The sequence below is a fragment of the Ostrinia nubilalis genome, chromosome 8 (assembly GCF_963855985.1).
Source record: "Ostrinia nubilalis chromosome 8, ilOstNubi1.1, whole genome shotgun sequence".
NCBI lineage: Eukaryota > Metazoa > Arthropoda > Insecta > Lepidoptera > Crambidae > Ostrinia > Ostrinia nubilalis.
Window position 1 is genome coordinate 8,529,579 of NC_087095.1, and position 72,089 is coordinate 8,601,667.

The 72,089-nt window shown below is 35.5% G+C and overlaps 1 protein-coding gene across 1 annotated transcript; it reads left to right on the forward strand.

Moving 5' to 3' along the window:
• The first annotated feature begins 12,592 nt into the window (after window positions 1-12,592).
• On the forward strand, window positions 12,593-30,264 carry LOC135074173 (myrosinase 1-like). Its single transcript, XM_063968476.1, has 10 exons — window positions 12,593-12,680; window positions 16,942-17,075; window positions 19,299-19,467; window positions 20,211-20,481; window positions 24,589-24,724; window positions 25,038-25,135; window positions 25,552-25,677; window positions 26,096-26,266; window positions 27,920-28,170; window positions 29,789-30,264. Exons 1-10 carry the CDS (start codon window positions 12,628-12,630, stop codon window positions 29,946-29,948), a joined length of 1,569 nt encoding a protein of 522 aa, XP_063824546.1. The 5' UTR covers window positions 12,593-12,627; the 3' UTR covers window positions 29,949-30,264.
• Window positions 30,265-72,089: the final 41,825 nt, after the last annotated feature.

Consider the following 72,089-nt stretch of genomic DNA (forward strand, 5'->3'; position numbering starts at 1 on the left):
GCTAAATCTGATTGAACAATAATACATAGCTACAAAGAAACAAAAATTATTATTTCCGGGTGGCGACGATTGATCTACGGTGCTAGTGAGGTTCCTTGCGAGGTTCCTTGCGAGATCAGATTGAAGTTTACACTTAAGCTTTGTTAGCTTGACTTAACTATGTAGTAAGTAATTAGATATAATATATTTTTCTCCTCTTTTTATATCGCACATCAATAATTTTAGCATCTTACATACTACAGAAACATTGCTCTAAACAAAATAATAGTAACTTACTTTTCTACTCGTATCGTTACAGCAAACTTGAAATAAATAATGTTCTGAAAAAAAAATCAATATACGAGTACTTTACTATAAAGAGGAAAGATTTTTTTGTTTGTAAACTACTGGACCGATTGAAAATTTCTTTGACCATTAGAATCCTACATAATTTTTGATGAACATGAATGCGCCGGGTAGGCTAGTAAATTAAATTTGAATAATTCTGCTCTCTGTCGTCACTCTATAATATTGACCTAATTCTATTACAAAAGGGATTCGATATTCTCTTTTACAAAACAGGATGAAAGCCTTCGAAAGTATTTATAGATACACACGAGCACTATCGATACAGCACATCACTAACCGTAACCGATACGAATCTGCAACCGAACGCTTTTAGCACTCCATTTTCTACAATTCAGTATTCTCAGCCGGGGTAAGTGGGGACGAATTAGGCGAACGAGAAGAAACGCTTGGATTCGGATCTTTGTAGACACTACCACAATTAACTAATAAGGTTCAGAATTGCTTGAATAAAAAGGTAGGAAGTATAACTTAATAAATCCAAATTTTAATTTCCCCATAAAAACTTTCGTATTCCTTTTGATGTCATCTGAAAAGTTTCCAAAACTACTCCACTCGAGTCTGTTCCTGCACAAAATGAATCTTTAAAATTCCTGGCGGAATCAGAGTCATTAGCGACGTCTGAATTGATTCATCAGCTGCATTAAAACGGGGGATAAAATTCAATTTTCCTGAGAAGTTAACGCGCAGGGTATCCCATCTCCTAATAAAATTGAAAAGCTTACCAGCTCCAGCCTGTAACTTATAGCTGGATTACCATAACTTAACTTTGCAACCAGATGCAAATCTCTGCAAAATTTTCCCGGCCCATCTGCATGTCTGCTATCGGACTGGAGTGCAAAATTGGAATTTAAAATGTCCCTATTTCGAATCCGGCGAAAAATTCCCTCTTTTCATAATTTTCATCTCGCTTTATGCAACTGATACAACGGCAACCCCAATATTGTTGCTATCTCTAATTGAGTAAGTTATTTACAGTAGAATTAAATCGTAAGAATTTGCAGTTTTAAAAGTGGAAATTAAAATAAAAACGTGTAAATTGGATGTGGTATACCTAAAGGTTCTACGGCTGGATTCGACCAAACAAGAGTAAATATTAATATCTCAGAATAAATCGTCAGTTTTGACATATTTCCCATACTGAAACTGTCAATGTGCCAGTTATACCAGGAGTTATTATTGGAGTTTGGTCGAATCGCACCTAAATAGTACACGGCTTTCTTTCGGCTTTATTGAACACTGATTCCAAATATAGGTACAAAGCTTTCAGTAAGTTTAACAAAGCAAACATTCATGGTTATAATACACACTCTCTAATCTAAATGTTTGAATCCTACCCAATTCAGGGGCAAGCCACCGAAACTATCCGTAAATAGCCTTGGATGACTTCCAAAATCAACGGCATAGATGACAGAGTAACCACATAAGGCTTTTCTATTAAAAAGGGTTCAAGTCGAGCAGAAATATGGAAGAAATCTTTATAGAACTGACAGTTTTCTCAGGACGGAACGTAATGTTGTATTTGAAATCAACTTTTGACTATCGATACCATAATAAGTACAAAACGTCTTGTAGTAGTAGTAGAGTAACGCCCGTATTCACAAACATTACTATGAGGTCTGACAGTGCGCGTGGACGCACAGGGTGACACACGAACCAATCACAGAGCTCTACTGAACGCTGTGAACGTTCGATTTGCTGCTTCACTTAAGCAAGCGTCGTTTGTGAATACGGGCGTTAGCGTCTGACCTAGCTTATGAGGATTAGGACTAAGAACTCCCGAAAGTTAACAAACACATGGATATTGTAGGTTTTAAGCATAGCTGGGCACCGTTAATCAAATAGTTAACTTCGTTAATCGTTAAACCGTTAATAAAAAAATTAACTTCGTTAAACGTTAAAACGTTACATTACGCAAGATTTAAAGCAAGTTAACGTTAATCGTTAATCCGTTAACACATGATAATAAAACGAAAAAAATAATTGTATCTAAGCTTGTATCGTGCATGGAATTTATTCCTCTTTTATGTTTGCGCTACAAGCTTTCGAAATTATTTGAACTTTGCATATGGACAATTATTTTCTTCGTTTTAGTACAACTGCATTTCGGAATAAAAGCTTGTTTTTAATTATTATAATTTTATTTTACACTTTTTAGTAGTTAGTATTTCAATCTCAGAGCCTTGGTTACAATTAAGCACCAAAGACTCAGGGGCGTAGCTACCGCCGTATCAATTATACGGGGCCCCCGGCCTACGGGGGCCCCCAAGGTGCGTAAGCAAAAATTAATAAAAACTTCCCAAAGGACAATGACAAAAAATGTATGGAGTGTGTTCCAAATGTCCACCACTAACGAGACCTATGTAGTAAAATAGTCTACTAAATACTGATTCATTATAACCAAACCGCAATCAAAAATATCCTGTCAGTAGGTATAAAGTTATGACTGAATGAAAAGTGTTTTTTAGCTTTTCATCCGAAAAATGTTCTTGATATCATTCTATCAATTGCACATTTTGGACTAATCTACGCATGTTATGTCATTTCGCATGTGGCGCGAGGTTATAGATGAATTTTATTAAATATTATACTAGCTGTGCCTACGACTTTGTACGCGTGAAAATAGTTTGAATAATATTTCCCATTTTTACAACATTTGTCTTTACTGCTCCGCCTCTATTGGTTGTAGGGTGATGTTATTTATCCTAAAACCATCCTTGATAAATGGGCTATCCATAACAAAAAGATTTTTTCAAATCGGACCAGTAGTTCCTGAGATTAGCGCGTAAACTACTACAACTTTTCAAACAGTCATAACTTTTTACTGACAGCTTATTTTTTTTTTCGTCCCATACTGAAAGTTAATCTCTATTTAATGGACTATAAGCCAAAATAGGTCTCATTAGTGGTGGACATTTGGAACACTTTTGGTCATTGTCCTTTTTTAAATTTCAGAAATGAGAAAAGTAAAAAAAGCAATTAAGAAAATATTTCAGAGCCTTTGCGACCTGAGTGAGTAGTATGTTTGAAATATTACAACCAGAGAAACTTCTGTCTTCTTCAAACGAAGAGATATTAAACACTTCCGGAAAACCAATTAAAAACATGCCTGAATTCTAAAATTCAAAAAATTCATTCCATTAAGGAGCTCATTGATTTATTACTGATAAAATTCAGTAGTCTTGCATCCAGTTTTCCGGAGGTAATAACAGCAGGCTTTGTATTTTTGACCGTTCCAGTTACAACCGCAACTGCTGAAAGAAGTTTCTCGAAATTAAAACTGATAAAAAATTATTTAAGAACTTCTATGGGACAGGAACGCCTGTCAGACCTGTCACTATTGTCCATAGAGGCAGAAACTTTAGAAAAACTAAAGTCATCGTCAGCTATGAATGATTTAATTAATCAGTTTGCCGAAAAAAAGGCAAGGAGAGTTAATATTTAATTTAATTGTTTTTAAAAATGTGACAGATAGACAATTATAATGAATAAACATTTCTTTTAATTTTATGCAAACATTTTTTCTTTTCTGAGAAATTTTTACCCTTCCTAAGGGCCCCCAAACAAATTTTTATACGGGGCCCCGCAAAGGTACGCTAGGCTTCAAAATGCTCGAAAAGACAAATCCAGCAATCCCAAACTCGATAAGTTTCCACCGTTTCGTTTAGGAATTCCTATGACCACCTCCTGACTCCATCATCAGGACCCTGGACATCATCTAGTACATCAATGGTACCATAACATTGCATTGTCATCGTACTTACATAAGTTTGTATACCAAATTTCAGCTCAATCAGTTGAGGAAAACTGGTCTTAAATTCAGTTGCAAGAGTTGTCCCACCTCAGATCATAGAATTCTATGATCTGAGTGTCCCACACATACTAACAAGTGTCGTTAGTGATCTGGTTACAAAAACTGTTGTTTTGGGTTCTGGAAGTTCTGGACGCACGAACGTACTTGTCAGAACGCGTTTTTCTAGCGTTTTTCAGCGTGCCTGCTGTATCTTTTTGGTAATTAGTAAGTACTGGATTAACGATTAACGGACTTAGGATAATTTAACGGAAGTTAACGAGTCCGTTAACATTTTTTAAAGTTAACTTAAAAGTTAATCCGTTAATAGAAATGTTAACTTCGTTAATTAACGATCAACGGATTAACGAGTTAATGCCCAGCTCTGGTTTTAAGTCTACACAGTCACCGGTATGAGGTGTGAGGCAGGGATGTTATGGGTATCTGTAACCGTAACCGAAACTATCGGATATCCGAAATAAAAAAAAATCCGTAACCGAAACCGATTTAAACGTTTCGGATAGTTTCAGATAAAAGCGGAGTCTAAATCTTAATATTTTTATTTTGATAATTGTCTGGCATCCCCTGGCACCATTCTGATATACCCGCCTGTTTTACCTTTATCATAGGTAGTACATGAAGTGGCTATGTGGGTCGCGCAGCATCTTGCTACTTTAATTTTACCCTTTTAAAATTCTAATATCCGTAACCGAAATGTTAGGAAACTTTCAGATAATCCGAAATGATTTACTACCCGTAACCCTAACCGAAACCGGTATAATATTATTCTAATATCCGTAACCGTATCCATAACCGAAACTTCATATCCATAACATCCCTGGTGTGAGGTAGTCAACGACATAGGTAAGTTAAGTACCGCATCCTTTTGACTTACACGAACATCAAACATACGAGGGTAATCCTCTTTTAACTCAAACCTAAAGCCTTCCTATTGTTGCGTATTAATATTCTAGAAAGCTGTAAGTTTGAGTCAAAATAATATTTATATTTAGCCCAACATTTTCAAAGATTATATGCTTACGAAGACTTAGGCTGAGTTGCACCACCTAACTTTGACCGTAACTAAGACGAAAACCGGTGTTTTTTGTATAGAGTTTGACAGATTTTTGACGTTTGTCAAATTTAAAGTAAGATGGTGCAACCCAGCCTTAGTCGTCGTAAGTAGGATACAACCAGGATTTTACGCTAGTGGAAAACTTATGTCATCAAGTTAGAGTGAGTTATATCTTCATTTTAAGCAAGAGCTAACCGCTAAGCATGCCTCGAAATATTACGCGAGTTAGAGAGTTTGCTAAATTAAATACATTTTGTGTACTAATAAGTCCTTGTTGCGAATTTAATATTAACGTCTGAATTTGGTAATACACTAAGTTTTCTTTCTACCTGAGTTAACTACCTACTTATACAGGGTGGCCCAGAAGAAAATTCACTTTTGAAAATTCAAGGAAACGAATAATAAACATTTTTGTAGAACTTTAACTATTGCAATTTAAAGGAAATATTGTGCAATTTATTTTAAAATTTACTTTCTTTTATAAATTTTATCATACACGTGATTACCTTGACGTTTACAACATTCGGTCAACATACATCAAAATTTTGGAAAACTTTCGTTAGAGTTACCTCGAAATGGATTCAGGATGGATGAATGCTGCAGAGTTTTTGAATTATTAGAGTATACTCTGCTCATAAGGTAACCCCACAAAAAGAAGTCTGCTGGAATGAGATTAGCGCTTCTTAATTAGAGGCAGTGAGATTTCACCCCTCCTTAATTGGTTTGTTGCATTGAAAGGATGATTAATTTTTGAAAGCACTATACTGGTAGGCTGGAAAGCTTTTTGATTTCAAAGCTGCAAGATTCGCAAGGTTATGACAGGAGCACTTGGTTTCATCAAGAGGGGGATACGTTTCACACTTCAAATGAGAGCATTTAGATGGTAAGAGACAATATGTTCCCACAGAAAAATAATTTCAGGCAGGGGTGACATATCCTGGCCACCAGGAAGCCCTGATCTCACTCCAGAAGAATAGAGTATATCAACCATGTAACCAAGTAATCCAACAACCATGCAGCAACTGAAGCCGAGCATTCGGCAAAAAATTGAAAATAGGTTTCGAGGTAATTCTAACGAACGCATTTCAAGATTTTGATGTATGTTGATCGAATGTTGTAAGGGTCAAAGAAATCTCCTGGGCGATGTAATTTAATAAAGGTAAATTTAAAAATAAATTGCATTAAATTTCCTTTAAATTGCAATAGTTAAAGTTCTATAAAAGTGTACAGTTTTCGTTTCCTTGAATTTTCAAAAATTAATTTTCTTCTGGGCCACCCTGTACTTACCTATTCACAAACTCTCCTACTATTATTATAAATTTTAATGTGGAAGTTATACTCTTTCACGAAAGAAGTACTGAACAATTTTGATGAAACCTTACAGCGTTTCACATTTTAATAACCTTTCACCATCTTCGAGTAAAGTTTCAATTAGTTACTTCCTGGTTACCACTAATTGGCAAAAAAATAGGAAGTATTTTAGCGTTATTCAGAGATGGTTAATACTCGTGATTATACGTACATACAGGGTGTCCCATAATGGGTGAATCAAACTGATAGGGGAGGTAGCTCTAATAATGTACTATCCCTAAAAAATATGAAAAAAAATAAAGCGCATAAGGAAACAAAAAATTTTTTTTTTTAAAAGTGAAAATAAATCAGCTTTGCCTAAGTATCTGACAATGATTGCTGCGTTTGGAGTTCATTTGTACTTTTTTCTTACTAATATTAATAGTGCATGATCGCTTCGTTTATCTGTAAACAAACTTTTGAAGCTAATGACTAGATTTCGAGTTTTATTTAAAAAAAAATCCGAACTCAAAATTTTTTTTTTCATTTTTTTTTGGGATAGTAAATTAGTAGAGCTACCTCCCCTATCAGTTTGATTCACCCATTCTGGGACACCCTGTATACAGCGAATAGCCTACTGGACACTTTGGTGATGGTGATGGTGATGGTGAACGAGGGCCTAAGAATAAGATCTGTGACGTTTATTCACGCGGGCAAAGTCGTAGGCAAAAGCTATAGTATTTTGATAATAACAGCTCATACCTAAATAGCTTGTTGTTTTCAAAGCTTTCATTTTATAGAATACTTACATTGAAATCTGAAACACGTAACAAATCACATTTATCACAGACACAATCAACACGTTAGTAACAAATGCTTTTTTATGTCCCCAACTCAGGGTTGGCCTTATTTGTTCACCTAGCTTTATTTTTCTCTCCCATTTTATTTAACAGTTTTAGTGATTTTTTCAACATCAAAATGCATTGGCCTGCAAAACTAAGTATCACATTTTTAAATTGAAATAACTTTTCAAATACACAAGACAGTAGATAGTCTCGAAGTAACAAGGAATAAAGTTTCAAAAATGATTTTTTATTTTAGATGTCTTCTATAGTTTAGAAAAATAGTAATTTTAAAGTAGTACCTAGGTACTTACTTTTGCAAGCCAGTGTAATAATTGGATATTTCGTATACGCTATTTATCTTTATTATGTCATCGTTTCCCCATTAAGTACATCTCCATTATGTGTGTATAGTATCTATGGAGGAAATCAAGTTATATTGCAATTTCCGTCCTCTGGAAAGTTTAATGCGTCACAAACGCGTTTGATTAAACAACGGAAAACACTTAACGCAATGTTATGTGATAGCATGCTATGTATATTATGTAAAATATATTATTCTAAAATAAATTAATATTTCAAATCACACCTATGAATTTATCCTCAAACTAAGCAGTGCTATAAATCTATTTCATTATAAACATAATTATTAATGCTATGGGTATTAGGTACACCAAACATCACTCAGACTACAATTTGACCGTATTCATCACACTAAGACTTGCCCCCAGCGGGATCCGAACCGGCTACCATTCGTTTTGTAGTTCAGAACGTGCTTTGCGTGTCTTGAAATTTATGTACAACCTCCTGAAAAATATTAGTCAAACTCCCCACCATTGGACGCACCAAGCACGAAAAGTATCCACTTAGCAAAGTGAGATCCGTTTCTAAAGTTTCGAAGCATTAAACTTTTCTGCAAGTAGCGATGAATTTTTAGCTGCACCAGTTTTCATGATTGAAAACTTTTGCATGGGCTGAAAAGTTTATAATATAACACCATCACTTCAACTCTAACTAGTTGCAACTTAAAGCTATCTCATGAAGTTAGTAAAGACTAGACTCTGCCCGTAGCTTCATCCATCATCCCACTATCAACTTATTTAAAATACAAGTAAGTAAGTACTTAATTTTATTAAAGTTAAAGAAATCGTATCGACAGTGAAAAAGACTCATCTCCTATTTCGCAAATGTAGGAAACCTATATCGTTCTTTAAAGTGCAACATAATTAAGTCTAGGTACTTATCACTGCTGTACAAAAATTAATCGAAATAAACAATTCACACAACGTAGGATATACCTATGGACAGTGGTAAATTAGTCAAGTTTTAGAAGATTTATATTCTTAGTCCCAAAAATTCACAAAATTCTACGTGCTCACGGACCAGGCTTTAGCTGCCAGTCTGCCAAAGAAGAAAAAACACTGCCAGTCTAAGGCTGAGTTGCACCACCTAACTGTGACTGTAACTATAACGATAACCGGTGTTTTTTGTATGGAGCTTGACAGATTTTTGACGTTTGCCATAGTTAAAGTATGATGGTGCAAGTGCAGCCTTAGTTTAAAAGTAGCCATGCCTAACTCTTTTCGATATGCAAATTCCAAAATTTGGGTATTAGCTACGTTTAAGTATCGTGACTCTATCCAATCGTCTTTCTTTATTGGAATTGTCTGGTCCACAAATTGGTTGAAAAAAAATGCAAATCACAGCTTTAAGTATATTATTTTACATACAATAAACTGTCACCTTCGTGAGACAGGGCATGGGTTTGTGTGAATCAATACTAAAGTAGTAAAACAATAAATTTTAACGGGTTTCAAGATTTTCTGTGATTTTCTTTTTTGTATAAAAATACAGATATGTATTATAGAATAATGTAAAATTACAACACCTATGTCTACTTTGACCGACCTATAATACCTAAGCTATTAAACTAAATAGACATTAAAATTTATTGAAGCTAAGTAAAGGACATGGTCTGGTAGTAAAATAGAGGTACACGGGTCTCAATGCGACATTTTATATGAGATACTTAATGTACTCACAGCTTGATGCAATACTACAGCCGTAGTCACAAGCAGATAGACCTGAAGGGAAGAAAATTAGACATAATTATGTAAATTTTTTACATGTATTTTTTAAATCCCTAAAACAGTAGGCTTTGATCCACGATTTGAACGGTAGGTTTTGGATTTGTAAGCGGTTTGTTTTCTGAATATCAAACCAAAATTCACATGGTCAAGGCCGCGGTTAGTCTTAGGTAGACTTAAATCGAATTATAGATTTGAGCATCAACCGCCAACAAAAAGGTTTTGCATCATTTCAATAAGGAGTTATGTCACTGTTACTTGGAATTCAGTGTACCTACGTAACATTTCACGGGCGTGGGTGTGATATTGGAGAGAGTTGTACAATCCCAAAAATGCTATATTTGTTTACCCTTTGCACGCAAATAGTAACAAGAGAATAAACATACCTGAACTCGCCAATTTATCGAATGTTTCGTAAAAAACCGGACAAGCGAGTCGGACTATCGGACGAACGGTTCCGTATCATTATCGATACAATATTAGTATATCTGTGAATATTTCAAGCATCTGCCTGTTGATGTTATTAATATCGAGCTAAAAACGGCAAAAAACCACGATTGTTGTTGTATTTATTAATTTATTCTGTTTTTAGTGTTTGTTGTTAATAGCTGCAACTGAAATACACCAACTTTGAAAATTTAAACTAGCTTTCACGGTTCATGAGACTGGTGACCGACAGGGGGGTCTTAGTAATAGGGTCCCGTTTTTACCCTTTGGGTAAGGAACCCTGAAAATCCGTGTTTTTACCCATATCAGGCAGTATATCAGGGCGTTAGGGCTCCATTTCCGAGTGGCGGAACGAACTTGAAATAAATCATTATTTCAACGCCTTCCTTGATTTATTCAGGGATGTGAGGGAGTGTCAAGTCCGTCCCTGCTGCCGGCCGGTTATTTATCACCTTGTTTTTAACAAATATTCACTAAACCTGCCAATTTGTTTATCGTAAAATCAGCATTTGAAGGTTAAACAACACGTACGATTTAAAAAATAAAATAATTAAAAAGCTTTAACAAACAACTTTTTATAGTGTCCAATAAAATCAGTCCATTATACCTATTTTGAAACAATGAGAATTTTATATCATTCGCATTTAAGTTCACAAAGGAAATAAATGAACAATCCAGTAAAGTATTACATGTTAGTACAAATCAATGCATTGTTTTCATACGAAATACCTAGTTGACGGTAGGTAATTCCCAGACTAAAAAGCTTTATTAAAAATGATTATTATTTAAACTAGGTATATCAAAGGTATTAAATGCAATAATTAATTAACAAAATAGAAACTAATAGTTTAGCCATTGATTAAAAATGCATTTTGCTAATATTTAACCACTTGTTATAAATTTTCACAAACTGGTTGAGTTAACTGCGGATCAACAAACTGGCTCTTGGAGTAAACTACAGTTCAAATTAATAAATGACTAAAGCAATTAATTACCTGTTACGTCAAATGAGAATCGCCCAAATGATTATAGCTATCATTATAGTGATTGTGATTATCTGGGAATCCCTTTATTAGTAATGTGGGTAAATAACATAGATTACATGTACATTCACCTATAAACTATAGGTAGTATGAAAGTAGTAAACATTTATGGGTATTTTATAAATTACCTTATTAACTTTGATCAATTCTCATCATGGTGCATACGTACAGTCAGCGTCAAATACTTCGTGACACCTAAAAAATTGACAACACAACCTTATTTCAACTGCAAAAATTTCGTGTTGCGATCTTTTTGGCTACTATAGGCATCACGAACTACAGGGTGTTAGGTAAATGGGTATATGAGCCGACAGTAGCCTATGTTAACATGGTGATGTAAATGGTATGGTGAAGTCAGAAATTTGATATCATCATTTTATTTTTTTAATTTTCATACAAAATAAATTTTATAAAATCCGATTTGTATGAAAATTATAATAATTAAAATGAAGATATCAATTTTCTGACTTCACCATACCATTTATATGACCATGTTAACATGGGCTAGTGTCGGCTCATATACCCATTTACCTAACACCCTGTATATGACGCTTACTGCACCATTGAGACCATGAAAAAATTATATTTAAAACTATGCGCCTTCTTAAAATGGCAAAAAATGACGCAGAACCGTCATATTTACATTATTTTATGCTAATTTATTTTTGAGGAAGACAACCCTTAATTAGTTTCCTTTTAGTCTCAATAACATCAAACTCGATCACTTAGGCAAATAACACTAGCATCTTTGTAGATTTTATCGCTTTATGGTGATATATTAAGTGATAAATTAACTAATTAGTTAATATTGACCGGACATGAACTTCCGCGGAAATAGGAGGCCGACCGGTTTAATTAAACCGCGCCTTTTATTCTCAAAGACAACAACACTCAATATACATCACGACAAGCTAGTGATGTTACTTTATATACGACAGACGTCGTATCGATAACTAGTGTGCTTACCCATGAGTTTAGGTTAGGTGTAAGTAAACTCGCTAGCGACAAAAAATAAATGAATATATGACAGATCGTACAGCCCCCCTAGTAGTTACATTTAAGCATTTAAATCTTCATAGACTTTTTGACGTACTCGCTAGCGATGACGTTTAAACTCATAGTAAAGCTACAGATTCACGCGCACAATAGGTTATGCATCATGTTGTAGCGATAACCTGTGAGAGGATATTAAACGTTATCATCATCATTTTGTCTGTTTAAGCTGTGATAACGTCTTATAATCGGTTCAATACACTTTAAATACACTGTAAATTATATTGTCAATAGATAGATGACGTAACTTGGATAGAGCGTGCAATGTTATTATTTTGCGTAAATTTTATTTATTTTGGGAATAATTATACACAGTTTTTGACAGTAGGTAACTGAAAAGTGAAAACTGAAGTCAAAGCAAACGAGTGTGGACTTGTGGAGTGACATAAGACTTAAAATAAGTCACAATTAGGAATATAAAATGTTTTATGTATAAAAAGTGTATTTTTTTCTCACGATAATCGATCGTCGATCAGGCAACCTTCCATAAAGTAACTGTAACTTTGCAGTTGTTACGGCTAGTTTTATCGATATCGACAACCGCACGCAGACGTCTCTAGTTGTCTTTAGTATTTTATCAATGGATTGTAGCCGCACTGCTATGAATTAGTTGAATTAATAGTCCAAACCACTTGCAGGTGCTTTAGTTGGCAAAATGAGAGGCAAGAGTAGAGTCGCCCTGAGCGTAGCTGCTCTAGCTTGCTTTAGGTAAATAAATATTAGTTTTTTTTATTTATAAAGTGGGTGATTGTTATACGTGATTTAAATATTTTTTTTTTATAAATTTTTAAGTGAATATGTGGTGAAAATGTGTCGCAGATTTGAAAATTTAAGAAAAAAAACGAAATTTACATAAAAAGTTTCGTTATCATTTTGCGCGCTGCATAAAAAAGTTATCGATTAATGACCTTTTTGAGTAAACACGAGTATATTTAGATACTAACCAGTAACTATCATCTCTATTATCTTGTAAGAGTGTGATCTTTGGAAACATAAACGTGATCCTCGTACCTACATCTGTTTCTGCTATTTATTATACGATGTTGTAGCGACAGGGGTATACTTTGCGCTATTTGGGAACTTTGCCAAAAATATTATACTGGGCAGGTAAGTAATATTTTTGGCAAAATCTGGTGGTTAATAACTCAGTAATGTATATTCGTGACGTACATTTCTTTCTTTTTAACCGACTTCAAAAAAGGAGGAGGTTAATGTTCGGCTCTATGTGTTTTTTCTTTTTTATCATTTGTCATCCGCTTTGCACTGAAAGGCAATCGATTTCAGCAAGAACCTTAACTTCGAACTCCTCCTATGTTCTTCTGATTAATTTCGTTACGGATCCAATGACAGTTTAACTTTCCCCCGGGACCAAGTTGCCCTTCACTGGTTGGGTTTTTATTGGCGGTCAAGCTGCAGATCCTGGCTACATAGGAGTTGCAGCAGTGGGAACGAGTGATGGGAATAGTGCCGTAATCAATTTCAGCATCGAACTCCTACTTTGTTCTTTTTATTTCACTGGGGTCTAAGTTTTATAGTCCACTTTTTTACGTCGGGAAATGCTTTGCATACCCACTGGCCACTGGAGGTCCCACTCCAGTAGGTTAAAAGGGCGCCCCCGCGCCTACCCACTAAAATTCGACTGTGTCCATGAACAGAAACAGTTTAATAATTTTACTCTCCTACTCTCCAAATTTGGATATTCATAGTTTCACTGTCCACTGAACCAAATTATTTTCATTGACGGGCTGGCTAAAGAAATTGCAGTGATGAAGGCTAGGGATAGTCCCCAAAAATTTTACCTGCTACTCTTAGGCTGGGTTGCACCATCTTATTTTAACTTTGACAAACGTCAAAAAAATTGTCAAACTCTATACAAAACACACCGGTTATCGATATAGTTACGGTCAAAGTTAGGTGGTGCAACTCAGCCTTATATGTAGTATAAACCCGTAGGCAACAGCAGTAATAAGTATTAAAACTCATAAACAATTGTGTAAAACATAAACTGGTATGACAATGTTTATAAGTTTCCGACTGAAATAATGATTTATTCATACTTCTCAATAAATATTAATACATCAACAATGTATCAGTTGATCGCTCCAGTATAAGCTGCAACCTTGAGAAGTCCTTCTCAAGATACACATTTTACTGATTTAACAGAAATCATTGGAATTCTATTAGAATTTTTAAAACATTACAAATATGTTCCGCTAAATCTGATTGAACAATAATACATAGCTACAAAGAAACAAAAAGGAACTAGTAGTATTTGTTAGTTTAACATGGTAACATTTAAAGTATTTCATTGCGATTTCATAGCCAATGCAGTAAAACAACAAAATACATTTTAACTGAATTGTGTATGTCATAAACTCAGATTCAGATCGTGTTTATTTAACTGTTTGACTGCTATCTAGAGTTTCTATGATTTAACTAAAGATTAACTTTATCTCTAATCTCATTTCAAATAGAGCTGAGTTTATACCGATTTGACAAGATGCATTTTATTTGCATTGCAATAATTTATGGAGGAGTTGGCTTAATAGCTTTAACGCTTATTGAAATCTCTAATTATTTAACCTAAATCCTTTCACGATAATAATACCTTTATAAGGTTTCTTCATCTGCAATATGATTAATTTCTATGAATTTTATTTGATCCAATACAATGGAATTCGTAAAACGATAAAATTGTTGTCACGTTTTTGGACGTATCTAATCATGAATTTAAATACTAAAGCCATAAGGAAAGTCTAAGTTTTTAAGTAGGTACGGCAAGTACCTACTTAAAAACTTAGCAAACCTATTTCACCAAAATTTCGTATACTTACTATTAAACATGTACATATTTAGAAACAATATTGACTATGCATGTTTCCGTGAAAGTTATATCTGCATTGTTTTTTCAATTTCCCAACAGCGTACACTCTCGCCAAAAAACTACTGTTCTATTATACAAACGGCCTCACTGACACAGACACTTTGCTAATACGATTCACAATTTTCGCATCTCCACAGCCTTATCTGGCAGATAAATTGGTCAATTTTCGCGAGATTTATGTGTGGGACAAGTTACCCAAAATTTATCGGCATGTGTAAACAGAACCGGTCTTGGAAATAAAGCGGATAAAAATACAAACGGAAACTTTGCTGGAAAAATAATTAATAGTGGTACAGTTAGCATCAAAATATTCGTTTATTTACTTAACGCTAAACTTTGACTGCGGTTTTTCTCGCGTAGTTCTATAATAAATCGTTATAAACAAAAATACTGTTTATTTAGTTTTACTGTTTATCCGTTCAGTTAATTTTTTAACTTTTCGTACTTCGAAACTATAAGTATATTTTTAAAATTAAATCTGATTTATCTATTTTAGTCATCTGCATTATATTTTATTTTGCAAACAGAGATAGGATTGTTTACATTATTACTAAGTACAGATAAAGATATAAGTAACATTTATTTTGCATCAACGTTAGTCTGAGTGGTGGCAATAGTTATTTCAGTTTAGGCAGTAGGTACAGTCGTCCACAGTAGGTAGACTATTTATACTTATGTTTTACTTTTTATATAAATAAGATGCCACAGTGTTTACCTTAATGTGCTGTCGTCTGTTTTTTCCTTTCAGCCAAATGTCGTCCACTGCTGGACAAAGGCCCAAGAATTTCCATAACGACCGGTCCTGCGCTGTCCGTACCTACTATAAAACAACAATCACTTAAAAAGCGCTGATAGAGTTCGGAAAAGTATTTAAATATAAAGAGTTTCATTTCCACGTTCCAAAATTTAAAAAGAAAGATACCTATTTGAATTAGTTTCTCGCCCGTCTTATTGAATTTATTTGATTATAAGATTTTCAATATTTTCGGCGTCGAACTATACCTAGGTACCTACTTACCATGAAAACACTATGTTTCCTATGCATTTGTTTTAAAATGAGTTTTGTGGTCAAACAACACATTAGGAAACCTGTGGTTAATATTTTCCAAGCTTTATGACGTTGAAACGATTTCAACGTCATACACATAAACAACTTCACTACCTTAAAAAATTTTTTTCCTATTTACCGTAAATCCCATACACCGTTTAAGCAATCGATCGAGCTCCATGATCTTCATACAAAAAGTTACCTAATTAATGGATTTTGTTATTATAATTAGGTACCTAAGAACTCAAAATAAATTATCGAGTACTGAGACTGTTAATACAATGGTTTTAAAATCAAGAGACATACTGAATGTTAACTATTTTGTACAAAAACATTATTCTAAGTAGATAAAGTAAAATTAAAAACAAATTAGTTTCACGTTAGCTTTAATATGAATGACGACAGCATATCAGGATTCCTTACAACTCTATTATAAAATATTTCTCAACCGCACATTATCCTTATTGTTCTTTTAAACCTGCTAATGTATTGACATTTGAAACTAGCGTTTGTTCCCGGCTTGGTCTCCGCGGACTTCTGATGAAAACATTAGTTACCTAACTCTTAATTCTTACCAAAATATACATACCTAACTATAGACCACATTTAGTGCTTGGACGTTTCTTGGTTGAAACAACATAATATTCAAATTCAAATTGTTTATTTGCATACTAAGTGTACTTAAAGGTCTTATGCAATAATAGGTGCACATGTAGTTTTGAACATTTTCCTGTTATTTTGTAATGTGCAATAAGAAAATGAGTTCTGAAACTATAATTTTCGAAACAGCCTGAGTACTTATGAAGTCCTAGCCACTTGAACGTGCTCTAATGGTTACGCCCGTCCGCACAAACATTACTATGAGATAACACAGTGCTCGTGAACAGTCACACACGAATCAATCGCAGAGCTTTATTCAACGCTGTGCGTTCGATTTGCTGCTTCACTTAAGCAAGCGGGCGTAAATATTATTCCGCAAGTTTGTCGTATTTGATCTTGTCACATAATTTGTATGGTAATTATGATTTTATTTTCAGCTTTCTAAGCACCGTGTCTGGTTTGAGCGAGCCTTTAATGTATACGGGATTAAGTAATTACACTTTCCCTGAAGAATTCATTTTTGGAGTCGCGACATCAGCATATCAAATTGAAGGAGGATGGAACCTTGGAGGTAAGTGTAATTTAACTATTTACTATCTTTATAACATCTTTGTAGCCTGATCACCTGCCTCCTATGTTAATATAACATCACTCATAGGACAAACATAGAGCTCGACTCATTATGTACCACCTGAATTCCGTCACCTATGTCTTACAAATAAATGATTTGATTTGCATTATTCGTACCTACCTAAGCGAATAAATATCTGCAGTATAGTATACTTAGGCGGGGTTGCATCATCTTACTTTAACTGTAACAAACGTCAAAAATCTGTCAAACTCCATACAAAAAAACATCGGTTATCGTCACAGTTACCGTTAAAATTAGGTGGTGTAACCCACCCTTAGTAAACTATTTAGAATTTCGTGGAATTCTCACGTCATGGTAATAATCCATGACGACGTACTGAAACTTAGGTAGTGTCCTTAATTCTGTGGTTTCAATGTTGTGTACTTAAGTACGAATTAGATATTTAGAAATAAACCAAAAATTAACTTACTTTAATTTGCATAATTAAAATGCCCACTTCTATTGATAAAATACACAATTATTTATAAATATTCGGCCATTTCAAAGCTCATATTATTTGACCGAACAGCGTTTCGTTATTTGCTATAATTATGTAAACATTTCGTACTAATGAACGTATCTCCGCACATTGAGCTATTAATCCGACTGTATATTGTTAACCGATATTTGATTAGGGTAACATGGGAAAACATTTCGAATTAAATGTGTAAATTAGCCACTTTAATTATTCATTTCCTGCGAGTAGCTCTCATTTTCCTGGAAAGGAGAAAATTACAGTATTGTAATATTTTTTTCCATTTTGAAATACATTAATTAAAATAACATAGGTTCATAATACTACTTTAATTAAGGCACTTAACATTTTTTGTATAAATTTTATCATTGAGTTCCCGTGAATGGCTCGATCACCTAACTTTAACGGTAACTATGACGATAACCGGTGCTTTTTGTATGGACTTTGACAGATTCTTGACGTTTGTCAAAGTTAAAGTAAGATAGTGCAACTCAGTCTAAGATTTTATAGAGTTAAATCAATGTCAACTTTTTGAAAAAACGTACTTCAAGAAGAATGTAGGGGCTCTTACAAGACTTTAAAAGGTCACTAGGTCTTTACCATTATGGCGGCTCTACGTAACTCCTTAGTAGTTTAGACAACAACAGAGGTTATTACACTTTTATCTTTAAGTTATAGGAATGTGTTCACTGTTCAGTCATTTCATATTAATACGTGTATCATTAAACCTAATTAACTAATTAACAGCTATTCGTAATAAATAATGCGCGGATAAAAATATAACAAAATGTTTTACTATTAAAACTTTTGCTTGGTACTTCGTACGATTTTATCATCAATATTTTATGTTTACAATAAAATTAAATAGCTATTACAGATTACAGAGTTTTACTATCATTTAAATGTAAGTACTTAACTTGAAGTAAAGTACAACTAAAGAATTTAATGCATGTCTTAGTTGTAAAAATATATTGATGAAAAGAAATATAGGTACTTAACTAATGAAGTAAATTAAACTTTCAGAAGAATTACTAACATTGAAATCAAATTAAATCATGGGTTAGTTAAGACAATGTCATGTAGCTGATTGAACTTTGTGTTCTTATGTATGACACTGTTCTGTGCTTTCTCTACAATCGAGTGCGGAAACGGAAACAAAATCGTTTCCTTCTTTGGAAAACCTCTGCTCAGAAAGAAACCTTGAGAGACAGTTCTAAAGAATTGGAATACTTGAAAACCTTGTGACACTTATTAAATACTTTAATCTTCCTGTATATGTATAGATGAAATAGGAACGAGTATTGTTTCCGCTTAAAAACTCTACACACCAAGCCCGCCGACAGCCCAGCTTGATTTCGGTGCTTTATTTCAAAAGAAACAAGTCCACGACTTGTATTCTAGTTTATGATTTATGATAAAATATCAAAAATTGACGCGTCGGTTTTGAGGTTTGGTGTGTATAGTTCCAAAATACTGAACTGTCCTTTTCATGACATTGACAGTAGGGCGCCACCGTCAATACCGGATCGCTGCTTCCGGTTTTTGCCATGTTTCCATATAGTTGAACGATGGTAGCGCCCCCCTGTCATTGAGTTTGGTGGGACAGTTCAGCGTGGGTCATCTATAGACTGCAACGGTGACAAAACTAATCTAATGAAAGATGGAGCTGAATCATTTTTTTTTTCTAGGAAAAGGGGAAAGCATGTGGGACACACACCTCCACAAATACCCGAATTATACGGTTGATGGGTCCAATGCCGACATAGCTGCCGATTCTTACCACTTGTACAAGGAGGATGTCAAAATGGTCCAGTACCTTGGTCTCACTTACTACAGATTGTCTATGTCGTGGCCTAGGTAAGTTTTAACCTCTATAGGGCACAGTATGTTTAAAATATTGCTTTATGACCTTAACATGAGTTTTTGACTAAGGTTTTTGAGCCATATATGGGACAGACTACAGTCTGTCTTAAAAGCTGTGTACCTACAGCCTTCTGTAATCTGTTATTTGAGACCTTAACCTACATGAATTAACCTAGACATTGTCAATAGAAAGTGATAAATTATCTATTCATTTAAAACAACTCACAAACTCTCAACTCACTCAAACAAAAATAATAATGTATCAACTATGTTAAAAACATTAAAACTAGTGCCAAGGACCTAAGGAGCAGTGGAATTCAAAAAGTCTTTGCTGTTGATTAAAATTCATGAGATAATGTAACTAAATTAACTATTTAAATGACATCTGACTAGAAATTTATGTAGACACTTATTTTTATCATTAATTAGTTAGCGAGCGATTTTAATAATACCTACTCGTATGTATTTTGGTAGATAGCTAATGGCTTTCTCGAATTATTGTTACTTATCAAACAAATTTTTACAAAAAGCGCGAATCGCGAAATCGTTTTAAACGACACAGACGCGGTACACAAAAAACTCGGACCCAATATAAGCATATTTGAAGGAAAAATGCTCGTCATTGACGCGCGTTACTAAAACGTCGGCGTGTTTAAAATACGCCGTGTGCTTGGGCTCTTATAGTTGCAAAGAAAACTTTATACATTCTCCTGAAGTTGACTTAATTCTCATTTTAGGCTCTTACCACGAGGCACAGACAACTACATCAGCGAAGACGGCAAAAGATACTACCGAAATGTATTCGAAGAGCTTCTGAAGGCTAACATCACACCTGTAGTCACGTTGTTCCATTGGGACCTGCCCACCCCACTGATGGACCTTGGGGGGTGGAACAACCCAAGAGTAGTGGACTACTTCGAAGACTACGCCAGGGTAGCCTTCGAATTGTTCGGAGATGTAGTCAAGATCTGGACTACAATGAACGAACCGCATCAACACTGCTACAATGTAAGTAGTTTTATAATATTGTAAAGAGATTATAACTATTATTTAAGTGAACTTCAGAACTTCAGTCTGAATGCTAAAATCCAAAAAATCTAGACAGAATCTATTCCAAGAAAATCAGCTTAGAAGGTATTTTATGACGAACTATTTACGCGTAATATAGAACCGTAGGCAGGTAAGGGTTACACAGGGTGGAAGCTTATAAAAGGGACCAGGGAATGCTTTTTGAAATCAAATTGGATAAATGAATAGGTAAATAATTACTGATTGATATCTCGTATATGCATACATACTTGCGTTATTTGTTAACAAAAAGCATTGGCCTAAATTCGGTTAGCATTTACCCACAACAACCAACAAAACTGTTGCCAATTAATTAAAATTGTTTAAACTGTGACTCATATTCGATGATTGCCATTTTATGTTGTTGAGTTAATATGGATTCATAGGATTTTCTATTTGGAAATGGACATTGAATGAATAATGGAACTAAATGAACAGCCTAAATAAAAACAAAATTCAATAAAAATTAACTAAAGTTCTATATTTTACTAGCTGTGCCCGTGACTTCGAACGCGTGAAAATAGTTTGAATGATATTTCCCATTTTGCATAATTTTTCTTTACTGCTCCGCCCCTTTTGGCTGTAGGGTTGATAATAGCCTAAAGCCTTCCTCGACAAATGAGAATCCAACACAAAAATAATTTTTCAAATCAGACTTCGCACTTTATAATATTGGTATAGATTTAAGTAAACTTTCACTTTATGACGAATTCTCTACTGTGTACACGCTGCCTTAAAATGAAGGTTACTATCAAAAATATTTGATAGCTGATGAATTCGAAACTAATTTCATAGTTCTCATCTAGCCTTAATTTAGTCTAGACGGCGTTAATGAAATGATCAAAGGGACAATCAAATAGCCGAGGGACTTGGTAATTTGGTTATTATAATTAACTTAATACCATAAACTTGTCCCGTAATTCCAGTTAAAGCGGGTGAAGTTTTAAGCTTTAAAAAGAGCTATCACTGACGAATTTCGCGCTATAGGTTTCAAGAACGATACCTACTCGATTTTGTACAGTACGGTCAACAGCCCCCAACAGCATCATATGCTGAAAAATGTAAATTCTGAAATTATCAGAATTATCAGAATACTCACACCTATCTTAAGTAAGATGAACTGCATTTATTAATAGGTATTTGTGTCATTATCACCGGTCAATGTTACCTAGTTACTTGTTATTTTTATTATAAATCATTCTTTATTATATCGTCGCATCGATCACAGTAGTTAAAACTTATTCTCTTAACTCGCTTTTTTTACTCTTTTTAGTAACCTTAGCTAGAAACGTAAGTCGTCTGAAACAAAGAACTTTTAACAAATCTTTTTAAATATAATTTAATTAACCCTTTAACAAATATCACGTCTCTACGTAGAGTTCTATTCGCACGAACTTAATCACACTAAAGAAGCGTGTTGAGGCATTAAACTTTGAATTCCCGTGTCTGTGTCTTTCCGAACTTAGGGAGCGTGTGAGAACAAGCTCAAACCTCAACAAGTTCTGCACATCTATCTTGTGGAATTTAGTTCCTCAGGAGGAACTATATTAACAATATTATAATCATACTAGCGGCCGCCCGCGACTTCGTATGCGTGGATCCCGTTTTACCCCCTTAGGAGTTAAAATTTGCAAAATGCCGTCTTAGTGAGCACCTACTTTCTAAAAGGAACCCCCTTGCAAAATTTGAGACTTCTAGCACTTGTAGTTTCTGAGATTTGCTGATTTCTGTCCTATTTTTTGTGTGATAATTTATATATCAAAATTGTTTGTTTCCCTAATGTAAATAAATAAATAAATTTCGTGATGAGTCAGTGATCTTTCGTTTTTATAGATATGCGCCCGATTCCCATATTCAATCCTTGTCCAAATCCGGATTTCAACAGTCAAGTAACGTAACTGTACTTTCGAAATTTTAAAGGATTAAGTATGGAAGTATCAATGTTTGCAATGCGTTCTTTTACCTCTGGGTCATAATTTTATCTATCTGGGTACTTAAAACTTACAAAAGTAAGGCCTTATCAAAAACGAAGACCACGTTGATAATAAAGCCATCTTGTTAGTGAAATAAAATGACAATATTTAAACAAATATTGAACAATCCCAGATCTCTACCTACTCTCTACATTGTTTCACGTTGCAATCAAATACATATTCACATCGCTAGGGACGTACACAATTTGGGGTCGATGCTAGCTTTGTTTGTGTGAAAAATTGCCAGTTTACGAGTATATTGAAGCAGACTATGCAATATGAATTACAAGAGCTATTATGTTGTTAACGAGGTTTTCAAAGGAAGTTTTCAGTAATAATAACAAGAGTTAAAGTCTTTGTTTCTATTTCTTTAGAAAAATGTACTGGTTTTTGTCACTTTACGTTATGGATCACGTGCGCCAGAAAATAAATTACTTAAGCAGTATAAACAACATTTTGGCTTGTGAAAGATTTTCATAACATCGCGCGTTATCACAGCGCAGCTAATGTCAATGTCACCGTTGATATGAACAAAAATACAGCTGAATTTTTAGAGGTCAAATCTTATTTACGAATTCCGTACAAATAGACAAACGATCTCAGCTGTAGTCCTAAAAAGGTATAAAAATGGTTGTTAATTAAAATGTTTTGTAGTTTTACGTAGCGTAGGTACGACGCGTTCTACTTATTTACCACTTATTTTTTTCAAATACACTCAATTCATTGATTTGATATTTCTGCGGGACCGCATCTCACGAATACTTCACTTATTTTACTTCACGTATACTTGTAGGCTTAATATGAACAATAAGGTGTACTTATTTTAATTAAATTATAACAAATGATAGACGACGACATATTTACACTGAGCGACATTCATGCGCGCTTTTAAATCGATCGAAACAAGAGCTATAGACAGAATCATATTACCACTCTATTGCTTCCAAAACTTACCTATTGAACTTACTCTTGGGAAATACGAACAATACAGTCTCATATAAAACTTGTGCACTAAAGATTTAATCAACGTAGAAGTTTAATGGAAGCTTAATTCGATCGGTTAGTGGTTTCCGGGTGCCGATAAGAAACGGTCTGAAGTTTGAATTCCGCAAGTAGCAAATTTATGTTCACGTTATCTTTTGCAAGCGATTTAAACCACAAAGCTGTTCATAACTTAAAATATTAACATCCATTAGTTCATATTTATTATAACCCAGACCTCTATATCTAAGAAATGACGCATTATCGTTATCTCGTAAAGGAAAAAAGTGTTGATCTTGCTTTGTTTATGATTAAAACAGAATTTTATAAAAACAGTATTGCTTTTTGCTCGATTTGGTCTTTACGTAAGTCCCTGCGCTCAATAGATATTATGGTGAACTATTTATGTATCTATCTCAGCCGTTTTGTTACTAAGAGTACAACAACTATCATATGGCAAAAAGTAATGAACAGTGAATGATTGTACAGTTGTACACCTTACGTCCATGTGACGATAGCGAAACGACCGTGCCACATATTTTGACTAAGGTGTAAGTATAGTTTAGTAACTAGGTAGTTAAGTACGTTTTTAATTATTTATTTACAAGTAGTTAGGACTTGTAGAATTAGAAGTTTGACTCTACATTAGATCTGATAACTTTTTCCATGCAAGGCATTATGGTGTTGTGTTGGCACATTATTCATGATTTTTTTTTATGGGATTTCATCTAAATATTACTCAAAGGTGACTGACTGACATAGTGATCTATCAACGCACAGCCCAAACCACTGGAGGGATCTGGCTGAAATTTGGCATGAAGGTAGATGTTATGACGTAGGTATACGCCAAGAAAGGATTTTACGAAACTCCACTCCTAAGGGGGTAAAACGGGATCCACGCGTACGAAGTCGCGGGCGGCCGCGAGTATATCAATAAATGTGCTAGAAAAACTACTAGACTAGAGATACTAGATTTACGTAATCAAAAAACGAATTCAAACTAAACAGTTTGGATAAATCTTCTGTCCATGTTTTCTTATTCCTGAAGCCTTGTTATTTCTAGCATGAGGTGATATGATGAATATAATTCCAGGGCTACGGCGGGACCCAGTTCGCTCCTGCATTAAACGCCCATGGCATCGGAGAGTACCTCTGCACTCATTACATGCTGCTGGCACACGCTAAGGCGTACCACTTGTACGACAAGGTGTTTCGCCCGAAGCAGAATGGTCAGTAAATTAGATTTATTACTTATTTATTTAGGATCTGTTGTAGTACATTAGTATTTACGATGTCATTTTATTTTGTAACTTGTTACAAATGTAACTTGTTAATCTTGTCTGTCTTATCATTTGTTGTACAAGTCCTTAGTTTATTAATTCCTAAAACTTTTTTAATACTTATCAAGCGAAATTGTATAACCCGGTATTCAAAATATCTTAGCTGTCTTTGTTATAAAGATAATTTCAAATGACGCCAGATGTTAAATTATTACAGGATTAAATCGTAGTTCATCTACTAATTTCAAGTTTTTAAATACAGGTCAAATAGGCATCACTTTGGACTCGTTCTGGGCAGAACCTAAGAACGCTTCAGACCCAGAAGATGTTGCTGCAGCAGAAAACTATCTACAAATGCATGTAAGTTGTATGACTTGCTCTTAAAACTTTTACATAACAAAATGTCTATGCTAAAAACATTCCTACTTAACATTATTATCGCCCGTATTCACAAACATTACTATGAGGTCTCACAGTGCGCGTGGATGCACAGGGTGACACATGAACCAATCACAAAGCTCTATTCAACGCTGTGCGTTCGATTTTCTGCTTCACTTTAGCAAGCATCGTTGGTGAATACGGGCGTAAGTCTCGACATACGAGTAAGTGCAAAGAGCATGGGAGTAAATGTTATTATTTCTACCAGGGATTTTTTTTTTATCTTAAAATAACTTGGCAGTTGACCACAAATTAAACAATTGAAAAAGTTTCGTTTCAAAATAAAGAAAAATAAATATGTCTGTTCTAAATTCAAAGTTTATTGATTATTATTTCAGCTGGGTATTTACGCTAATCCGATATTTAACGGGGACTACCCGGACTTCGTGAGGCAACGAGTGAACAATATGAGCATACAGCAAGGCTACACACGCTCCCGACTGCCGTATTTCTCCCAAGAAGAAGTTAGTATTTTTCTGCTAAAATTTTTACAAAATTCTAAAACTTCGTTGTTATTGTTTAATTTCACTCGAGCTTATGAAACGACCACGATATTAAACTGCGAAACGGTCTTCCATATGGAACAATTTTGAAGAGGATATACGACATGAGTACCAATTTTGTTTGGATTTGGAAAATAGTTTTTAAAAATAAGTAGGTAATCTAAGGGCCGATTTTTCAGTCGTCGGTAACTTTTAACTAAAGAATAAGTTTGGCACATTGACATTTTCAGTGAGGGAAATATGTCAAAATGACAATTTTATTCTAAATAACTAATCAAAATTGTATGTTTTTGATGCTAGACAAAAACCGCATGGACAACAACAGACGGCCGATATAAGTAGCCAACAACAAAAATCAGACTGTATTCTTTTTTTTCAGGTGAAAATGCTTAAAGGTAGTTCAGATTTCTTCGGCCTGAACCATTACGCTAGTTTTCTTATGTCGCCATGCCCCGGTGACGAGTATAACGTACCCTCAATGGACCATGATACTGGTGTATGTTTGGAGCAACACCCTAACTGGCCCAAGCCTGGAGCAGTTTGGTTCTCGGTAAGTTTTTTTTTAATTAAAAAGAATATTAGCAAATTGTACCTAAATACAAATTACTAATAATCCCGTTAACCCCTCGTGGTTATGCAGAACAAGGCAGGCAGACCACAGTCACTGATTTTAAGTGATATGGCATGGATGGATGGTACCTACATACCTGCCTTGTAAGAGCTTTTTCACTCTCGCTTGAAAACTTTTGACCGGACTACGGCACGATTTTTCACCGGATTTAGTGGTGTTATCATACGTTTATACATACTATACGTTTACACTATGTATATACCATACGTATATACATAGGTCCGGCGAGAAAATTTACAGCAAACAAAGGATATCCGTTTTTTGACAGTTCATCGTCCTGTGAAAAAACGGATGTCTACAAACGGTCTAGCTGTTCGCATAATAAAAGAATCAGTGCGAGCTGGTGGAATGAGAACAAAGTTTGATCTTGACCTTATGGTCATTATTATTTTCACTTCTGTTATCTAATATTACTCAATGTCAATGAAATCAGACTAACTTACGAACAATTTTATAATTAAGTCACTTGTTGGGTTTATTGAACTTTATTTAGCTTGAATGTTTACTCAAATGAAGTTTTATTAGCTTAAATCATACACAAGTTTAGTTTTAACAATAATATTTACTTTAAAATTTCCTATTAACTATAAGTAAAATATTAACATATACCTACCTAATTTAGGAGACAGTAATAAAAATTTACAGTTTATGTGAATACTGTAAATTTTTATAATATTTTACTTGACTAAAGGGCGTTGACATCCCATAAAACTACCATCTAGATAAGGTTTACACTTTATTACAACTAAACTATAATCGCTTATCTTATTTTCGTACTAACACTAGTACATAGACTAATATGTAAATATTACTTTTTAGGAACCTATAGTACCTATAAACCTATTAAAATTGTGGTAGTCTTATCAAAATGATCAAAAAATTTCAAGTACAAATAAATGAAATCTTTGTATGACAGAGGCCACTAATACACCCAATATGCTAACTGATGCAATGTCACACAGGCTTACGTGGTCCTAATGACATATACGTCAAACGTTATTAGCCTGTAGGAGGTCATGTTATTGAAAATATAAGTTTTTATGACTTGTGTGGAATTACTGACCCATTCAATTTATTGGTTGTGATTCCATACAAACATAAATCAAATTACCTACTTAGACTTCCTAGAAATATCTTTGACATGGCTTGTTTGCTGTTGATTCACATCATTAAAGGATGATCTTTTCCGATCCCTACTAATATTATAAATGCGAAAGTCTGTTATAATTTCACGCCTATACCACTGATGTTGTCGATAGTCTCTTCTAATTGCAGTGCCCGACAGGGTCCATAATGATCTATTTAGCTTTAAGCCTTATCTATCCTATGTTACATTATGGTGATGCAAATAAATATCTATCTATCTATCTATCTAGTTTTAATACCGGTTTTTAAAACAGCGACCCGCGCGATAAAGCTTTTCTGTGATAGACAAAATTTCACGCGGGGAAGCCCCGAGAGAAACTGTATACGTAAATGTACTATGATTTAGCCTAGACTCCCTACGCTGGCCAGATGAGTTGTTTATACCTTTTATATTGCAAACGAATATAATAAATGCTCTATTTACAGGTAAACCCTGAAGGTTTCAGAAAACTCCTGAATTGGGTCAACGATAACTACATCAAGAGAAATAACATGTCAATCATAGTAACAGAAAATGGTCTATGTGACCTAGGTGGTTTGAAGGACTACGCTAGGATATCGTATCACAAGAAATATCTCTACCAGCTTCTTTTAGCTAAGAATTTAGACAATATAAATATTCAGGGATACTTCGCGTGGACATTGATGGATGTCTTTGAATGGACCGACGGATATACGTAAGTATTTACTGATAGAAGAATTTACAAGAGTTTTTAATATTTTTTTTTTTTTTATGTGATAGGAGGCAAACGAGCAGACGGATCACCTGATGGTAAGTGATTACCGTCGCCCATAATATAATTTTACTGCACCAATCGTATGGCTTGTCCTTACAATGCGCACAAGAAAGTAATGAAACGCTATTTCTTTTGACAATCCTAACAAAATAACGAAAATCGATGTGATATCTATTATTAAACCATCCACGAAAGCTATTTTCCTCATGAGTCTATTTGATTTTCTACGTCAGGGTTTCCGAATTCATGTCCGAAAGCCTTCAAGGCACAAGTGAAATAGTAAATAAGCACTTAAATTGCCTTGTTATTGCCATTTCGAAGCCATAGATCATAAGATACGACTTTTTATTTGCGTTAATGTGTTATTATAACCATTAATTGCCATATTTAAAAATAATAACATAATTAATTTATGTACCTATCAATATTGCAAATGACGTCGTGTCTCACGAGTAGGTAGGTATCTACTAATTAATCTTAATCGATTTTGATTTTTGAATTGTTAATTGAATAAATATAGTTAAAGTAATCGTAACGTTATACGTAATTGATATAAGTAGAGTTACCTTGAACTTAAAAATGAATGGCATGACATTGAATTAACTACGTAACATAATGATGTTTTTCTTAAGTATCGATATCAATTATATCGATTAAAACAACGCAAAACTCAGAATGGTTAAGTTGCGTAGTGATTATGACCGATAAAAGTCAATATATGCATAGAAAATTTTCTGCTTATGGATCGATAATTTGAAAACATTGCCTACATTTTCATTGACCGACATAAATCGATTACAGTAGTTATCATTATAATGACAAATAAAGAAAATTGGTTCGAATTGAGTTCTTTTTGAAATAGAAAGAAGGGTTTCATTTGGTAAAATAAAGAAATTAGGGTAGGTATGCTTGCGAAGACCTTGCTTGCTCCTACGTGCGCAGAGTACGCAACACACAGAACGAAACAAAAGATTCCACATAAAATTCAGCAGTAAACTTTTTGTAATTTACCCAAAGCCGTAGAAAAGGCCACCGAAAAATCATTATTCGGTTCGTTAACTGCGAAAGCAAAATAATTTAGGATAGCCCCAAGTAGTTGACATTTTTTTTAGCAAATTGAGATTTCAGAAAATGATTTGCTGCTCAAATTATACGCTGTGGATTTAAATTGGGTTGATATTTTGTTGTAAGAATATTTATTTTAGTAGAATATACTACTAATATTTTACTGTAAGCCATTTTTGGATGAAATATCCAACATTTTAATTGAAATGTTAATGGGGATAATTTTTATGGGCTGTCAAGCTTTCACAGTGTCTATGTATGTAGTTGTACAAGATGAAGTTCTTCAGCCAAAATATCTACAAATCTCATCTCAATCTCATCCATTTATTTAACAAGTAGATTCATCATAAAACCGCCGAAAGTAACTCACTAACTTTACCGAAAAGTGCTTTTAGATAAGTAGTCTGGTATTTCACTAAGTAGGTAAAACATTATTTTCCAGATCCAGTTTCAGGCTATTCTGATTTCTCTAAGTACAAAACTTCTTTTTCAGATCAAAGTTCGGGCTATTCCACGTCGATTTCGAAAGCCCCGAGAGAACACGCACACCGAAACTCTCGGCGCAACTCTACAAGCAAATTGTGAAAACGAGACAAATCGACTTTGAGTTTCTATCACCCGAATCTTCTAAGTATCAGTCAAACAAACTATAGTTAACAATTTAGTCAAATTGCCCGACGAGTCATCACGGAAATTAATTAAAATATAATTATTATAAATTAAGTCCAGTGTTGTAACACTTTTGTGATTGTTAAACTTGTATTTTTTAAGTTATGATGTTAGACAAAAGGTAGTTAAAATGTCTAAATATCTTAACGGAATTGTACGAGTTCTTAGTTTTTATTTATTATTAATTATCATAATAATGATGTGACTGCAAGAAAAATTGTTTAAATTAAAAATTTAAGGTATGTTATTTTTAAACAGAATTATTGTAAGAATAATAAAACATTTACTTACAATACAGAATTAATTTTGTTTCTGTCTGTACAAAATTTCCAAAAGTACAGAAATTAACAAAAGTATTTCAATATTTCAATCTTAGAATTTGACCTAAGCCCCAACAAATTAGTATGAGGTTTTGAGCGATATTTCGTAACGCGAGTCGTTGAATTCAGCATAAAATATTTCAAAAATTCGTTGAAATTTGTGAAAAACAATAAATTTTACTTTTTATCATCTTAAGGTACAAAAATAAAAATTAACTAGAACCCGCCTTTGTTTTTCAGTGAAAAAGAAATTAGGTAATGTTAAATGTAGGTATGTAATGTAACTATGAAAAAAAATCTGAATTCACTGTGAAATTATAATCTTGACACTACGCATTTAGGTAAAACGATTAAAAAATTAAACTAGCTAATAAAGGACAAAATTAGCATTCAAAATATATCGCTGCTGTTTTGTTAAAATATGAGCTCATATTAAATGCACATAATTATTAGTTAATTGAAGTAATCAAGTTATTGATTTTAAAGCAACATTGTAGTGAGCTGTCCTTTAACGCCTTTATTAAATTATTTTTCATCGATAAATATCTCATAGCTTGATATTCTAAAATTTAAAGGAGTTTCGATCACTATTTGATTTTGTTAACAGACTTTATTGCTGAGGCTATAAAATTCTAAAGGTAGGTAAAATCTTAAACTTATTAAGTTATAGGGACAGGGAGTGATAATCATAAAAGTACTCATCAAAAATATGTATTTATGAGAGCTCGGAATGAATTTTTCGTTCGCCGAACTTCAATAACTGATTGCCCGTTCGAATCAATTGAGTTATTGTGACCACCCGTTATTTACAAGAACAACAAGCTGAATTATTACGAATTCTCGTGACTGGTCGACCTTAAACGGAAGCAGGAACTGTGAATATTTAAGCAATACGGCAATATTTGCTGAGCAAATGTAGGTCAAATTGTCGAAAGAAAGTTTAGCCCGGTATAGAGATCGTTATCTATTTTAAGACGGTTAAGTCTTTGGTTGGTTTATTTATAAAGAGTTATCTTAAGAAACAATCGGGGACTTAAAAGACAAAATGGAAAAACATTTTTAGCGCTTGAGAACTCTGGAATAGCGACCTCAAGTCTTCACTACATAGTATAAGAAAGAAAGAAAGAAAGAAAGAAAGAAACATTTATTGCCATGGACATCACAAAAGACAAAAGATGTAAATAAAAAAAGCAAATAAGACAGAGGTGGCATAAAACATAAGCATATAAAACAAAGTCGTTTTCCGCTGTCTGTCCCTATGTATGCTTAGATCTTTTAAACTACGCAACGAATTTTTTTAATAGATAGAGGGATTCAAGAGGAAGGTTTATAGGTAAACTTAGCACCTGTGCGAAGCCGGGGCGGGTCGCTAGTCTGGAATAAATAGTAATATCATTGAAAATATTCACACTGCGTGATCTAGTCACAAGAGACTTTATAAATAGTGATTACAAATAAAATAGAGTTTCATCGAAATATTCAAAACATCTAGAAATCATGATATGATGCCAGTATGTAGGTAGGTGCCAAGTATTGAACTCTACACATGGATATTAACTTGCAGCCGATCGGCTATTTCCTAGTATACCTATCAAGTAGTAGAGCGCAGCAATATCAGCCAATTTGTATGCGCAAAAGTATTAATAAAGTGCATTATTAACATAAAAACGTGATTTTAGTTGGCCGCGAACTTGAACATAATAAGCAATCCAGTTGCATGAACTCGCTTGGAGTCAAGGTGATGTTGTTAAAAGCTTCCACTGTCACCAAAATTGCAGCTAAGGTTTGTACTTAATATGAAACGCATAAATAAAAATAATACATTACATTTTGATTTCTGCTGTAAATAAATTAGTGTCTTAACGTTTTTTTTTGTTTACTTAAAATTACTTACGATTTAAATTCAATTTTTTTTCAACAAAAAATTTGTAGAGACACGAGACCCGGACCTATTCCGAATTCGACGCAGAATTTTTCCCTAATTCCGACTGTGTATTTAATTTTAGTCTACTTACAGTATTTTTGCTATTAACAGAAATTAGGTTCGTTTTTTCCTTTTATAAGAATACTGGCGTTGAGTAGGTACTTACGGCATTTTACCTACTTCCAGCAATTTCGTTTTCTCCCTTCAAGGAACACGGGCGTAGAATTTCAATATTAGGCAGAGTACATAGTGAGTTCAGACAGTGTAACTAGAACCAAGAATTCCTTACCCCACTAAGAGCCACACTAAAGCACCAAAATGTTATTGCTCTTCTGCCTTCAGCCGATCTATTCCCAGAGTTCCAATTTGCCAACGTCTGCTGAGCAACTTCAGAATGGCTGACTACGGTGTGCTAACTTGAGAATTTTGCTTATTGAACAAACCTAGCATTTGACTGCTTGAAGATGTCTAATTTTGCACGAATGGGTATAAAATTGATCGCAAACTACTCATTCACGTTAACCTGAAGTGGCTCAGTCAATATTGCAGTATTTGCAGTGATCAAATAGGTTCCTATTATAAGGCAAACAACTTAAATTCTGACGCAATGAGCTTTTACACTCTCTCTCCATTAAAAAAAAAAAAGATTACAAACCTAAGTATTAGGTTGTGAAAACCTTGAGGGAGGCCTTTTTCCAGCAGTGGACGTCCTTTAACTAAAACAAAACATACCTGATATTTGGTACTTATGGGCTTTTGCCCTTCTGTATGACATGTCAAGTAATCCGATTAAATGGTACAGATAGGTAAGTACCTATTAATTTGCTTGTGTAACTTCCGCATATTTCTCAGTTACCTAGTTAGTTAGTTATTTAGCATCAACAAGTGATACAAATCGATAAACGTCAGGATTATTGTTAAGTACTTACCTACCCACGCATGTAATATCGATTATTTTGTTGTCATAACATAAATTATAGCTCATAGTTATCACTATTATCTATTAATATCTAATAATAATCAATTAGTTTTTGTGGCTTTACCAAATGTATGGAAGCTGGAAACATGGAATTTTCGGATAGGTTCATAGGTCCAGTTTATTCTGTAACCTATTATTGACACTATTACATAGATCTCATGAAGCACTTTCAGGATCATTAATTTTTTTGTTAACTTGTATAGTTTAGAAAAATAATCGAGTGAAATCACTTATCGTTTCCACCCTGCCCTGTATGATGTAGGTAGGGTAGACCGGGTACAATAGTACCACGGGTCAATAGTACCATCGGCGATATTTCTTCATACAAGCGACGTTAGGTTGTGTGCATAGCGTCAAAATATGCGCTTTTTGTATTTCCATCCGCTCACCAGTCGGCGGCGCTTGCGCTGAGAAACGAAGATGTACAGGAAGGATTTTTGTTTTTTGCCCAGCCACAGTAAGTTTTTACGTCAAATATATGAGCCCATAAGTTGCCTAATATGATATTTGTTACAAGGTATTGTTGTCAATAGTTTATCCAGGCTCTAAACTTTGTATCGACAGCGAATAATTGGCATTCACTGTGAAAATGACTGAATTTTAGGTGAAGTTCTCTTGACTACCTACTTGGAACAATTGTAGGGGAGACCGAGGAGAGTTGTAACAGAGGAGAGTTGAAACATTGACGATTTTTAGAAACTTATTAACTACTAAAGAGCTTGTAACAGTGCGCGCTTTTTAGTTCAAGTCTCGAGCTAACAAGTTCGTGCTATTGCGAGCTCGCTGATAGTTAATAAGTTCCAAAAAATCGTCAACGTCTCAACTCTCCTCTGTTACAACTCTCCTCAGTCTCCCCTACCAGTCTCCATAGGGTCAATTGTAGCGGTACAATCAACCCCGTGGTACAATTAACCCCCGGAACCTTATTTTATACTTACTACATAATATTTTAAATTGGTTATAATAAAATAAGTTATTATAAAACATTCACGTGGTTATTATTTTTACAATTTTAGGCATACCTACCAGGCATTAAACCCTTCTGAATATGTACATTTTAGCTTAATTCAGTAAGTAACTAAGTATTTGAACGTTTTGTTTTAGATGCCTCGGCGTAGAGTCAAAAGTACGGATCGCGGATTAACGGATCTATTCCTTCATGAACAGGCTTATGAAAAAATCTTGAAAGGTCGAAGCAGTAGTAGATATAAATAATCAGGGTCAATTGTACCAGGGGTCAATTGTACCCTCATACAAAAATAGATTTTTCAGTTTTGATATTTCTATCATTGTTATTATGCTTATTGTTGTTTCAGAAGCAATATCCGAGCCAAATAGATGGCATATTATGTAGAAACAGTTAGTTTTTTCGTTTTTATGGAAGGAATGTTATTGTTTTGTTTTTAAACTTAAGTGTTGATTTTTCATACTTGTTCCTAAATATTTTCGATCTCAATTAATAAATACTGATGATTGTAGGAGATTAAGAGTACAGAATACCAATAAAGGTGATGATTAGATAAACATAACTACTTTTATTGCCTCATATATTATTGGTACAATTGACCCGTTGTAGGGGTCAATTGTAACATGAGACATCGTTCAGTTCAAATTGGTTTTTCATTAAGTATTCGAAAGAATAGTTCAACTCTGCATGCTTAAATTTGTAGTTTAAGAGTCTAGTTTTTACAGCATCCTAACAGAATAAGTTATATTTCATTAGATTTCTCAATATTGAACAATTTCCAAAAAATGGTACTATTATCCCCGGTCTACCCTAGGTATGTACTCGTATGTTTTGAAACAAATATCTAATTTTCTTCTCGTTGTTTTCATTCATTGTTTTCACTTCCCATTTATATCTGAACGATGAAAAAATAAACAGACCTCGATGATAAAAAACAATAAGGGACGACATCAACTTATCTGTATTTAACGCTCCGCCGAATCTACTTAAGTAAATAAGGCCAGACACGAATGCCTAAATAAATTATCTGACCTGAATAAGGCCTGTATTTTAGATAATAAGAACTACCCACAAAAAGTTACAAAGGTTTTGTTTCCTGTAAAAAGAAATGCTTATAAAACCGAAAGTTAGATGTTTACAGTTTATGAGCTTCTGGGTTTGACTCCGAAGTTGAACACAAAGTGTAAAATTCCTTTGTGTTTCTTAATAAAATGAGTCTGAAAAGAATTTTACTATCATGATGATCGTTTCATCCACGAAGACGCACCCCACCAGTCTTCCGCGAATGTTTGAGTGTTATCGGTACACGCTAAAATATCCATGCCTACACACGCACACTAGGTACAAGACGCTCGGATCGCGCACCCCGCGCATCCCTCGACCAAAAATTGGTGGGGCGCGTCTTCGTGAATGAAACGTAAAAGTCACTTTACTTTCACGGTTGAATTGAGCTAAGACGCCTATGATGGCTCGCGAAGTCTGATATCAATGTTGTGATGTAGGCGGTTACAATAGAAGAATTAGGATGGGTTGCACCATCTAACTTTAACTGTGACAAACTTACGTCAAAAATCTGTTATACTCCATACAAAATACACCGGTTATCGTAATAGTTACCGTTAAAGTTAGGTGGTGCAACTCAGGCTTAGGTAGGTAAAATTTCATTTGGAAAATATTTCTAAAATAGACATAAATCCACGTTCATGTTCACAATGACGTTATCCATACTCTATCTTACATTGCTAATGTAAGTACCTACTCAGTTAATTCTTATACTCGTATTGTGCTCTAAGGTATTGGCCACTGCTGGAAACTGCACATTTTCAGTCATTCAAGTAAGATTGTAAAGAAATAATGTGTAGTTAACTGCAAAGATAAAGGCACATGCAACTTCTTAAAAGAATGGTATGTATGGTCTACGATTATTATTATCATTCAGTAGTCTGTACTAAGCGAAGGATAAATTATACTAGAAAAATAAGTAATGTTTAAAATTTTTGACAAATATGGACTTACCTACTAACAATTTGGTAAAGTCAATTCATACCATTGGAATATTTAGCAAACAGATCTTTAACTTTGTTTCATAGCACTATAATATTACTTTTATTGAAAGGCTTTGAAAACACTATAAAAATTTATAATATGCAATCGGAGCAACTACAGTTAAGTGGTAACACTATAACCGTGTCCATTTAAGGTGATAATGAGCCAACAATGGCTAGAACTTCCAGTTAAGCTATTAAGCAACGAACTGGAGAAGCAATTAACGGCATAACGGGCTGCGGATAAATACATTGCGACCGCGCTTACCGCAAATACTGTTTGACTTGTTTGGATAAATATGGGAGTTGGTTTTGAATATTTAAATTACTTAGTTATGTCAATACGAGTATGTTGGGATTTTGAATCAAAATCGGTATTTTTTTATATTTGCATTCTACGGGACTCTCCACCACCTCTCGTTTCCACCGCTTCAACTCCTGTGTAGCCAAGTTCTACAGCTTGATCGCCAATAAAAACCCAATAAATGAAGTCGTTTGTTCCGGGGGAAATTGAAACTGTCACTCACAATGAAATTAATCAGAAGAACATTAAAATTTACCTATTTGTGTAAAACTTAAATATTAGTGACTATCCACTTATTATGGCTGCCACAGAATACCAGCGTTATGCTCTAGGTCCTATCCTAGAGCATAACACATGCTGAGTGGCTGCCATTTTGGTTCAAATTAAACTACCTATGTAAATAAACGGTACCGTATTATCGGCTTTAAACCAAGCAAGATGTCGGTATGAGCGACAGTGACATTCCTAATCCTGAATTGAGAACGGTATTAGAGAGTATACCGCAGTGATCAAATCAAAAAGGCTTTTCTTATTCGAGTCTGGTTCATAGTCTTAGGCTGGGTTGCACCATCTTACTTTAACTTTGACAACATACAAAAAACACCGGTTATCGTTAAAGTTACAGTCAAAATTAGGTAGTGCAACTCAGCCTTATAAAATTGTGAAAAGATTACGCTCCCTTACTACCTTTATCCCATTGTGATTATTTTTTAATAGTTGCTAAGTAAGTAAGTAAATGTAGATAAAGCGTCAAGGTCATACAAATCTCAATGACGAACGCTTAACTTTTGAATGATGCAACGATTCCAGGATATTGCATGTTGTTGATTTATCCTTCATGAGAATAAAAAATAGTTTCCTTCGTAAGTACCTAAATAAAAGGTAGGTACAATTTGATCGGTCAAATACTATTTATATATTTTATAAATAGTATTTGACCGATCAAATTGTACCTACCTATCTGCGGCTGCGATACTTAAATAAAAATATCAAGGTTGTAGTAGGTAGGTTAGCTCTTTAATAAAACCAGGCTACTAAAATATGTTCAGCCAGAAAATACCTACACGAAGATACCAAAATCCTCGGAAATACGACATGAATTAACGATTGTACGAGTACAATCAAAGAAACTTCGTAACCGTCTTTTGTTTTATAAGTGACGCTAGCGCCTGAGGTTTTAGGGATAGCAATTACACCTCGCCTCGAATGTTTGCCTTCCAAAGTGAGAAATGCTTTATTTCTCTTTCTCTCTTAATTAGTGGACATTAGTGGTCGGGTACTTAATTAACCAGGCGTGTAATGGATACAATTAAAATGAAGCTTCTCTGGGTCTGTAAGTCGTTATTGCCGGGTGACGGTAGTAAGTTAATTTCCAGAGTGTGTTGAAATAATTAGCTGGCTGTTTACTCCCGTAAAGTGTATTATATAACGCAGACTTTGTTTGTTTTTGTGGACCTGAAACTTTATGTCATAACAAAAGGGTGTACGTGGCGCCACGTCGCGACATACTGCTGAAAACACTTTGAAGTAGTTTTACTTATCTGCAAAATGTTAGTTTAACTTTAGTTGTAAACTAGCGTCATTAGTACAATATCGTATTATTGTAAGTACCTATTACCATTTTTATCGTAAATACAATAACACCAACAGCTTAATTACACTTCCAATAACTGCGCGCTGACTTCCATTGCGCGTATTATTCAATATTGAAATTATAGCCGTATATCGCAATTAAGTTTAATGAATGTCAACGGCAGCTAATTACTGAAATTATTGTGCAATCAATCATCTCTTGCTAACGACTTCAACTTTAAGTTGTGTTGACAGGAGTAATTTGACTGTAGGTGCTCCAGTACTGAGTAGAGTGAGCAGTATCTAACTTAGTTGGGTACTCAGATTCAATTAACCTCGTAGGTAGCAGCTACTCCGTCTTACTAGTCCATTATAAAGTTAGACTTATTGCACTAAACTTAAGACGACCCTCGTTCCAACAATAAACTGTAAACAAAGATACCTAGCAAGCATTAGCTTTTCGCTCCGTAATATTTCACCCACGTAGATTTCGTAAGACAGTCTTCTTTGTCTCTTACCAAAGACATAAACTATAATTCTCATTGAATATTAATAAAGTTCAGTCTCTGGGTAAACCCTAACGACCCAGAATCGGTCTGCAAATAGATTGTAGGATTAGCTCAGAACAGACCGAATAATTAGAGATTCTCAGTCTAAGCAACAACAATATTAAGAGCAGATCAATATAAGCAAGCAGGACTTAATTAATATCAATAACAATATAAATACAAACAGTAGTTTCTCTGCAAACAAATTGACGATTATGCCGACTTTTCAAAGCTAAAGGCACCAAGCTTCCACACTTCAAATTGAGACAAGACTGCTATTAACACTTATTTATTAATAAAATTGAGCATGAAACGGTCAAGTGACTAAAGTGTGTGGAAACCCTACTCCACTCCGTTTAAATGTGGAGTTCATGAAGATGATATTATGATATTCTAAATCTAAAGATTCAGATAGTCCTTCAGATGAGACAGAAAGAAATATCCAAAATTATGGCTAAATGACATCTAGGTTAGGTAACTTGGACCCATATAGCCTTCTACATTGCTATTAAATAACATCATAATGGTGTGGTTTAATGCCGTGATTAATATTTGTGAACTGGACTTTCTGTACTTCCCCGTTTTGCGTCGAGCCTTTGTTTGAACGAGTATTAACGAAAGGAAAAACAAGTACGGTTAATATGTTTGGTGATTATCCAGCAATTAGCTTTCCCCGAACTTTGTCAGTGTCGTTCCAGCTTATGTTTCGTTTTTCGCCCGGTTACCTTTGATGTTGACGGTTAGGCACGATTTAACAGTAACATTAATATGAGGAGGCAAATATTTGTACGAGGGGAAGCAACTTTTGATATTTTTATCCTCCTATAATTAAGGGTTCATTCATTCATTTCCTACATTGCGTTTTTTGGAGAGCGTCCACTCTAAAACTCTTTTTTCACTTGTGTCTGTTTTAACCATGGCTTCCTCTGCTTGAATCTGCTGAGTATGTCAGCACTTTCTTTAGGTACATCTACGGATTGGAAAGTCGTGGACGTTAACATCAAAATAATAATAAACAAATCAGGTAGGAATAAATCAATCGGGAAAATTTTAGATTTTCCTAACGAATTTGGATTCTTTAGAAGCTTTTTCTAAAGAGCTGATAATATCGGAATCGGCGTGAATGCAATTTCTGTTTATGATGCGTGTAAAAGGCCAACCACTAACGAATTAACTTGTAACCAAACATTATGTCCAAACCGCAGATTTGTTGGTCCAATTTTAGAACATAGAAAATGAAAGCTTTGTTCGAATTTGCAAACATTAAATTGTTTCGATGAAATGTGGGCACATCAGTCCTTTTCTGACATATGACCAACTTTCTGTATTGTGGTGCTATTTATACGGTATTATTGCTAACCGCTAACCGAAGCCGCGTGGTTGTGAGAGGTTTTAAACTTTTGTATGATTAATGGTGCTCTCACCCTAAACAGGCGGCAAGTGGCCCGTGTTAACACATGAAATGGTTGTTTCTAACAAGAATTCTACACAAAATGTAAGGCCCTGCTGTCGCCGTAAAAGTTGCTAAGTAACTTCTTCAGCAGTGAGTTTTACCAGTACTATTTTAAAGACATTCTAGTTATACAGTTTTACATCACAAAACATTCTGCCACTATAATGTAAAGGAGTTTTAGGGTTAATTTCAAAATAGAGCTGTAAAGACTAGGGGTTCAAAATTACCAGTAAACAAGTTTTAATTGTATTAACCGACCCGATTTGCTACGGAACTAACATTTAGCTACTTAAATTGGGGTGGCGGGTGTATTGTCTATATTATTGTGTATCTATAAATTATATTGTAAGTAAAAACAATTAATTCAGGTAAAGTTTTGGCAGTTAGGAATTAAACAAGTCCTACATTTACTTTAAGTGCTTTTCTCCAGTGGTCTTGGCTTCTACAGATACTAAGGTAGGTCCTTACGGATAGGCCTTACAAAATTACGTTGAAGGATCTTCCAATCAAAAAACAATTCTCCTTAACAAAAGTCACCACGCACACAAATTCACAAATAGGCACTTACAAGAAAATTGGATTGGTATTTACAATACACACATAATCGGTTCACTAATTTACAAGGACAAATACACAGAAATTTCAAAACCTTATCCTCAAATATTCCACAGAATATTAATTAGTACGACCTAATTAATGTTCTCAATCCCGATTAGGGTCCAATTCTCCAATTCCTCGATATTACAACTGGAGTGGGAATACTAATTTCGCTAAGGAACGTTGACGTTTTGGTCTACATTTGCATTACTAGAATTGCACTAGTCTAGCTAACACTAAGTTTTTCAAAACACTATAAATAGGAAGGATCTTTCTTATTTAAAGATACATAATAGTACTGAGTTCGATGTATTGCTTATTTGTATAAGTTAAGTAAAAGTACACCATTGAAGTCATCTAGTGATGCTGAAATTGAAAAAGGTTCCCATAATAAGATCTCTGTGATATACCTAAGCCTTTCAAAACCCCTTTTGAACAGTTTTAAGTAATGTCGTTTACCTATGTAACTTAGGTAGGTATTTAATATTTTGCTAAGTTATCATTCAACCATAGGACCTCCATAGCTGGACAAGTGGATTTGGCCACATATTAGCAGAAAATTTCTTAAAATTCTCGCTGTATTTTTTTTTCCACAATTTCTAATCTTAAAGATACAATATACTAAGCAGCTACCGTTTTTATAGGTAGCAATTTGTGTCACAGTGATCGTATCATACAGCATACATCACGGGTAACCGAATGTAAGCCCTTATACGTAGGGTTGTCTGCGTAAGTTTTTTTTTCACACCTAAGCTCGCATAGAATATTTTTGCGCAAAAAACACATTAACTACCTACCTATGCTCATAATAAGTATACTTATGTCCCTTCAGGCCCACCAACTAACCCGTCTGGCGAGCGAATCCATTATTTTGCATTTACAAATAAAAGGGGCAAGTTTAGTGCTTCTGCAACGAAGAGTGGATACTGAATGACCCGATGATGAATATGAGCCATAAAGACCGTGACAACACAGCGAAATGTAGGTCCTCTAGAGTATTTTTTTAAAGTTAGGTACTCGATAGAAATAATATTGTTATGAGTGATCATCCCTGCTCTGCCCAACTTTGATGGACGATGACAGCTCCACGCATCGTCCCGAACACATGTCATTTACACCGAGAAAATTGCCATCGGAATACGTTACACATTGGAAATAGCTGCAATTTGTTTACTTTATGTGTCCCCGGAGCCCGCACTCGTTCCAAATAAAACGGAGTATGAATACCTGTAAGGACAATGGAGTGATCGCGGTTGCCATTCCGTATAAATGAGGCAATTTTACAAAAGTCCATGTTTTTAGCGCGTTGGTAGTCCGGTTGTGAGTAGGCCTCATACGAGTTTGAAGTTCTGGATTCGACAGATACCTACCAAGATGAGACTTAAAAACTTATAAACTTGTGTTTTTGTTCCCAGATTGAATAGTGCATTGTAGAGTGGAATCAAACTAATTGTTTGGAAAGAAATATGATTCTGTCCATAAGCTGTTTGAGTCACGTATCAGTTGCCTATGTTTCGCAAAATCCGTCATTACGCATGAGTTCTTTATACGATGGAAGTTCTTATTTTTTGTTTGGTTTGGTTATCGTCGTTTGGTGCCTACCTAACTTTCTACGTCTTTCGGTCGTCCACGAATTTAATCCCGGCGACAGAACTTAGGTGTACAAAAGCTTGCCAAAATAAAAACAAATTTTAAATATATAAATAAATAAATGCAATCCGGTCGCGCCCAGCGACACCTCGTCTGCATTTATAAATAAAAATCAAATTTAATCCGCTCGTTATTCTTGTAACGGTGCATTTGTAAACAGTTGGCCGGTTGCCAGTAGTGGCTTGCACAATTTGTAGTGCTGCCCTCGTAGAGCCGAACGTGTTCAAGAAGACTACCCTCATCACTAGCCTGTTTGAACAACCACCGCTTAGCGTGGTTTTAGTGCTTTAGCGATATGTCAAAGGGATGCGATGTAAGCGAATTTTATCAGTCGCCTTTTGTTACAAAACATAATGGAAATTAACATTTATGACGACTGTCCTCTCCGCGGGTTATCTGGAAGAGATGGCTTCTACGATACTTTCTCGTAAGATTTCGCTGAATAAAATACATAATTTCATTTTCATTTTTCATCTAACGATAAGACGTGGATAAAACCGTCTAAATTATGTCGTTTTGTTTTGGTATTTCTTTTAATTGTCTGTTTTGCGTGGTTTACTATTCTTTCTTTACATAGATTTTTTAATTGTACCTATGTCTTTAGTCATGCAAAGTCAATATTTGCATTATAAGACTACAACTTATTCGAAATTCGATCAATTTTTCAATTTTTCCCAAAGATTTATGCCCGTTTTCACCATCAATCTGTAATTTTTAAGTGACCCTTATGAAAACAAAATGCCTGTTATAACTTACCATAGGAGTCACTTAAAAATTAGGGATTGATGGTGAAAACGGGCATTTCACTCCTTGTTACGTCCCTTGATACGTATCAAGTGTGTAACAACAAAACTGTGTAAACTTGTGTAACACACAAAAACCATTTATGAACATGCTCCTTTTGTGTGTGCATATGAATAAAAAATTAAAACCCAAACATTTTTAGAACCACTCACACAACCTGAAAAATAATGATAGTAGTTGGATTGTATGGTTTATTGACTACGAGGCTCGTAGTCGAGTGTATTATGACCAAACATTTGATAGAAACAGGGTTATTTTAAAATTAAGTAAGTATTAGTATAGGTATTAGAATCTATTAAATTATTTGTTTAGAAACCGGGTAAAGACTTTCGAGAGAGAGAGAAACCAAGAGAGCAACAATCACGATGAAAGTAAAAGGATATTTCATTTTCTAAGACTTTTCTAAGCTTGAATATAGGCTTGATTTAAAAACTCACCCACCATAAAAGTAGATACCTACGAGTATATTGTATTGTTTTCATCTCCATCATGGCTTATTCACTATTAAATCCACCGTCCTAGACTACATCCCACATAACATCAGGTGTGATTGCAGTCAAATACCTCATTGTACTGCATAAAAAAGATGAAGACTTGTTATCATGTACGTTTTGTGTTGGGTCTTATTATCATGTCACAATGTTCATCATGTCTATGTTTATGAGTACCTTTTTAACTCATGGGCGATAACTTTTATAAATACTATATCAATTTAAACTTGTATTTTTTTCTCTCTCTCTTTTTCTTCACAAACTTACCGATTTAACTTTTACCGCACTCACAGCTTTCTGCATAACCCAGGGGTTGACTGGCTGAGAATGCTTAAATAGCATTAAGTCCACCTTTTGTATGATTTTTATTGTGCAATAAAGTTTTATAATAATATAGATTTATAATAACTTGAATAAAATCCTATTCAGTCCTATTAATAACTGATCGCTTGGTCGCCCTGCTCTATCCGAGGCACATTCTAGCTATTTGCAATCGCGACACGTACCCGGGCCGCGGTGCAGCATTCAACATTCAGTTTTTATTTCCGGGCCAATTCTAGCAACAAACAGACTTTGCATTTCCACGAGGTTGGTATTATATTGGCGATGTTAAATTTCCTCACCTTAGAAAATAAGAAAACATTGAGCAAAATTAATTTAGGACTAGCTTTTGCATGAGGCTTCATTCGCTTGAGTTTCAGACTTTCGCTTTCGCATGGGACATGCGCGGTGAAACCGGGATAAACTGTTTTTCTTAGCTCTCAAACTAACTCTATACAAGGATTTATATTAAACTAGCTTTCCGCCCGCGGCTTCGCCCGCGTGGAATTTTGTCTGTCACAGAAAAACTTTATCGCGCGCGTCCCTGTTTCAAAAACCGGGATAAAAACTATCCTATGTTCTTTCCCGGGACTCAAACTATCTCTATGCCAAATTTCATCAAAATCGGTTGCGAGGTTTAAGCGGGAAAGCGTAACAGACAGACAGACAGAGTTACTTTCGCATTTATAATATTAGTTGGGATTTAAATCCGTTTAAATGTTTCTTTTATCTCAAACTATCTTTAGACTAATTGGATCTAAATCGGTTCGACGGTTTTTTTAAACGTAAAAAGATAAACAGACACAGAGTTATTTTACAAGTGTAGTTAGTAAGGATTTACTCTCTACTAATTGGAGAATAATATTTACAAAATGTTCCACCGATTTTCAGTAAAACTTCCGAAAATAACCGACCATTTTGTGTTCCTAGAAATGAACATCGGAAACAATACAGAATTATGATAATAATAATGATTTATTCATCGAGACCACAAGTGTGGGCGTAACGTAACACTGAGAGTAATGTAGGTAAATATTTCATAGAATACGCTGGCTATGTCATATAATATGACAGCAGTTTCGTTTTTTTGCTGAATTTTTCACATAAATATTTTTTTATGCAGAACAAGGCAGGTATTTTTTGACCGCAATCGCACCTGATGTTAAGTGAGATGCTGTCTAGGATAGTACGTTATCTGCCCTGTAAGTGCTTATTTACTATCGCTTTGAAAAGGCCTTGCTTTTAGTGTTCAGCAAAGACATCAGCAGACAATGAATCATTCTCATCATCATCAGTTTTACATAAAAAAATTTGCAACGTGAATGTTTAGTCTAGATAAAAATCCATTGTTAGGCCTCCTAGCAGTCAATTAATTTAAAACATTGTCCGAATTAACACCCGGCAGAATTACCAACACCAACGTTTTTCAATAGTGCCAGTAATTAAATTAATTAATACCCAATTTATGCTCACGCACGATCACCAAAGGGGGTGATTACTATTCAATTTGGGCTCTCCTCAAATATAAATCAAATTACCCTGGGATAGTTTAAATTAACTTTTGAATTTCTAGTGGAGAGTTTAGCTTAATAGTCCAGTCAATAAAGCATTATAGATGGAAAACTGTAGAACACAATTTCTGACTTCAAGACTTTATTTAGACTAGTTAGGAGGTGAACATAGCAAAAGTCCCCGTCCTTAGCCCTTGAGCCGGCGGGGAGAGGGGGGTTTAAAGGCGCCACTTTTCGGTTTTTCGCTTAATCCTCGGAAACTATGCGTCCTAGTGACATGACTACTTTGAACCAAAAAAAGCATATTCAATTTGCTACAGATGAGATTGACAAGTTTTTCTATAAATTGTATAGTTTTCGCGGCATCTGCTCTAGAAGGTCTGTAATATTGGAAATTTTATTTTTGTCTTACATGTTCCCATCAGGAGAAAATCGACTAAATCAACATTGAGCAATCATTCTAGACATGCGGGAGCATGTTAAGCCTAGTTCCAGCGAGGGGACTACACTGTGCGTATATTTAGACGAATCACTTTGAGCCACTTTTGAATCCTCATCACTCAAAAACTACTGGGCATTAACACTTCAAATTTGGCTCATGTGTTGAGACTTACAAGACATACATCAGTTTCAAATTTCATAAATATACCTCAAACAGTTCTTTAGATATTGACGTCCAAAAATGTACATGTCTGACCTATAGACCAAATTCTAACCACTTCCAAATGACCTCAAAGGTTCAAATTTGGCATCCAGAAAGGTAGTTATGTAAATACAAAGGAACAAATAAAAAACCAGTAAATTTTAACATTTCACATGTGATAGATAGATAGTAGTGCTCTAAATATCGATTTTTGAACGTCAATACCTAAATAACCGTTTGAGGTATATTTATGAAATTTGAAGCTGATGTACATCTTGCAAGTCTCAATACATGAGCCAAATTTGAAGTGTTAATGCACAGTAGTTTTTGAATGATGAGGAGTCAAAAGTGGGTCTAATTGGTTCGTCTAAATATACGCACGGTGCAGTCCCCTCCATGGAACTAGGCTTAACATGCTCCCGCATGTCTATAGTGTTTGCTCAATGTTGATTTAGTCGATTTTCTCCTGAAAGGAACGTATAAGACAACAATAAAATTTCCAATTTTACAGACCTTCTAGAGCAGATGCCGCAAAAACTATACAAGATATAGAAAAACTTGACGGTCTCACCTGTTGCAAACTGAATAAGCTTTTTTTGGTTCATAGTAGTCATGTCACTAGGACGCATAGTTTCCGAGGATTAAGCGAAAAACCGAAAAGTGGTACCTTTAAACCCCCCTCTCCCCGCCGGCTCAAGGGCTAAGGGCGGGGACTTTTGCTATGTTCACCTCCTAACTAGTCTAAATAAAGTCCCGTGGTCAGAAATTGTGTTCCACGGATTTCTCTCTACACCGTCGTTAAGGCATTCATTGACTGGACTATAAAACAATGAGATACAATAGGGTATTGGACATTAATTGATCCTTTTTAATATCCATTAAAAACGACGTTTAACAAACACACTTAACGTTACAGAGCTACCACAGAAAGGTAGAGCTACTTTTAAATAAATATTAATATTGGGTACTAGCTAACCTAACTAGCTAACGCAGAATTGCTAAAATCAAGTGGCAGTGGGCGGGGCACATAGCTCGTAGAGACGATAGCCGTTGGGGCAGGAAAGTTCTCGAGTGGCGACCACGGGCTGGAAGACGTAGCGTGGGCAGGCCTCCTACTAGGTGGGCCGACGATCTGGTAAAGGTCGCGGGAAGAGCCTGGATGCGGGCAGCGCAGGACAGTTTATTGTGGAAAACCTTGGGGGAAGCCTTTTTCCAGCAGTGGGCGTCATTTGGCTGAAACGAACGAACGAACGAACTAGCTAACCGCCCGCGGCTTAGTCCGCGAGAAAAAAGGCTGTTTTTAGGGTATTCCCAGAAATTATTTGAATTTTTTTTCGCCGTGAAAACCATTTTTGGACTTCAACGAACATTAAAAAAAAAGAATTAGTAAAATTGATTCAGGCGTTGTTGAGTTATGCGCTCACCAACACATTTTGAGATTCATTTTTATCTATATTCTATTTACTTATTCTGTGACTCTACATTACTATATTATAAAGCTGAAGAGTTTGTTTACTTGAACGCGCTAATCTCAGGTCTACTGATTCTACAGAACTACTGGTCCGATTTGAGAAATTCTTTCAGTGTTAGAAAGCCCATTTATCGCGGAAGGCTATAGGCTATCATAACGCTAAGACCAATAGAAGCAGAGCACAAATGAAGAATGTTTTAAAATCGGGGGATATTTTTCCGTTTTAGAGCTGCCGTTGCGTGCGCTGCGTAAACGGTTAAAGTTTCGCAAAAATCATGTTTGACAGGATTGTTCCCCTATAAATGTTCTATATAAATTATAGATATAGGTAATTCACGTCAATAAAAACTGGCAACTTCATACGTGTACATAAAATCGATTTAAACAGAGGTAGAGGTTAAAGTGTCTTCTATCCTTAACATTGTTTCACTTTGAAACTAAATAAGCGTAGGTATTAGATCTAGGCCTATGATAGTGGTTAATATCACCTCGTAGGCTAAATTAATTACTTATCTGACGTATACGGCTCTAAATACTGTGTCAAAATAATTTCAGGTGTCATAGTCACTACTACATTTTCAAACCTATTAATTTTAACTCTGCAATGGTAGGTGTTGTGTATCAAAATTTATTAGCAAAATGAAAACTGATCTTAGCTATTAAATTCAACGTTTGGTAGAACTGAACATGACACGTGGTATTATGACTGGCATTCATTATCAATAGAGCTCATAATATGTAAATTAAATGCCTTGTTAGTCTTGTTACTTACAATTTAGACATATTCAGACAGAATGTCTAACATACATACTGCCGCACAATTTATAAACGCAGTAAGTACCACTTACTGCATTTATGATTGTTTTGAATATTCTGAATCCTGACATCGCGATCTATAAGAATCAAAGACCCGTTTTTTTCTATCTATCTTAGAACGGAAGATACATATTATCATAAACGCAGTAAAGAGCATATTTTAGGCTTCTTCACATACTATGTTAGCAGTAAGAGCACATAATAACTTAATATTACGTGAATACTCGCGCTTACTTAATTTGCTACACAGTAATAGTGCAGTATGTGCCAATTACATCATTCTTATTATGTTTCTACAATTGTTAAGTTCACCTTGCACATAGTATATGTGCAGTAATTCCACTTAAACACACACTGATATTATGTTTCCATAGGAAAAACAGATGACTCGTACTTAATATTAATGCAGTAATTACAATTATACTGCGTACATACTAAGGATTGTCAGAGTGCTGCCTAGGTGTTAACATGTTATGAACGCAGTGACTGACTCTTACGTTATTGGAAAAAGTTGAAAACCTGTCACAAATCTAGCCGAAGACCCAAGAGCTAGATTGACCCGACACTATCCTACCGAAGATATCCCGGAGGTGTCTGTACGAGATTAGAATGGCTCTCAAACAGCTGAAAAACAACAAGGCACCGGGAGATGATGGAATCACGGCTGAGCTTCTGAAAGCAGGCGGAACGCCGGTACTAAAGGCTCTTTATAAGCTATTCGATTCTGTCATCCTTGAGGGAAAAACGCCTACGGCATGACACAGAAGTGTGGTGATACTCTTCTTCAAAAAAGGCAACAAAACCTTGTTGAAGAATTTATTTTTTACCCATCTCACTTCTGATTCTGTTTTTGAGAGTCATCACGAATGGTTTCACGCGACATCTAGCCTCCCGAACAAACCGGTTTCCGATAAGGCTTTAGTACGATAGACCGCATACTTATCTATGGCAGAAAACTGAGGAGAATAATCAGCAACTTTGTCTGGCATTTGTGGTCTATGAGAAAGACTTCTCTCATCAAGCTACAGTCTCTCCAACGGTGCCAAATTTACTACAGATATAATCGTTGAAGGGCGTGTACGAAAACGCCACAATGTCAGTCCGTCTCCGGGATCAGGAGTCCAGTTGCAGCGAGGGGTCAGACAGGGAGATGTCATATTTCTAAAACTGTTCACTACCACCCTGGAAGATGTTTTTAAGCTTCTGGACTGGAGCGGATTGGGAATAAATATCATCGGCGAGTACATCGCCCATCTTTGATTCGCGGACGATATCGTAGTCATGGCTGAGACCGTGGAGGATCTAAGCTCAATGCTCGATTGCCTCAATAGAGCCTCTCAACAAATGGGTCTTTAATGGACAAGACAAAAATCATGTCAAATGCCATGATGTACCCACTCCTCTGAAGATTCATTGGAGACACTATAAGTTGTCTGATGGCCGCTGGGGCAGGAAAGTTCTTGAGTGGCGACCACGAGCTGGAAGACGCAGCGTGGGCAAGCCTCCCACTAAGTGGACCGATGATCTGGTGAAGGTCGCGGCAGGTGCCTGTATGCGAGCGGCACAGGACCGGTCTTTGTGGAAATCCTTGGGGGAGGCCGTTGTCCAGCAGTGGACGAAACGAACGACCGAGTCTTTATTTTATTAGATTGGTATATTAAGATCTAAAAGTGGGTGCCATATCTTAATTTTTGATTGAATAACAAGCGATCTCGGCAATTTTTTTGTAATACTTGTTTCATTTACCCCTTGGTCATTTGGGAAAGTTCAACATGAAAGCGTTATTGGCTTATGATAAGCGCAGTAAAATTGTATTATTACTGCGCATTTAAAGTTTTGATAAATTATTTTGCTTCACACTCCCACTCATAAATGCAGTAAGTTGTAAAGATACGGCGCATATATTACGTTGTAAGAACTAAAATTTAAATCAATCATTTAACACATGTACCGTAAGTAACGAAAACTACTGATAAACGCAGTAAGGAACAATCATACTGCATTCATGGGTAGTAAGTATCGAACGAAAACTTAGTTAATCCATAACATAAACAGTTTTTTAATAATTTTAAATACAAAATATTAATTAAAATACAAAAACCTCATATCAAAATAAACTTTGAGTTTAGCTCTATAAGCCCATATATTTTTTTTTACAAATATTTGCGTAATTAATTGTAGACACCCCAAAATAAAATTTCAACTTTGATCGCGTTTTTCTCGAAACTGTTCACGTGTTACTTACTGCGTTTATAAATTGTGCGGCAGCATACTAAAGTCACCCCTGCCTGCCTGTCTGGAGAGCGTAACATGCGTGTGTCTTAATATGTTTTGATTATTCAGTATTATTAGGATAAAGAAAATAAACAAAAGCATATTATTATTCGTAGGAATTTTATAAGTCACTATCATCATCGTCATACCAAACGTAAATGGATGAAATGGCTTACGCTGGTTGGATGGAACGGGAAGTGTCGCTTTTATTTTATTTCTTAGTTGCTTTTACGTCATCCCTTTGGAAGATTGGAAGTGGTGGTCCTATTTTACAATGCTGGTCTATGTGAAACTTATTAATAAAAAAAGGTTTATTACTTCAACATCAAATTTTCAATTTCATAGTATTCCTTTCAGTTTAACCTTTCATTCACTGCAACCAAAATCCGCAGTTTTAATGTTTTTAACGCACTAAGCTCTCCACTAATTGGTCAACATTCCTAGTGCTGCTCTAAATTATTATTTTTGTATTTGAAAATTTTGTTTATAATGTTATTTGCAAAATAGCACAACAATCTAAACACTGTGGCATCATTATAGGACTAGTGCTTAACTCAATCAGTGCCTGAAGTATGAAGCGGCACGGGAAGGTATTTTTGAGACGTCAAACGTCAGCAAGACTTCAGATATGCTTCAGATTTGTTTGCTCTGTTACGTCATAATATGTCAATATCACGCCTCTCGTGCCGCTCATGCCCTAAAGGCCTATTCAAACCTGAGCGATATTCGCTGCCGCTGTGGGTAGAGGTACATACCGCGCGGGTTTCGCTCATGTATTTAGTATCAAGTATCGCGGCAAGAGCGACCTGAGCGGTATTCGCTGCCGCTGTGGGTAGAGGTACCTACATAGGTAGACGGTAGCGAATACCGCTTATGTCTGAACAGTATTATTACCGCATACCCACTGGGTTTTCTCTGCCGCAGACGGTAGCGAATACCGCTTAGGTCTGAATAGGCCTTAAGCTATGCCTCAGGCCAGTGCCTGGCTTACCTCAGTCAGTACTGAGGTACTAGAGCACTAGACCAATAGTTTTAATAGATGCTTTTAATGTACACTGCTGTGTTGTAGACTATACTCTTACAAATTAAGCGTATATCTTGCTACCACTCCCTCCGTACAACCTTTGATTTGACCATCCGTCCGTCTAATGGAGACAGTCGATCGGCCCACCCCGCATTTTCTTGGTTTCCAGATTCAATTAAAGAGGCTGTAAATCCAACTGTAGCAGTTTGTTTACTGGATTGACTTAAGTAATTACTGCATACCTATTATAGTACCTATAGGGTGAAAAGACATATTGTATCATTATGGGGAAAAGCTTGGGAATTCTCAGCGAGATTGATTTTATTCATAGAATAAAATCAATCCTACCATAAACATTTTCATGTACCATGTTGCTAGGGGGAAAACATTTTATGATTTGCACTATGAAAAAGTTATCAGATCTCATTTAAAACCAAGCTTCACGCCCTAACTTTACAAACTCTACACCTTAATAAATGTGGCATATATGGCCGTGTAATGGCATATCATTGCACGGGCACAGATAAAAGGTATTTATTCACTGTTCAATATTGTTTTACAAGTTCTTGCAGTAACAACAAGTTATGATAGTTCAAAAACTCGATGAAGCCTTCAAGAAAAGGTAGATACTGCCCTTGAGTTTCACTAGGCTAGTCTATCCTGTGACCCACAATATTATTGGTACACAATGTTATTCCTATTTTAGAAAACCCTTAACGTCTAAGGCTGGATTGCACCGTCTTACTTTAACTTTTACAAACGTTAAAAATCAGTCAATCTCAATACTAAAAACAGCGGTTATCGTTATAGTTACGGACTTACGGTCAAAGTTAGGTGGTGCAACTTCAGCCTAAGTTATCATGTTCAACGTCATAATTCAATAGCAAATTCATTAACGCGAATGCAGCCAGGAGAAAACAATAAAAAACTCAAACTGCATCAATATTGCACCGCCGCCATTATACATTGCGTGCTGGGTGGTGCTGGTCTGTAAGCAGATTATCCGTTTTTTGATTAAGGTCAAACCGGCAGGGAAATAATGCGATACATTAATATTGCACTTATTAAATAATTAATTTTTATGAAGTTACATTCGTTAACAACGTGCTTTTCGCGGAAACAATTTATTTATTACTTCAATTAATTGAAATTCTACCCAATCAACAGTACCTTTTCATTCGAAAACAAGAAAATTACTTATACTGCCATGGTCTTTATGCTCAGTTTTATAACATCAGTGGTGTTTAGATACTTATTTAAGTTTTTATACGAAAAACAGGACAGTGTGAGTCTAAAACCGCTGTAACTATTGTGACAAGGGACATGCGTTTAAGAACAATGGGGACGGCCGCAATGCCGTCGGGCGAAACAGGATGCGTCGACGTTTGACGGCCATTGCTGCGAAATAGCTGACCGTTGGCTATCCAAACAATTCACAACACGACACTTTGTAGTGTAGATGTTTAAACAAACGGTCTAAAGGACAGGCCACAGTGGTAAACCCCATCATAAGATCACATTCACGTCACATTTTAGGGGTGAGATGTAATCGAGAGTTGTGCTTGTCAAAGTTTATCATCGCAACCATCTTGGCACCCTTGGAGATGTTTCTTTTTGGTGTTTCTAAAATTTTATAAAGAACAAAAAAGAAAAAAAAATGAAAGTGCTTCTCTGACATTAGATGCTGATGACGTATTTAAGAATATAGACAAAAATACATAAGTGGCACATTTTTTCAGTGAGTTAAATAATGTTTTCCCTCATTCAAATCATCATAATTTCTGTAATTTCAATTTATTTACAGTTGAGCTGGTCGTAAAGTTTTAAAAACTTTTATAGCTGTGAGTTCTGTCTACGACTATCCATAAAATTGTTTATTAGCAAGCTATTGAACAAAACTCAAAACTTTATTAAAGGACATTGTCAGAAACCGCCTAAAAAACCGCCCAAAAACATTAACCCATCATAATTATTTTCTATTTTTTTTAATACATTAAGCACCCTTTCATTCTAATGGACACTTAAGCATTGAAAAATTAAATAAATAAGTCTTTTAACGTTTATTCTATAATACTATTACAACTTCCGGACGTTTTGGTGCGTGGCATGGTCTAAAACCTATCAAGTTCCATTATTTTTGCCGATAAAATCTGTACGAGGCATTACCGTACTTTATTGCTGGGAGTCCATGTATAGTGATGTTCCTGCGGCCATCATAGACAATAAAATATCGATTTTGAAAATAAAATAAATCGATTAGAAGACTAGATTTGCGTTAAAAGCTAAAAAGATATTGACACTATTACAAGAAGCTATCTAAAGTGTCCAACTGGTCGAAGGTCGTAAATAAAATGAAAATAATTAGGACCATAAACTGATATTCATGGTATCATAACTGTAAAAGTGTCAGAATCCGATGTTGAATCCAATGCCAGTTGAAGTGAGAGAAACATATATCAACCTAGTATAGTTGCCAGTCTCTTATAATCTATGCCAATGAGGGTTTTCGCGATTGAAAAATCCGCGAGATGGCAATACGTATACGCGAGGTCCAAATGCTGCATGATTGGTGGATTTTGACATATCTGTCAATGTCATGTCAAAAATAACCAATCATGCAGCATTTGGACCTCACGTCTACGTATTGCCATCTCGCGGATTTTTCAATCGCGAAAACCCTCATTCATAGCGCATGTATAATAATAGACCAAATGAACTTTTATAGATTGTGAAAGAGAAGATAAAGATTTTATTATTTTATTAAAATTGCCACGAGGTAGTTTTTCAGTAGAAACCAGGATTGGATAATCGCTACAGGCAAGTATCAGAACATTTTATAAATATTTTTAATCGATTATATCCTTGTGAATCGTTTTAATAAATTGTCATTTTACTTTTTCAATCCCTAGTCTTGTCAAACTGTCATAATGTCAACAAATTATAAATGTCACGTCAGTTGACTCAATTTCAGTCTTCTGTGCGTTTATTGTATTTTTATTTCAATGAAATAGTGCTAAAGGGTTAGTACTAAAAGTGAAAGCCTTTTTTCAGAAAGAAAACCAATGTGGTGCCCTTATTATTCATACTGTTTGAAAGTTACAAGTCAGTGATACAGAGTTGCCGCCATTATAACTCCGTAGTGATACCATACCAAAGAAGAAGTTTTCCTAAACACTTGTGTTATTTTTATATGTGATCAAATAAAAAGGATTAATTCTACTGCTCAAATGGAATAACTTATCCCAAGAGACCGAATATAAAAAAAAAACCTCTCCATAGAAATTATCACCATCACGAGAATGTGAATTTTTTTGAGAATTTGATATTGGTCCTGTAAGAAAAGTAGTTGTATTTCAGTAGTAGAATCAACCCTTCTTGTTTCATCAGCAAGAGTAACTATAAAACGCCCTATAAGTAGGTATTATTAAGCTGAAGAGTTTGTTTAGTGTCAAAGACTGTCACACAGTGTAACTTAAATTGGCATATTATGATAATGAACATAAAAACTTAAATAAATATTTATGTTAATATTTTTTCTATTTATTTATTATCCCAAAGCTTCACAGTGACAGCTGAAACAGCAATACTGTTGTAAAACTAAACTTAGAACAAACTGTTACAAATATTTTACAAATTAAAATAAAACAGCATGTTGCTTTACTTTCTCGTATAGGTAATAAATGTAATTAATGGCTAGATTATTAATGTTACTTTGTTACCCTCAATAGTGAGGAGATCTTATAAAATGGTAACCCTGATTTTCATTGTCATTCAAGTGCTCTTTCTTCGCATAGGCTTCTGTGATTTGGCCAAGGGCCACACACATTGCGATAACATTATGCGACATTGATTTGACAGCAGCGGAGTGAAGTCTTGCGACTATGCAAAATGATACCCTGTAATCGTAGCGCATATAGACATAGACGGGGCGGGGCACATAGCTCGTAGAGCTGATGGCCGCTGGGGCAGGAAAGTTCTTGAGTGGCGACCACGAGCCGAAAGACGTAGCGTGGGCAGGCCTCCCACTAGGTGGACCGACGATCTGGTCAAGGTCGCGGGAGGTGCCTGTATGCGAGCGGTGCAGGATCGGTCTTCGTGGAAATCCTTGGGGGAGGCCTTTGTCCAGCAGTGGACGTCTTTTCGGCTGAAACGAACGAACGAACGATACGTATTAATTACCGCTATTTACCAGACATTACTATTTATTGCATACTCGCCGGATTACACGTAGGAGCACGCGCGTTACAGCTTCGGCCTTGCATTATTATAAGATCTTGTTCCGCCCTTTTTCGAACTTCCTCCGTGAGGATATCCCCGCCGAATTCTATGATGAACCTATCAAAAGTCATATTCTGCAATGTCAACCCACCACAAGGTGGACCGACGACCTGATAAAGGTAGCGGGAAGGCGCTGGATGCAGGCCGCTACCAACCGTGCGATGTGGAAGTCATTGGGGGAGGCCTATGTTCAGTAGTGGACGTCCTGTGGCTGAAATGATGATGATGATGATGAAATGAATGAAAATGACAAATCTTCGAACGTGTATAATACCGTGCCAAAGTAATCATATAATTTTGGCACCTTAATAACTATTGCCGTTTTTGTTGTAAAGATCATGCAGCGCTACTTGCGGATATTATTGGAAAGAAAACTATGTGGGCTCTAGCTAGATCTGAAGCCGCTTTAACGAACACGAAGTGCTCATACAATGCGGCGTATTTTCTTCCAGTCTTTAGTCAGGAATTTAGTCGAATTAAAACCCCGGTTGAACGTGATATAGCCGCACTAGAATACGATGCTTTTTTGCATAATCGCAAGACTTCGTTCCGGTGTCGACCGAATGTTATCATGATGTATGTGGCCCAGGGGTTACTGTAGCCGCTAAGGTTTGAAACTTCTTGCTTAAAATATTGTAGTCTTTGGCATAGACTACGACGGTAGTCATGGAGATAGGAGTTTGTTATCTCGTGTCAGATGTAAATGGTGAAAAGAAAACTCATGATTCGTGTTATTTTTATGCAATATGTAGGTTTTTTATAAAAGTGGAACCCCGAGTGATCTCCAAAACCCATTCTATTATTATATACGATTCGGCTTCGATATCTATAATACAATAGGAGTTTATTTCATGTGTCAGATGACGAGGGTGGAAACAACCTACGATTCATGTTGTTTATTTACGTGCAATATGTGGGCATATTATAAAAGTGGAATGCCGAGTTGTATTTCTAAAACTTGTTCTATTATTTTATACTATTTGGCTGCGACTCAGCGTGACGACAATACAAAACATTTTTCGCGAATCGGTGTTCATACATTCACACAATACATTAGACGCCATGTTGTCATAAACGACATATTATAAAATCGCTGTGATTTAATATTCTTAATCATTAATTTTATGGCAAGTGTCCATCAGGAATCATTGTTCTTACACACAGAATCGTATTATTTCGCTTTCGGGTAGTAATATGTCAAAATTGCTGGTTCTTAGGCGAACAATGTATGGAGAACGAACATTGTCCTTTAAGTTTGGATTAAAGCTAGTTTTATAATACGGACTTTTCACACTGTAATTCCATTAATTTGAAAGCATTTCTTTCTATAGAAAGAATTTTATTGACTGGCTCTTTGTTCATCCGTTCCAATGCTCATAACATGGACTTTTATTATTTTACTCCTCCATTTTATAAGCAGGCATTGTATTGTGCGGCAGTCAGCCGTCGCCGGCACTTCCGTCGTTCGCGGCCGCTGTTGTACTGTTCTGGGTCACTCGTTAGTGCGTCTGCAGTTCTACACACTTGTAGTGGTATAGCAGTAGACAATGTAATAATGATGCTGTTAGTTAAAGTTTAGTTAAGCTTGGTTAGGTACGCGAAGTTTGGGTTGGAAAACTGTGATTGTATGTTGTCCCAAAGTAGGTAAGTAGGCGGTAGGGCAAGAAATGTGTATTTTTTTAACATGCATGCACTTATAAATAATTTGAATTTGCTTAGTTTTAATTAGTCTTTATCTAAACTGAGATAAAATTACAACATTACCAAAGCATTACATGGAGCATTTTGTTTACGCCAAAATTTATATGACTGTGTGGTACCACAGCGGTTTGGTTATTGGAATGTATGCGAGTTTGCTCACTACGTTAAGCCGTCAATCGCTCCGCGGTTTAATGGGGGCCATTTTGATTTTACAGTGCAGATGTGGCTTCAAAGCAATCATGGAAACAACATCAGGTGATAACAGGTTGGCACTAACTAGCGGTTTAATTGACGGTGATTCTGAAACATGATTAAACAGGGTGTAAGTGACATATTGAAAGTTTATGAGCATGAATACTGAACGTTATTATTAACTACATATTTTAATACTTTTTTCACTCATCAATAGGCAGAGCTTATAGCATACTACCTTGTTATTCAGTAGACTTACGGAGGTGCTTTAAGTAATATAGGTATAGTGAAACATAATAATATTATGTAAATGTGAAAATAATATTGTGAATATTAAATTTTACTTAAAAACTAAGTATGAGGCATCTGAAAGTTCTTCAATGGTGTATTGAAGTTTTTAATCAACATGATTAAACTCATTATGCTATCCAGAATATTAATCCAATTTAGAACATACAACAATACGACTGAGAATTAGGTAGCCTAGCCTTACGTACCTATTCACAGCAGCAAGTACCTAGGTACAGTCAGCATTAAATAATTCATGACACCCAAAGTTGCCAAAAACTTGTTGCCATGTCCTTGTTACAATCATAATAGGGTTGTTTTATAAATTTTTTGGTCACTTTGGGTGTCACGAACTATTTGATGCTGACTGTACTACGAGTACGATATTCTCCCGTTCAGCTCGCAGCTTTCTTGTCGCCTTAGAAATAGCCGATAGCCTAAAAACCGAATCCAATCTTCAAGACTTGCACCCCAGGGGCTCTATATTCACATAGTCAAATGGGGAACAAAGTACGTGACTGCATTAGCCATTTAGAGGCTTGGGACCCCGAACGTGCCCTAAGTTGGGGGTATGCCGCATGGAGCGGGGCATTCACGTTAATCCTACACGCTACGGTCTAAGCTGCAGGCATAAAGTGGGAATACGAAGCAAGACCGCATTTTGATATAGATATTTTTAGTTGAACACTCTGAATTAAATTTTAAACGAATAAGACCTATTTTCAATACTTTATGCAGGGGAGAAATTTAGCCCTTCAAGTACCTAGCCGCGCATCGAGAATTCGAGTCGCAATAGTATCAATTGTTACCGCAGCCTCATGGGACCGCTTAGATTTTGATGGGTTAAAGACCTTTTTGCGTATAATAAACCTCAACTTTGGCAATATTCCTTATAAAAACATGAATAAACTGTCTAATGATCTTATTCTACGATCAAAGGAAATTTTCCTAGAATGTTGAGTATAAATAGGTAGGTTTACTTAACAACGTTTTAGGTTTACTTAAGTAAGTAATAGAACAAATTATAGTCAATCTTGTAATATCGCTAGTCTATTTACAGAGCCTGTTACTACACAGTCGTACCTATTTCTGGAAAACTTTAAGAGACATTGCTTGGTTTCCAGCGAACGTAATCACTCCAATGTAAATAAAAATTAAGTTTTCTTTTCTATGCGCATTATTTCATGGGTAAACTAAATAACTGTATGGTATAAAATTATGACATAATCAAAATTTTGCACCAAAATTTACCTACTGCGTCCACCCTACAATGTACGAACGGAGGTTTCAGATTTGACCAGTGCTTACCTCGAATATATGATTGGCACACACGTAATAGCCACTACAAACTCATACTGTATTCCAGCTACAGATTATGGAATGTTAATGCAGTCTTTAGGGAGTTTGTTATGCCGGGTAGACGTCTTTATGAGGTAGGCATCCCTTGGGTATCTGAGCTCCGGCCCTCCTTCATATTCCCTCTCTAGGAAAAATAGGAACAGAAACTTTACAGTAATAAGATTTGTATGCTACAAAAACACGTTTTTGAAGGCGAAAAAGTGTCAAAAACTTACCGTTTTAAAATTTATGAAATTCAAATTTGCTTCTTGATCAATTCCTTGATTCTATTTCAATGAAAACTACGTACCCTTTTCAACTTACTTATCAAGTATTTTACAAGCTTGATTGACTATTTGAAACTTCAAGGGGTCGTAGACTGAGTGATTTCCTAAGAAAAGGGTCTTGATAGACAGACAGAAATAGACAACATAATACAACGCTAACAGGCAGATATTCTATAGGGGTCGTTTACCTATTTGGACTTAAGTATAAAGCCTTCAAAACGAGACTGGCAACTATTGAGAAGTCTATTGAAAAAGAGGAGAACAAATCCAGCGTCAATCTAATGAGATAATAGGACATTTTGAGTAATAAGTAGTCCCGTCTATTTCCACCCCTCGTTCCCATCACTGCAACTACTGTGTAGCCAGAATCTACAGCTGGACCGCCAATAAAAACCCAACCAGTGAAGGTCAAGCTTTTCCCAGGGGAAAGTTGTACTGTCATTCTTGGACACCCAATAAAATTAATCAGAAGGACATACTTAGGAGTTCGAAGCTAAGGTTCGACTTCCCTCCAGTGCATTGTTTTTGGCTACTTAAAATACACATTTTAGTAGCCAAAAACACCCTAATTCCAATTTATCTATGCAGTTAAGATAAGTCCTGTTGGCACGATACTAACGTGTTGTGTGCGACGGATGCAAGTACATTAGCATATTGTGGTGCAAAGATTGTATCGTACCAAAGTTAAATTAGGTTGTGCAGAGTGTTAACAACGTCGCACATAACTCTATCGATGTTAGGTTATTGTGGTTTATTTTGTAGAATAGTCTCCGTATTTTGCCCTTGTTTATTAACGGTTATAGACATTGATAATTAATTTATCAAAGAGAATACAAGCAATCGCTTAAAAGTGGGTGATGAAATAGACTCTTACTAATTTGAAATTCTTTGTTATAACAATTTTGTTCCTTTTCTCCATAATCTAGCAAAACAAGAATAAGCCCTAATTAATGACTATAATAATACTTACATAGTGAGGTAGCTTCAAAGCTATGAAAATATAATTTCTTTTAAAGCATCTCTGCTGATGTAACATTTTATTTACTTTATCAAGAAAATTATTTCTATGAACCCTCGCGAGACGTTTTCGAATCTAAACCACCATATTGTTTCACGGTCCTGTCTCCAAACAATCCCATCGCGAATCTTATTAATTTACAATTGAGATAACATCTCCAAATGTATATCTGCCGATGGAAGTTGTCTAATAAATTACGAAACTTCGATGATACTGGAACAACGAACTGCGTTAAATCAACGCTTTTGCTTTTGTGTTCGCAACAACTTGTATTACTCGTACATGTGCTGGAACTAAAACTGAACTAATGAAGGTAAAACAGAGAGATTTATAATGTTTGTTACTACTATGTTTAGGATTCAGTACAGTTCTAAAATCACAGTAACTTTTCAGAATTGAAAAAAATTTACAATGCTATTTGACTGGTATTTTTTAAATATTAAGATCGTTGAGATCCCACCCCAATCAATGTTCTTAATAAAATTCTTGGAAGCAGCAAATGATTGAGAATTTAAAAAAAGGCTAGGATTATCTTGTCATTCAAGTTTCTGAGAATTGTTTGGGTCAAGCATTTCTCTAATCTTAAGATAGGATGAATTATAAACCAATTTCAGGCTAAAACTTTTCTAGAGTTAAATTCATTCTGGAATGTCGCTGGTACGGGCCTAAGTCCATTCCGATTACATTGCAATTAATTTCTAATCGAAGTTGTCTATTATGGAAGCTCATCATCGTTCAACAAATGCAGTACAAAAACAGCAAGCATGCCGGGCGGGGTTGTAATTTCCACGCGTCGGGCATTCGGAAATGGAACCGTGTCGATAACCATCCAAACGCACGCCTGTGTTCGTCCACCATCCGGATGCTGGACGGCATTTACATAGCTGGAATGGCTGTGGGATGCTATCTGGGAAAGTAGCAGAGTAACTCAAAACAAACCAACAGGTTGATGTAATAAGGTTGCTAATTGCGATTGCGATGGATAAAGTCCAGTTTTAGCTCTATTTATTGGCCTTACAGTAACAAAGTGCCTAACTTGTTTTGTAAAACACTTGCCAATGTCAATTCGATGGACAGACCATTATCAAGAATGCTGCGGCCAGCTTCTTGTTGGTAGCTGAGTGCACTGAGTTGACCATCTACAGGAAAAGAAGGCGGGATAGATAGTAGATAAAATTATACTCTTCACAAAACTGTCAAAAACTGCAAAATTGTAACGGTACCATTTAGGCGGACTTATCTTTAGAAAGTGATCTCTGCCAGATACCCCAGGGAGAGACATACTTATACAGTTGTTTGAGAAAAAAAGGAAATCTTCGGATAATTGTGTTCGCCACGATTCTCAAGGTTAAATTAGAAAATTAATTCGACTCACATAACACAATAATATCATTTTGATATTTTCCTGAAGAAACGTAATGTAAAAATTATCATATTAAGTAGCACAAACATATTGCCATTCTCCTTCATAGCGACGAAAAGAAAGCGAAAAAAACTCATAAAAGAACTTAATTTAAATTTCATTGCCCAAACGGAGCCAAATCCCTAAACTGGAAAAACCAGGACAAAAAATATACGAGGCAACATTTAGTTTATTATATTGCAGTTCCTACTCTGTCGCTTGTTTTTGTTGCAAGAAAACTTTTTTGTTAGCTGAAGCAATGCATTTCCCGGGTGCATTCTATGTTGGTATGAACCTGATATTGGGCTCCATTTGTCTACAATAAGGTTCTAATATTGTGTATTGCATAGTCATAATGCAGGTCATTGCTTTATTTAGGTGAAAATGACAAGGCACTCCGAGGTTAACAAGCCTGACAAGGTAAATAAATACCCACTCTTGATCGGCAACCGACAAAGAAAGCTCTTACGACTTTAAGACTTTCAATTTTCTTTTTTTAATTGGTTTTAAATCTATTCAAATCCAGTGATTCGCTCAAAAAGTTAAGTTAAACCAATCGCTAGCGTGATTCATTTTGAGCTTCTAGCTTTTCTTTTCTTAATAAGAGCTTATGAATGTTCTTTGCTTCTACAGTTTTGATAGAGCTCGATTCACGCTTGGCCGTTTCTGTAATAAGTCTCTCTGTCGGTTTATTTTCCGCAGTGCATTTGCGGCATAGACTAATGCGGCAGGCTCTTTCCGCCAAATTCCTACCCATATTAAACGGTTACCTACGGGCCGTAGGTACTTATTATAAAAAAAACACTTAAAAAATTACTCAATTCAGAAGGAATACGCTAATATAATGAAGTTCAAACAACCGCAGACAGATCTTTTTGCGCTTATTCCAAAGAGCCAAACAATTATCTATGCTTCTACAATTTTGATAGAGCTCGATTCACGCTTGGCCGTTTCTGTAATAAGTCTCTCTGTCTGTTTATTTTCCGCAGTGCATTTGCTTCCCGGCGGTATTCTAATGTCAGACTAATGCGGCGGGCTCTTTCCGCCAAATTCCTACCCACATTAGGACGGCGAATGTTGCCAGCGACTGTGTCGCGGGATTATTGATACTCTTGAGAGGATCCGGCAAACATGGCAGTGGATGTTTTCTTGCTTTTTTGCTTTTAAATCTGGTTGCTGGAAGAAAAAGAAAGATTTTTCGTATAAAAACATTAATAATTATAAATAGTCTTAATGATGTAAGAATACAGTCCTACTATTAGGTACCTACTGAATAAAAAATGCAAACATACATTCGCTAGCGAATAAAAAACTTACCTTAAAATATTTTAGGGTTTATTCTATGTTTGTTTACTTCAAATTCAGATGCTTTGAAGTAAACATAACATTTTGTGATGTTATTAAGTAGCTAACTGCGTCCACGGGGAATAGGTAAAGCTCAAAACTTAAAAAACAGTCAACAGATGACTATAATAACATGCAATCAATTCAGTTGTATTTTTACCCGACTACGCGAAACAAAGAAGTGGTAATGTGTTTATTGCTTTAGATTGTAGGTATAATAACTTGATATTCATCGACATTAACTGACCCTCCTCATTGAACTTCCAGGCCAATACCTATATTTTTTATTAGGAAACTCGATACACTGAGAAAAGTACCGCAAAAACATTTCAGCCACGATTAAGCAATCACTTTGGTAATTTAATTAGAACATTTTGTTTACGCAATCGGCCTACGGCGACTTTGATAAATTATCTACCACGAATAAAAAGGCTTTCCTATCTCGCGCCTCCATTTTATTACTGGGGGCCCGATTCCGAGATTCTCACTATCTATAATAAGATACAATAATGTCAATGCTTTCTAGTTGAAGAAAATAAGGAAAATCGTGATAAAAACTGACAATGAGATTTATTTCAGTACGCTTTACCTAAATTTTAAAGTTTGTTAGAAACAGCTCTATCTTTTAATCACTAAGGCTGAGTTGCACCACCTAACTTTAACAGTAACAATGACGATAACCGGTGGTTTTTGTATGGAGTTTGACAGATTTTTGACGTTTGTCAAAGTTAAAGTAAGATGGTGCAATCCGACCTAAGACCAGAAAATAAACTGAAAATTATTTTTGCTAAGTTAAAAAAAACTTTCAAAAATACTTATCTACATCAAGACAAGTATCAAGATACTCTGTAAATTCAATTTTACTTTACGAAACGTTTATACTTAAAGGGAGTGTTCTAACTTAGATACCAATCTAAGTTTCATCACCGAATGATGATATTATTATCTCGCTCAGACCAAACCGGACCAACAACCCACGCTGAAAAGATGTCCTCAAAGGCATTCCATAAGGCCTCTTTCCCTCCTACCCCCAACCCTATATCTGTAAAGGATCTGCATGACAAGTGACAGTGATGCAGCGATTTGGTGGCCTGTAATATAGTGGCTACGTGATTTTCTTACTAAGAGCCGTCCAACTTGCCCTTGTAAGTATTAAGGTGACATTGGTAACGCTGGCTCATTTTAAAAATGAGTTGCAAGTTGCTCTAAGTACGACCTTATTCAAGTCAAAACCTTGGTAAGTAATACATAGTAATATACTATTTACTGAAGCGTATCTAAGTGATTGAATGCCCACGCAGGTAATAAAGTTGTCTTTGAGTTGGTATGCAAACAAATTCACTACAAGAATGTGAAATAAAATGAACAGTAAACGAAAGGAAGATCTTACATAAACAGAACAAATAACTTTTAATAAAAAGCTTACAGTGTAGGCGTGTGCGTAAACATTCTTAAAATAGATGTTCTGTTTTTTTTATCATGAAAAAGAACTTACTTAACTCTTATCCTAATAAGCAAACAATATTTCCTTAAACAATTATTCTGCAATGTACTAATATCAACTTATTCAAGCACTAGGCACTTCAATATGATAGCCAATTTAGGTAAATAGGATACTCTCACATAATTAACTTGCAATACCTTACATGCAATGACGTTCCTGGCAAAGTTCCCAATCGCACCTACTACGTTTCAGAAGTAAATTATAGAGCCCTTTAAAAAGTTGGTAAATGTCGAGATATTTACTGTTTTTCATAAATTGAAAATCTATATAAATGAAAATGAATTGATGTTCGTTAGTCTGATTAAAACTCGAGAACGGCTGGGCCGATTGAGCTGATTTTGGTTTTAAAATGTTTGTCGTAGTCCAGGGTAGGTCTAAACCTAAACAGTGAGTAAATACGCGCGCGATATTGTTTTTCTGTGACAGACAAAATTCCACGCGGGCGAAGCCGCGGGAGGAAAGCTAGTGGGTAATAAAATTAAATGAGTAAACATTTTTATACTTAACGATTCGGCAAAGCCACATTTATTTTGAAAAAGGTGTAGAGTTTGTGAAGTTTTAAGTAAAGTTAGAAGCTTAGAAGCTCTACTTATGGGAGATCTGATAAGTAATAGAGTTTTCCGACTTTATAATTTAATGGCAAAATACATTAATTGGAGTAGTTCAAGGATTTTCGATTGCAAAGAGTCAGTCTTGACCTTTATTTTGTTGATATTACTAACGATTTACTATTATTTGAAGTAGATTTATAACTTAAAATACCAGGCAATACTTCTCGTATTTCTAATAATATGGCATAATTTATTGTACTGTGCATGACAGCCAGGGACATAAACTCATCTAAGGTGACAGGGCAGCCAAACACAGGAGGTGCTGACTTCTCAAAAAGCAGCTTTTTGGATCGCTAGCTGGGTAATATGTAATATCGTGATAAAATGGATTCAGCTTTTACGCATGTACAGTAATGTACGGCCACACTGTTAACTATCCATTTCCGTTTTTGCTCTCGCTCTCATCAAATGATTTATACTGTGTTACGAATGTGAACGAATGACGTCATGACTAGCAAATTCAATGGACAGTTAACACTGATGCCGATAGTACCTAGGTACCTACATTTTCACAAAAAATGACATCGTTCGTTCGTTTCAGCCAAATGACGTCCACTGCTGTACAAAGGCCTCCCTCCCCCAAGGTTTTCCACAGTGACATACAACCTATTTAAGTTAATCCCTGAAATTTAATGACTTTTCTTCAGGCAAAAAGTAAACATGCTTGAATTAAAAACACATTTCTTTACTTGTAACGAAACAAAACAAAAACAACACGTCTCCCGAAACCCAATAATCTACATGACATGATCCAGACGATTCGCACCTCAGTAAATATTGATTAGTTACGTAATTTGTCCTCAGGAATACTCCGGATTAGGGAAGCATTAACGGTGTGATGCCTCTTACATCAATTTGCAGAGAGAACAATAGTGCTTCGCCCCCCTAATTCCATCTGACACCTAAGCGATTTTCGATCGCACATTATACGGGACCATTCGGCAGATAAATAAATGGCCCCACCATTAAATGTACACAATGCCCGGCCTTTATGAGGCTTTGTAACAGTAGAAGCAACCACGATCTTAATTTTAAGCGGTCGCATTCCGCCCTTTTATATCGCGGCCATAACGATAAAAACCTCGAAATGTTATCGTGGGATTACTTAAATTAACTTTAATAGGTATTTAGTTAGATTGTCCTTTCCCGCTTTGAATGCGTCGTGTACTTTTGCAGTTGTAATGGGCAGAGGGGTATATTTTGGTCTCCATAATACGTTTAATATCCCTAAGTAGAAGCTGAGTTAATCTTATGGAGTGTTGAGGATAAATGTGTCGGGGGAGGAGCATCAACTCGTTGGTCCGACGCGTTATGAAAAGGGCCGGCGAAGATAGGTAGCGTTACCTTCTTACTCCTAGCACTTTTCCGAGAAAATCCTGTGCAGAAAAGTATTACCTTACTTAATATTAGAACAGCAATATGAAGACTCTATTACCTATGAGTACCTAAGCGAACCTTGCGCCTTGGTTGGGATAATCAAAAAGATTCATTAAGCTGGTGTAAAACTGAATGTTAATTCGTAGGCGTGAAACATTTTATTTCACGGTTAACTCACCCAAAAGCGCAGCCGCTCTAATTAGAGAAAACTTTTGGTGTTTGACGCCTCGATCTGTGTAACTAGTAGCCTTCTAGTAAAGCATTGAGATAAAGTTATTCGCAATAGTAAGGTGCCCAGAACTGCACACTAAAGCCTACCACGAGCAGAAAGTAAATCTCTTTTGAGACTTTTTAAGGTTATTAAAGAACCTTGTTGGATGGACCAGCTATTTTGCGATAGGGAAATAATTTTGTCATTTTTACGATTACCTTGTGTCCTTTGATTACCTTACAATAAAGCTTGTTTCAGACATTTTTACTGACACAATTGATAAAAATATGTAATGGTTAGGTATCTATATAGATGATTAAAGGACAATGTTCGTTCTCCATACATTGTTCGCCGTTAGATCAACAGTGCCGAAATAATACTTTCTAGGTTCTAAATGACACAAATCTTTATGTAAGAACAATTATTCCTGGCGGACCAATTCTATAAACTTATTGATAGCAATATTGTTATCATAACCTCTTACTTACTAGTATTGTATTATATTATTTTATGCACATCGATTTGGGAGATGTTCTGTATTGTAGTTGTCGCAGCCAAATTGTATTATAATATTGGACGGGTTTTGGAAATAGCTCGGCGTTCCACTTTTATGATTTACTTACTTACATTTTGCACGTAAATAAATAACATGAATCCTATTGAATCCTATGTTTACTTTCCACTCTTGACATTTAACACGTGACTTACCAAACTAACTATCTCCATGGTTACCGTCTTAGTCTATGCATGACTAGGGATTGAACAACTTTTAATTGAATATTATTAACAATTCTCGATAATTATTATCGATTGAAAAATATTCGGTATTTGAATCGAAAGATATATTCAATTTTATCAATATCAAAATATTCAATTTTAATAATAAAATAAATATTATTTACCACCTATGAAATGTTCTAAAAATTACCTGGAGCGCTCCCCCAATCCTGGGTTTTCCCTTTCCAAGCTGAGAGGATATCATTTTGGTTCTATCGATACATTATAAAGGTACTTAATATTTGAAATGTATTACCAATTATTGTTATAAGCATTTTGAGCGAATAAAACTTTCAATTCTATTAGAACTTTAGACATTTCTCTCACTTTAAGCGGCATTGGATTTTTCATCGAATTTTGAAACTGTAACAGATATAAAGGCACAGGGTCTCTATCTGAAGGAACTCTAGGGGTGGAATCTCCATAGGCGTGGGTTAACGGGCAAGGAGATAATATCTTGGATGGTTGACAATCACTTTTCCTACAATTTAACGTTCCACCAAACTCAACACGCTTATAAGATATAGATGACCCACGCTGAACTGTCCCACCAAACTCAATGACAGGGGGGCGCTACCATCGTTCAACTATATGGTTTCCAACATGACAAAAATCGGAACCAGCGATCCGGTATTGACGGTGGCGCCCCACTGTCAATGTCATCGATAGGACAGTCCAGTATTTTGGAACTATAACCTCGCAGCCGCCTGCTCACACTTGACATGACACAACTGATTGACAGTTACCTTTTTCTGCGCATCAGTCGGGTGTTACGTTTAGGAATCACAAACCTTCCGCTCTACAGATTTACAGATAACATAATATTAAGATTGGTACTATTAATCATCAATAATAATTTGCAGCATCTGTGTCCGGCGCCGACAGATATATTAAAGATGATCCCATATTGTTGTCATTGTCTATATCAGTGTTATGATCACAATTCTTTTTATTTTATTCATGACCTTCGACCAGTTGGACACATTAGATAGCTTCTTGTAGTATCGTGCAATATATTTTTAACTTTTAATTAAAATCTAGTCATACTGTAGCAATATGGACGATTTATTTTATTTACAAGATCGGTATCTTATTGTCTATGATGACCGCAGTCAACATCACTATTACATGGATTCCTAACAATGAAGTACGGCATTGCCTTGTGCCGATTTTACATAGATTTTATCGACACAAATTATGGAACTTCATAGGATATGGAGCAGGCCACGCCCTAAAATGTCCGGATGTCGTCATAGTATTATGGAATACATATAAAATACTTTTATTATTTCATTTTTTAATCCTCAAGTGTCCGTTACAATCTAATTAATATTTAAGTATTCAAAAAGTAAGAGATTAATTTTGATACTTTACTGCTGTGCCCAGGAATCTAAGGCGGTTTCTGACAATGTCCTTTCGTACTGTAGTACCTAATGTTTAGTTATGTAATTTTTAAAGTAATAAGTACTTATGCCAAAATTTTCAGTCCCTTTCAAATATTCAGGAAAGCTCTTTGACATTAACGATTGGGTTTTCCACCCACATTAATATCGTAAGCACTTACTTATTTGTGTGGGTTGCTCGGTACACCATACCCTTGTCACAGCCCCATTGTAATTACAAACCTGTCTCTCACAAGGGTAGAAACCAACTCAAGAATCTTAGCAAAAGAAAAATCCGGTCACTGAACCAGAACATTATTTTTGTACCGGAAAATATAAACCATAACTTGTGACTAAAATTCGGGGGATCGTTTTAAAATAAACGGTCACCATTTTCGTCCGATAACCCCGACAGGTGCACAAGTGAAATGTTGCCGCTAACAACACCTGTTTCAAATCCGAATATTTTTTAAAACAAAACTCAGTTCCGCACCAGTTCGCGGATAATATACGTTGGTGTCATTCGTTTCCTACGACACATACCTCGGCTTGATAAATGACGTCATTTATTCCAGACTGTAACCCTTCCTGTATTCGAATTGTAGGGTTATACGAAGCGCGCAATTTCATGCAAACATCAACTGTATTCCAAGCGGATAAACCGGATAACCACATGATTTTAGACGTTGATGTGTTGTCGTCTGTTCTTCTGGGTGATTTATTATCTTTGTTACAGACAGTTCTGAGCAGTAATAGTACAATGGTGCAACAAAATATCGCATCCAGCAGCAACAGTGAACAAACTGAACAAATGATCTGAGATGTCATTATATGGGTTATCTTATGCCCGGTTTCCACTAAAGCGGAGCGGAGCAGAGAAGTGTGTTGAATTTGTAACCATTCAGATTTCATTATTTCCACTTCTCGTCTCCGCTCCGCACAGCTCCGCTCCGCGCCGCGCCGCGCTGTCAAATTCTATAGAAAAATTTGACGGCCTGACACTTCTCCGCTCCGCTCCGCTTTGGTGGAAACCAGACCTTAGGGCCCTTTTCACACGTCCCGGTTGCCGGCTAACCGGCGCCGGGTACCCGGTCGTGAAGTGTATGGGCATGCCGGATTAATTACGCCGGAACATGTGAAAGCTACGTACCATGCCCATACACTTCACCACCGGATACCCGGCGCCGGTTAGCCGGCAACCGGGACGTGTGAAAAGGGCCTAAACAGTACCTTTTACGTTTAGGTACAAGAAACCATTACGAATCTTCACGGACACAACGTTGCAGGCGTCATGATCATGAAAACGATGATCGACTATCGAACCCTGGATAATCCTGGATAAACCCTCGATAACCTATAACAGCGCTTTTGCTCCATAGCGACGCTCCGGAACGTGTAAGTAATTATAGGCACGCAGTTAGTAGTGATAAAAAATGCAGTGAAAGTGATTGATGCTTCCTTGACGTCCAATAAAATATTAATTACTTCATGGGATTGAATATTGAAAAATATCATTATGTCTCAGTTTACCTAACGTTATCGTTATTCACAACGTTAGTTGCTGTAATGATTGGCCCAAGCCTTTACACTCTTCCGAAAAAAAACTAACAGCTGTTATGTGTCAAAGTCACTGTTTCTGTCACTGTCAACTAGAAAAATACAAACATTGTGGGAATTTGAATTGGAATTTTACAAGTAACACAAATTCTCAATACTTTTAATTAAACTATAAATTATGAATTATGACAAACACAATGCCTAGCGAAAAGTTGTCCGAAAAAGTAAACCCTAAAGTGAATGTTGAATATTGGTAAGTTTACAACAATGATTCTATAATAATTTTCTTTCTCTACTATCCTAAACAGTATTTCCCTGATTCAAAAGATTACCGTAAGTTTAGTGATATAACTTATATCATTTAAGGATGATTTCAATAAAAGTTTTAATTTTCCAGTGGAGTCTGTGATTATGGGGGTCATTGCCTTGCACTTGCAAAAACTATTCGAGAAAGCACTCCCAATGCTTTGGTTTTCTGCAAAAGAGGTCGCCAAGGTAATCCACATTTTTAATTTTGCCTTACATCAAGTTTCAAGATGGACAGACAACCACAAAAAGGCCGAAGGAAGGCACTAATGCAGACCACTAGCAACCGGTCTAGAAATCATTATAATAAACCTACCTCCTATAGCTGAATTAATAATGAAGTGTCTTTAATTTTACTGTATTAAGAAACAATCTTAGAATTAACCTGGAATTCAATACAACTAAAACTTTTGATTCAATTATTTTTTTCAGGTTCTTTTGAGGTGGAGGTAAATGATAAGCTAATTTATTCAAAACTACAAACAATGGCATTACCAGATTATGAAGAAGTGGCACAGGTAGTAAATGATGTCTCTCAAGGCAACGAACCGAGGGAAATAAAAGGACAACAGCCAATAAACTGTGTTATTTCGTAACATTTATTTACGTAACAATCCCAAAGAGTGTAGTGCTTATATAAAATCAATCTATCAACATAAAAATAAGGAAGCATAAGATGTGATAGTAATACTAACATAGTGAATTTGTAAATAAATTATTTAATTCATAAAACTTGTCTTTGAAATAATTAATTCTCCTACTTACTGAGATATCTAATTATATTAACTACTAATCACAATATAACTACAAAAAAACTAAGACCTTTAGGAAAACAAGG

Bases quoted from the DNA above. Each gene is read 5' to 3' on its own strand.
- LOC135074173 (XM_063968476.1), top strand. From the start codon at position 12,628: ATGAGAGGCAAGAGTAGAGTCGCCCTGAGCGTAGCTGCTCTAGCTTGC. The intron at 12,681-16,941 runs GTAAATAAATAT...TTTTATTTTCAG, and splicing joins GCTGCTCTAGCTTGCTTTAG to CTTTCTAAGCACCGTGTCTG. The intron at 25,136-25,551 runs GTAAGTTGTATG...TTATTATTTCAG, and splicing joins AAAACTATCTACAAATGCAT to CTGGGTATTTACGCTAATCC.